Source organism: Lissotriton vulgaris, chromosome 1_1, assembly GCF_964263255.1.
Source record: "Lissotriton vulgaris chromosome 1_1, aLisVul1.2, whole genome shotgun sequence".
NCBI lineage: Eukaryota > Metazoa > Chordata > Amphibia > Caudata > Salamandridae > Lissotriton > Lissotriton vulgaris.
The window spans coordinates 132,680,327-132,752,415 of NC_141685.1; the positions used below are offsets into that span (position 1 = coordinate 132,680,327).

The 72,089-nt window shown below is 45.8% G+C and overlaps 1 protein-coding gene across 1 annotated transcript; it reads right to left on the reverse strand.

Annotated features, from left to right (window-relative positions):
• Window positions 1–22,705: 22,705 nt before the first annotated feature.
• On the reverse strand, window positions 22,706–55,137 carry LOC147737775 (uncharacterized). The gene is made up of 2 exons (XM_086944982.1): window positions 55,072–55,137; window positions 22,706–24,219 (listed from the first exon to the last, which is right to left on the reverse strand). The coding sequence occupies exon 2, from the start codon at window positions 23,980–23,982 to the stop codon at window positions 23,014–23,016; it is 969 nt and encodes a 322-aa protein (XP_086801108.1). The 5' UTR covers window positions 23,983–24,219; window positions 55,072–55,137; the 3' UTR covers window positions 22,706–23,013.
• Window positions 55,138–72,089: the final 16,952 nt, after the last annotated feature.

Sequence of the window (72,089 nt, forward strand, 5' to 3'; positions counted from 1 at the left end):
GAAAACAGTGGACCTTTATCTTAGTATGAAAACCAACTTTGATCTTATATATTTATTATTTATATTGTTTGTAAACCACCATTTGCATAATATTAATGAATGCGTAACAGTAATCACAGTAGTTGGTGAAAAAGTGCATACTGATAGTATGCAGCGTTGTAACACAAAGATCCAAGATCTACATCACCTTATGTAATGAACGATTTACCAGGAGCCTACAGCGACTCATTCAGACCTGTTCTATCAGTTTGGAGTTTGTACACCCATCTTTGTTCTCTTTTGTGTAAGAGGCTTCTTATGTCTGTAATATGTTTAGGGATTGCTGGTTGTTCTAGCACTGTCCAGTGCAGATCGGTGGGAGCATGTTGGGCCTCTAGGAAGTGTTTAGTCATTCGTGTTGTTTGCTTATTACAGCGTATAGAGCTCTTGTGCTCTGAGATCCTGGTCTTTATTTTTCTCGTGGTCATCCCCACGTATTTCTTATCGCAGGGACAACTGATTAAGTATATGAGGTTGGAACTATTACAGTTCGTGAACCTGCGTTGTTCCCACGGGTGATCTGTCCCAATGTTAATCATAGTGGATTTACGGGTCTGGGGGCATGCTGCACACTGTCCACTGTCCCTTCAGGTTGATTGGTAAACAATCATTGACCAACATTGGTTGGCAAAACATGCAACATCACGAGAGATTTTCTTTGCGTTTGAAGCTATCGTTATTAACTTTGTGCATTTTTTTGTGTGTATGTTTGTTCGTCTTTTGGTGACCATTTGGATCATTTCGACTGGCGACCTCAGGTGATATGATTTTGATCACTTAATACACATTTATCAACAGTAGCATATCATTGTTAAGGTCCTGATGAAGCAGACAGGTATCTTGTGAACCTACAAATCTGCAGAAACATGTCGACCTGGATTACACCTAAGTAGTTATTTGTAAACACTACTTTGCACTGTTTTTTAACCTTGGGTGTGGGCAGGATCCTATTAAAATTCTTTTTTCCACTCCCACAACCCAATATTAATTCACTTAATCACATGCTACATATAGCACCTTTTGCACTGCTAATTATTTTTGCCCCCTGATACCAACACTTAGTTTTTATTTATACATCACTGCATCCTTCAAATACGATTAGGACACAATCCACCTAATCCATAGTGGATTTGATTCCACTTCCTTCGGGTGAAGGATCCCAAATGATGTAGGGCGGTACAGGACGGGTATCTGATGGGAACTCATTTTTCACCATGAATACCTTGGATTCAGGGATTCCATCCTATCAACATGGGTCTGAAGGAACCATGCCACCCTTTGCCGCTTTGTGATACAACGGCGGTACCTACTCTTCGCTGAGACACTCCTGCGTTTATTCGAGTCAGGATATAGCGCTTAGAAGATGATGCAGCGGTGCTTGGCTATCAACCCGGCTCACAGCCGTTATTCTACACCACAGATACCATCTACTCAAATGAAGCCCTTTCGTTCCCTTTTTATGTCGGTATCAGAAAGATGAAAAACACACAATAGACATGCACTTAAAGCAGTGTGTGACACAAATGTGAGTCGAGTAAAGGCAGTCTCCTGGGAGTGTCTACTGAGCCTGAAATAATGTTGTCTCCGGCTGACAGCCAATATCGGGCTCAAGGTGAAGTGGCGGAAATGACTCATTAGAAGGCTGCGCCAGCTTTCTTAAGAGACAGCAGCTATTTCAGCATCCCTGGACTGTTGTGCTAACCTAAAGTCTCACTTAGAAAAGAAGTCTCCTGGCGCTTTCAACGCAGAGCCAGGCGGCTATGTCAGAGGGGGGAGGGGGTCCAGTGCAGGTCCAGGAAAGGCATATTTGCACAGTGCACTAAAATGTGTAATTTTGCCACTTTTGAAACGTAATCGCAACCTCGGTTGGCATGTGAAGTCATTGTGGTTGAAAGGTGGAGGAGGCACACATTAATGTTTTAATCGAGAATATGCAAGATGTGCATGAACAGTACTGTGGATGAATGCAATCTCTAATGGTAGGGGGAATGGAATAGGCATGCACACAGAGTCGAGAAATGCCTTTTGCAGCTGGCTTTCGGCTACTGACAAATGGGATCCAACTTCTATAACACCCGTCTCAGCTGGTATTTAAATTGTCTGACATTAGAACGAGAAATGCACAAGTTGAATCTCGCACTTCTTTAAATAGTTCTTTCTAGATCTGTAAAAAAAGTTGTGTGTGGTATATTTGGTATTAGGGTCAATAGCTATACCAGTGCGGGTACAAAGTAACACAAAGAGCACCGGTTACCAAAGATGTTACAACAAATATAAAGAGGAAGTTGACTAACGGTCATGAACCTATAAATCAAAATGCAAAACAAGACACTACATTCAGCACGACTGATGCCCCTGTCACCTCAGCTCCTCTAAGAACGCTTATACCACCATGTTGAACAACGCCTCTTGACCTGTTCTGGGTATACAAAGAAAGTTCAAAAATAGCAGATCACTCACCTATCCAGTGTGAGGTAGCAAGCCTCACCTCACCTGGCACTGACTCAGGTCAAGGGAGGCACCGCCCTGTAAATAGGAATAAAAATATGATGATAGCCCTTGTACAACATGGTGGTATAAGCGTTCTCTGTAGTTGATGCTTGTTTTATCTCTACAGGTATGAATAACCATCCAAAGTTCCAAATGATGACACTGACCACAAAGGGCAGTTGATGGAAATCCATACTATTTCTTTCCCCTCCTCAGGGTTTCCTCTGGCATGGAGTTGTACTTGTGTTAGAAAAATTCTTTACCAACACTAGCTGTCACATAGACTAATGGTTTGTCTTTGTCTTTAGCCTCCACCCTTGTTCTGTGATATTTTTACATATTTCTTCTCTAGACCGCCAGTTTCGATGTGTTTTTTCATTAATTAAATGAATACAATAAAAAAATGAACTTATCAGGCATCTCCATTCTCCTCCGGTCCTGCTTCGCACCAGGTCTCTGCAACGCAGTGGAACTAACTTCTCCCCGCTCTTTTCTTTTGCAATGCTAACTGCCAAATCAGGAGACTGGATGCGCAGGGTGTCGGCTAACCCTTGTTTACTTACTCTATATCCTGCCACTTGATAGGACACAGGGCGACTTTTCAAAAAACGCGTCACCGCCCGAGCAGAATCCTATCTCCAGAGGCCTGCACCACATTAGGCATGCGCAGCATGCCTAATGGTTTGTGAATGTGAGAGAGGGGCGACGCTCCTCACTCACATGCGCAGACGGACCATCTTCTGGACTCCTCGCCTGCGTGCGCTGTGCCTTGACGCATGCGCACTTTCACCCGTGACGCACAGGCCGGCCAGGAATGTAAACAGACGAATTCGTCTGCTTACATTCCTGTTGCCCAAACTGCAGTGACCGTTTCTTTTGTAGGGCGCCGCCCCGTTGCCCCTATGGACCAGCCGCCACTTTTGAGCTTACAGATACGTCAGAAAAACTGACGTATCTGTAACTCCTTGCGACATGATGCGTCATACTGTAAATATGACTCATCAGGTATGTTGCAAGGAGGGTGCACTGAGAAGTGACGCATCGCTGCTTTCACGCAGCGATGCGTCATTTCTCATAAATGAGGCCCAGGCTATGGAGTCTGTGGCCATAGGGTTAGATTCCTGCCATAGATAAGCGGGATATGCGCTCTGGCAGGATTGGAGGCTCGGGTGTGCTTATACACCTCTTTTTAAAAAATACATTTGAAAAAAAGCAATGGATTGATTACAATGATTTCCCTCGGTCACAATAACTAACTGAATAAATATAAAAGCCGTAGTGGTGTCATAGGCTTAAAGTTTTGCTGAACATTCATGCGTCCGCACGTATCCCTAGCTCTTCATGCCTTGGTAGAGCTTGAGCATCAGAAATAACAGCGGTATTACGTCTACTGTTGCTTTTATTGTGAAGTGAGCGTGGGAACGAGCATAGGTAATGAAGTATGCATTCATGTTCGGTGGTCCAGCAAGGGCTGGGCTCAGCTAAGCTACCTGTACCGTCAGTGATAGTCCCGAACCGGTGGTTTATAGTAACCTGCGGGTTGGACTCAGCTAACTGTATCGTGAGTCGTCAGGAATGCCACATATATGCTGTGATTTTATTGGAAAGTTGAGCGTCTGAAATAGCAGGGGTATTAAGTGTATGCATTCATGTTATGCTGTTGATTTATTGAAAAGTTGGTAGCATAATAGCATGTTAGCACAGTCTGAGCCGATGAATTATAGAAACTTGTGGGCTGGGCTCAGCTAACTATCATTAGTCATCAGGAAAGCCACATAATTACTTACTCTGTGCTGTTATCCTGGGCCCGCTGAACCCCTATCTGGCTGACTGGTTATTTACTGTTATAAACGACAAGGGAAAACCCAAAAGGAATTACACTAGGGACCTTGGGCAGTAGTATATTTCACAGAACAGAGGACCCTAGTTATTTAGGATCATGCAAATGATAGACATACACTAAATAGTACGTATGTCCTTTGTCCAGCCAGACAGGGATTTATTAGTTTCAGTGTTTGATACTGGTTCATATAGTAAACATTTATACACAAGTGGGCACAACCTGTGACCCACAAAAAACAAGACAAAACAGGTGGAAACAAGTTATGTAAGGGCGCACAAGGCGGTCTGTACAAGTATTCAGTTTTACAGACTTGGATACGTTTTAACACCATTGTAAGTAACGTTTTGTGACTTTATAGAAAACATATGGTGTCCTTTGGTCGACGACGTTTTGATGCCTTTAAAAAATGCAAGCATCATCATCAGGACAAAAATAACATGTTTGTCTTGAGAACATTTTCTAAAAAACTCAGCCTGCGTGGGAAACGCGCGTATTTCCAGAATGGGCTGAAGTGTAACGGACTTTATTCGTATTACACTGAAGCAGTTTTAGCCGGCCAATTCGGACGATGGGCGGCACGGCGGGTTACTAATGTAGATGGTTCATAATGCGATTTTCAGCGTCGCTAGCACGGCAGCACGTTGCTCCGGCATAAGGGTTTTCAATGTAGTCTTTCTCGATGGCAGGATGGATGGGGTTCTGGTGCTGCCGTGCTAGCGACCCTGAAAATCACAAGGGGTATGGGCGTCGGCAACCCAGGAGTCATTCCTTGCAAGTTAGGATGGTAGTGGCAGACCGGGGACACAATATTTCTTTGCTGATATGTCCCGGCGTCAGCGTCCACAAGTGGTTTGTATTATGTAATAAATCATAATTAAGGGGGGCGGTATTTACCCGCATGCTAACAGGCTCAATTCCTAGCTGGTACGCATAGCCCTTTCCTACCAGAGGGTTATTCAGCTCCAAAATACCCAGGGGGATGAGCTGTTGCAAAGTGGTAGTAATGCTTTACGGCTGCGACTTGGACTCGTTGCCGGCGGGAATAAGGATTAGAATAATGTCAGCTCTGATGCACAACCTTACTATGTTAAAGGTTTGGTGCAAGTCATTTGGTAAAACGATGAAATAAATATATATGATACCGTAGGCTTTCTCTACTTTGAAATGTAATGATACAGGGTTATAGTGCTACCTATTTTGCCCACAATACCAACGCAACTATTTGATGCCGGGACAAGCCTAGTAGAGGCCGCAGAACCAAGAAATGAGGTCCTATTTTGGAAAACAATTGACCACCTGTTTTTTAAAGATAATGCAACAGGGAGAATAGAAATATTGGTCTCTCACAAAGACTGGATTATGCACTTTGAGAGTATTTCTAATCCATAAGCCTTAAAAATTTGCAAAATAAAGAAGAGTAAATTTATTTTAGTTGAACCCGTAAAAACCCTACCAATCACGTCTGATGGAATTAAAACCGCCCTCCATAAAAGTGCTACCGGTAAAGCCACTGGACCAGATGGGGTGCCCATCGATATTTTTAAAGGTAATGTGGATTTTTGGACCCCAATTAAAGGTATTTTTCAGCCGCGTTAAGGGGGTTCTTGCCTGCATCCTGGGCAGAAAGTATGATCATCCCAATTTTTGAAAAAGGAGACAGAGGGAAGGCAAACTGTTATCGACCCATATCTCTTCTGGACTCAACCTCCAAATTAATGGGACCAATTCTGGGGAGGCTGGAAGAACCGGAAAATGAGAATAATATTTTCTCTGAAGCCCAGCATTGGTTCAGAAGGGTAATTGGAACGGTAGAACAGTTCATAAACTTGGAATTACTAATTGGAAAATCTACATTACTAAGGAGGGTTCTCTTCATCTTTGCTTCGTAGATCTAACAAGTGTGTTTGATCTCGTTAATCATGTCAAACTATTGCAAACCTTGAAAGAGCAGGGAACACCCACTGATATTATTGTATAGCTGTCCCAAATTTATACATTTTTAACTTCCAGAGTTCGTTTTGGGAAAAATGGGAACTGTACAGAGGATTTTAGAGTTACCAGGGGAATACGCCAGGGCTGTGTACTGGCGCCACTGCTCTTTTCTTTATATATAAATAATATAGATACCTACTTACAAAATGAAACTGTAGATACCCCAAAAGTTGGAATACGCAAAACTCCAGTCTTACTTCATGCTGATGATGATGTCCTTTTATTGAGGACAGCGAATGGCTTACAACATTTAATTGAGAAATTTGCTGAATTCTAGTCAAAAAAGGATTTAAAGCTAAACCTTACCGAAACATTCGTAATGACATGTGGGAAATCTAAGTTGAAGCAGAAACAGCACCATGTTGGAGGAGTAGTTATAGGGAGAGTCCCAATGTTCTTCTATCTAGGTCTTCTTTTTAATAGTAAGGACTCTTGGAACCACATATCGACTCATGCAGTCTGAAATTTTTATGAAGAATTAAAGGAATTTTCTGGTTTTCGTCAAAAATGGGAAATAAACCTATAAGGGAAATCCTCACCCTATATAGAAGTAAGTGTGTGATGGATGTTTGCCATGAGTCAGCAATATGGGGGAGAGAAAATATTACGCCCTTACAAACACAAGAGAACACATTTTGAAAAAGACTATTGGCAGTTCCAAATCCCACGGCCAATTTTCTAACACATAAAGAACTATTGTTTTCATATATTAGTGATTTTATTAATATCGCAGGACTTATATTCTGGCGAGGGTTATGGGCCAAAGAGGAGAACAAATTTACAACGGATATGAAAAAGGATTGTTTAGCCCTTATCCTAGTAAAATAATCCCTTGGCTAGAGCACATCTCCAAACTACTTAAATATTGTAAGATGGACTTTAATAAAATAGATCCGGGATCTATTCTAGACATAAGTAAGAAAGATCTGAAGTTGAGATATACTATTGCCAGTGAACAAGACAATTATGATGATACAAGAGAGAAGCAAAGTGTTATTATTTACTGTGAAATTCCCTTGGTGTAGGGTATACAAACACATTTAACACTACACAAGTAAGGAATACCCAACACAGATTTTACCTAACAAGGCTTAGACTTGGTACATTACATTACTTAACTGCATTTTCCGATAAGGAAAAGTGGTCCTATAATTTACGAAACTGCCTGTGCAATGGAAATACCCCACAGTCCACGTTGCATTTTTTAATATTTTGTACCTTCTATAGTGATATCAGGAAAACCTTGATTATAAACATGCTTTTAAATTTCTATGTAGCCTGGACAATATGAAAACTGTGTATTCTGTTATTCGCTTTATAGTAAAAGCAATTAGGAAAAGAAGAGAATTAACACATCTAGATGCATTATTGTATGAGAAACCTGACGAGATTAACTAGGTCTGTCCAACGAAGAACTAATTTAAGAAGCCCCAGAGAGGTGTTTGTCGGTGTCAGCCCAGTGTTGTCTGTTGCCTCGAGGAAGATTAGAGCAGACAACGGCAGAAACGGCAGAAACCAGCAGGTGATAAATAAATTACTGGGGAGCCGGCTGGAACCCATCTCCACGAACCTCACTCTGTCAGGACTCCACCGACAGCCCAATTGGAACATCGAAACTGGCTTGGTGCAATCCCACCAGCCTGACAGCAACAGAGAGAGCCAGCCGAGAAGCCCGTCGCCAATGTGGTCTTCTGTCTCCAGCCGCAACATCTAACTACAGCGGGCAGAGCGCCGGCAGCTGAACGGAGTACTTGGGACTGGCACCACAGTGGACTGGCACTGCTGCAGACTGGCACCACTGCGGACTGGCACCGCTATGGACTGGCACAGGCTGCAGGCTGGCACTGTTGCAGACTTGCACTGCTGTGGACTGGCATCACTGTGGACTGGTAGTGCTATGGACTGGCACCGCTACGGACTGACACCGCTGCAGAATGACACCGCTGCAGAATGGCACCGCTGCAGAATGGCACCGCTGCAGAATGGCACCGCTGCAGACTGGCACCACTGCAGACTGGCGCAGCTGTGGACTGGCACCACTATGGACTGACACCACTGCAGACTGGCACCGCTGTGGACTGGCACAGCTGCAGACTGGCGGTAACACTGCTAACATCTAAATCAGGCCGAGTTATGCAGTGCTCCGCAGGGAACGGTCAAGTCAGAATATGAGTCGCTTCCATCTTTGATTATTAGCGTCCTCGCATATATTTTTTAAAAGCTCTTTGAAATGTGCTCTCTCGAAATGTGTGAATCTGGGAAAGTTTAGAAAAACATATGAATTGGAAAGAGTTTGAATTGCAAACTGCGGTGCCGCTGTCAGATACCACATCAGGTGCGCAGGGGACAGACGCATTTTACTGGTCCTAGTAGTCCAAATGTGTCCCCTTCCATCGATGCTGGGAGCCCCATAATGGATAATCCTTGGTGAGTGAAGAATGAGGCTTGTCTGACAGTGGCAATTTCCTTTTTTCCATGGTCACTTTGGGCTTAAAGCCTAGAGACACCAGGGGAATCAGGGGACATATTAGCAAGAACCTCGTTAAAATTATCACCGTTTTAGCGGCAGGAAATTCCAATAGAAGCCCAGGTTAGATGTCCTGCACATCTAACCTGAGCTTCTATTGGAATTCTATAACGCAAACTAGCAAGCCCATTATCGCAGTTTTAGCGGCAGTTTCCTGCCGCTAAAACGGTGATCATTTTAACAAGGTTCTTGCTAATATGCCCCCAAGATCCCTGCACCTGGAGAAAGCATAGGAACTTTGGTGTTTTTAAAACAGTACATGGGAATGGTCCGGCTCACCTCAGAAAAAAACTGAAACCGTATATTCCTTCTCGACAATTGAGGCAGCGCGATCAGCGGCTATTGTACCCTAAGAGGATTAATAAAATCAGAATGGGTGGCCGCTCAATTTCACATCTTGATCCCTCCCATTGGAACAAACTGCCAGACGACATTTGCGCTTGTCCCATCCTCAGTCAGTTTAAAAAACTTCTTAAAACCTGGTTGTTCAGTCACTAATCAGTTGTCTCTTCTCTTCTCTGCCTGATATTGTGGCGCCAAGAGATCCCCTTGGAGATTATTTGTTTTGCGCCTAACAAACACTAATAATAAAGTGCCGAAAGTAGAACAGGGCTGACGCAAACCTAAGGGGCCAAGTTTATCATTCACACAACTGAGGTTCATGATTGCTAATGCGGGGTTCTTGTGACATGTTAATCAGACATGAAGCAGAGAGGTTCATGAAAGGCTCCATGATTTCAGAGCATGTTATCGGTTATGCGTACTTTACGTAGCAGGAGAAGGTGTATTTGAAACAGCGCTATGTACCATACAGTACGTAGTGCTGTTAGCTAGCTTAATCTTCCCAACAGCCCCCAGTGCCGAGATTCGCCTTAGGGGGTGACTCTTGCGCTATACAAGTACTGGATTTACTGTATAATACTACTGCCCCGTCTTCTCATATCTAGAAGTTCACAATGCATTTTCTAAGTTATAGAAAATAAATAATACATATTGAGAAACAATTTGTGTAAAATATGGGTTTTGAAAAAACCTACTACTGATAGACTATTCTAATTAGGATACAGAACCTAAAAGCTTGGACTTTCATTCATGGTTGGATCCGGTACCAAAGCGATTCATCTCTCCTGATCTTCAGACATACCGTGTGTTCACAACACTCCTCCTGTGGTAATCTCTGGCCATGGCTGAGCCCGGCAGGCACTGAGCGGAGGTACTCTGATGGCAGTACACTGTGGCCTTGGCTGTTTCCAAAGGACACTGAGCTTGTAGTATGGACTGTACCATTGCCCGGAGCATGGACTGTACCCTTGCCCGGAGCATGGACTGTACCATTGCCTAGAGCAGGGACTGTACCATTGCCCAGTGTCCATTGCCCCTGCATGCGATAAATACACAGAGGGCATTAGATACAGGGCACAGACAACAGTCTTATACATTAGACCCAACATTATGGAAGATATGTAACTCTTACTTATTAGACATGTCAGAGCTGGATAGATGTTCTTGGTGTCTAAGCAAACACTGTCTCACCACCCTTTGATAATGTTTGTATTCTCCCCCATGCAACTCCTTGGCCCAGCCCGGCTTCTTCATGGCCCTTCCCGATCCAGAATCCTGGAGCTGGGCTTGGCTGACATACCCCTCAGATCTAGATGGATGCAATGGTGGCCTGTCTTGGGTGGGCGTGGACCCCGTACCAGACGCGACTGCGCCAGTCAGGTCACAGTTGCCTGGACCACTACTGGGCTGTTAATGACCGGTTCACAAGGGCGCAGAGAGGCTCTGAAATGATGCTGCCCGTGATCTGCTGAGGTTTTAAATCCGATTCATGAACAAATATCTGTCTCCGGAGGCGGAGCTTGTAGAGCACAGATAATGACCAGATGGGGGAACCCCCACCCACAGTAGAGCAGGCCACTAGCAGGAAATTGAGATTTTAAATATAACGTGACAGAAATATGAAGTTAAAAAAAAACATTAGTAGAAGTATTGGGGCAGAACAGTGCTATGTTCCGCGACTCTTCAATCACAGCACTTCAAGACGGTATTTTCCCTCTATCATACCCCGGCCAGAATAGCACAATGGGGTGGTACGTCAGGTATAACATGCCCCCGCTGCAATTCAAATGAAGCAGATATCATACACATGTTCTCGCAATGCCCACAATTGTTTACTTTGAAAAAAGCCATAGAGGACTTTCTTGATAAATCACTCAGCCTTAAGATTCAACTCACTGATAAATTAGTTATACTAGGGGTGGGTTGCACGGCAGATGATATGCCAGTAGAGTTTATTTTTGTCTCACTCGCAGTCTATCGTTTATGTGTAGCAAGAAACTGGCTGAATAAAGCTCCCCCCTCATTCCAGGAATGGATTGCAAGCCTTTTGTCAATATACAACCTTGAAAAAGCAATTTATGAAAGAAAAGGAAGGAGGGCTAAGGCTTTAGGTAATAGGATATGGCAACCTATTACGGGGTGGAAAAATAGTAGGATGAACCCAGCACAGTGATTCTGTTTATTTCCTCCCTTTATTTCATTTTATAAACAGTTGTCGTTTTGCTATCAATTGATGTATAAATGTGGGCATTATTTATGTATAGGTTTTTTTTCTATATGCTTTCTGTTTTTGGTATTTCACAAAATGTATGACAATGTACTTAAGTATTTATGTAATCAGTTTGTGCTGTAATCAATTGCAGGACAACGCTGAGAAAAATTCTTTGAAAATGTTTAATAAAAATTTATTAAAAAAAAAAAAAAAGAAGTATTGTGGCCCAAGACTTTGAATGTAAACAACAAAAATATTTTGTCAAAAATATCGTTTGTAAGAATCTTAAACAAAAACAAGTAAAAATATAGTTTTTTTTTTAAATAAATATCGATTTGAAATGTGTTTTTTAAAACCGTTTATTCTTTTAATGTAACATGCATATTTATTCATTTCAAGTATATTTTTTTAATTGAGGGGAATGGCTGGCCTTGCTTCAAGATGGCTGCTAGTATGCGAGGGCTGCCGCATCGATCCCCGATCCCCATCCATCCCGACAAATGGGAGGAGCTGGCAACGATGCGCGTGGCAGCCTGTGGCGGAGAAACGTTGGCAGCATTAATGGGCACATTGTAGTGCGGAGCAGGGCCCAGGCAGCAGCGCAGTGGCGACTAGGCAGAGCGGCGCCGGCCCTGAAAAAAGCTGGTGTCGGGAGCAGACGGAGAGCGTTGTCCGGGGAACGGAGCTGCCTTGTGACTGCCCAGAGTTCTGCTGGGCCCCAGGTAGGACTCTCTGCTCCAGAGGGCATTTGATGGACTATACTTACATTGAGGTCAGATGTAAAGACTAGGTGTCCTTGGTAGGGAGATAACGCCTCCATCCCTTGTGGCTCCCTCTGTGGAAGCTGGACATTGCACTGACAACCTAGGAATAACTCCCTCCTTGCTTTGTTCACGTACCTTAACTGACTTCCAGGTCCTAGTCAGGATGATGAGGCCTCGGTCCGTCAGGGACACATCTGGATTGCAGTAGCAGGGCCAGGGGGAGCCACACCGCTGCAGGAGGGCCCGAATTGGCAGAGCAGCAAGATGCACACAAGGCCCCGGCTCAAGATGATAAACTTGATCAGCTAATCTACATGGTTCACACCTCCAGGCTGGTGTTGGAGGGTAAAATAGACAAGGTAGCAATCGACCTGAACATTCTCCAGGAAGACTATCTAAGATGACGGACCTATTCAAACGTCTTAGGGAAAGGTCTATTCGAAGTTAAGGAGCTCTAAGACCAGCTACGCCACCTTTCCAGATGAGAGGCGAGTCTGGAACAAAGAGTGGAGGATGCAGAGAAGTGTAGAAGGCACAAAACATCCGGATCGTGGGCTTCCTTGATGAGACAGAGGAGCAGAGCTGGTTGCACACATGGAAGGTTGGCTGACAACAGTAGTGGTCCAGCATGGTCTCTTGAAGTTCCTTGTGCTGTAACAAGCCCACAGAGTGCCAGCGCACCCTCCACCAACAGGGGCACAGCAGAGATTAGTGGTTGCACATCTCCTGCACTGTAGGGATAGGGTCCTGGTGCAGTAGAGGGCACGCATTCGTGGTCACATTGAAGCAGCTGGGGTCAATATTGCCATATTCCCGATCGATCCCCAGCAGTAAGAAGCAGATGTAATTTATGGCAACCCAAAAGGCCCTCCGGGAGGCAGGAATCTGCTTCGCATTGCTCTTCTTTGCTCGCCTGAAAATCATAGTGGAGGAGAAAACGTGGTTCAGTGTCAATACGGAGAGTGATTGGACCTGCCTAGAAATGCACAAAGCAGGGACAGACACTGTTACATGCTCCAGGTCACTGCAACCAAAGCACAAAGAAACTTTAAAAAGCAAGGCTGGGAAGACCGACTCGTCCCTCTGAATCTCAGACAGCGCTGGCGAGAGCAGCGGCTCAAGTGCCGTCCATCTTTCATGCCCAGTGGCCCAAAATGGACAGCGAGTAGTGCTCAGAGTCATCTCCTGGTTCTAAGAACAGAGAGCACACGCTGGGATCTTTGCAATGTGGGCCAGCGGTTACTCTGCAGGCAGCAAAGGATGTTAGCTTTATGGGGACTCTTACTCATCAGCCCCACAACAACCTGACTTTGGGGAACCACCAGAGACTGGCTGAGAGGAGGTCGTAAATGATCGATACTCGGTACAGTCTAGCCAGCCATATGGCCTGAGGCAATAGCTGGTAGTCACATTTAAGATGGATCCAGGCAACTGCAAATTTGAGGCTGCTGCAGGAGAAGCCACCTCTTTCAAGAAGGCCCAGCAGACAGAGTAGTACTGGGGCGGGAGGTGTCGAATGGTTTTGTGCTACCAGCTTTGCATTGGTTTGGCCAGCTGTCAGGGGAGGGGAAGTTAGGTTTTCTTGTTGTACTTGAGAAGGGTACGGTGATGCCTATCTTCAGGGGGGAGGAGGGAGCAGGAGAGGGAGGGGGGAACATATGAACAACACACGTAATGCAGACACGACCCTCTAGGTACAACTTCCTTACCCTGAATTTCAGGGGGATGGGCTCCATGGCCAGATGGTACAAAGTCTTAACATGGGGCTCAGAGCAGTCAATGGTAAGTCCTCCTCTGGCAGGAAAGTGGCCAAAACATACAATAATATGTCTCATTCTAGTCGCATGGACTGCATGTTTCTAGACTTAAGACTTTGGTCACTCAAGATGGATATGTGTATCCTATAGAGATTGAACCATAATCCCCGCTGTCTCACTATGGAATCTTTTTGAATTAAAAAAGATGCCTAACTCACTTCAAGGATGGATACTGGTCAAACGACACGCGGCGCGTTAAATGGGCCCAAGTTGTTGACTCCCGGACATTTTGCTTACAATTACGGAGGACCTAGCATTCGGTTTAAAGGAGGTGTCCACTAGGCTATCTAGCGTTGGGGACATAGGGACAATTATTGGCTCTAATAATAGCCTTACTTCCTCAATCCTGCATCATTAACTCGCAGGCCCCCTTTCACAACAAAAAGTTGGTAGGTAGTAGCTAATGCTCTACCACACAACCCCTTCTTAATGTTCCCAGCTAGAGAAGTTAATAAATTTGTTTTTTTCTACTAGCCGGGGATTTTTTAAACTTTTTCCATTTTTTTCACTTTTTCCACACTCACTAGTGTTAGGTCCCTACACTCTCACTGATACCCATGCACCTACACATAGCCTCTGTCACATCTTAAGTGCTCCTGCGTATTTCGTCTGGTCGTAGCACGCCCCGTCCCGTTATAGAGGCGGGAAGACCCCTATGATGAAGCATGAAACTAACGGTTTTTTAGTGTGTGAGGGGTATTTTAACAAGCACATTGTGCTCCCATCTTTCCATGCTTAAGAGAGAGCCTAGTACCACTTCCAAAATAGTTTAAAAATTAAAAAACCATCACTTATTCACTTTTTTGATAGAATCTCTTTGGTTATACAAGTCTAGCTTTGGAGGGTGATTCTGTCAGTACCTCTACGCTTCTCTTTTTGGTTTGAGATGGAAAGACCTCCAAGCTGCTTCTTCTGTCAAAACTGTTAGATTTTGGAACCTAGTTAAGTGGGGTAGAGACGGGCAAGCCCACCCACCCCATAATTCTATTGCCCTTGTCCGTTGCTCATTTTTTCCATTTATAGTCTGAGGTCACTTCCTCTAATGCTGCCAGGAGTGAGCTAAATGATCCATTGTCATCTTTCCCTGTAGCCTCAGTCTGAGGTCCATATGATGGTGCAGATGTCGCTAAAGCCATATATGCAGTTGGCAGAGCCAGGCCCAGGCAGCATTCCTGCTGATGTATTTTTGCAAGATTGGGCAAAGTGGTCTAAGTATCTACTCATTCTGGCGAACGCCATCTCGAGTGGTGTCCCCATTCCTGCTTCCTCCAAGGGAGCTGCACTAATTCCTATTTATAAAAAAGACTGGTGCCTGCCTGGGAACTAGTGGCCTAGTTAATTGACTCAGCCCAAAAATCTTTGCCCGACTAGTTTTGTTTAAAATCCAGGATTGCATAATTGATAATTATATCCTTTCACACTTGCAAACAGGTTACCGCAAGATCAGCCCCATCGATCACATTTTCCGTTTCCTACTTCTATACTGGAGGGTGTGTAAATCGGCAGAGGCGGCATGTATGCTACCTTCGTCGACCTCAAACCGGCATTTGATTTGGTTCCCCATAAGTAGTTATGGTCATTCCTCCTTGACTTGGGCAGGACGTTAGATCTGCTTTCTCTGGTAATTTATATGCACCAAGGTAATTTTGCCCAGGTTCGTTGGGGTGGGCGTGTTTGCCAAAGCTGTGTTTTGACCCCTACTCTGTTCTCCTTGTTCCTAATGGCACTGTTCATTTTCTCTCTTGCTTTCCTACCAACGCCCTAACTCTAGCCAATTCGGAAAACCCCATATTGTTGTTTGCAGGGGATACTTTGCTGATCTCGGAAACACCAGGATGTCTGCAACGTGACCTGCACCATTTCAAGGAGTTCTGCAGAGTGCGAGGTCTTGAGAGAAATGCCATCAAGACGAAATATATGTCTATCAAACAACATAGATCTTGAATCTAACCTACTTGTATACTGCGATGCTCCGGCTCTCACATGAGAAAAAAATAGTATGTATGCCGAATGTAACTATGTAAAATACTTTTATGACATGAATTGTCGAAGTAAAACTTATTGAATTGCTACTAGAATATAACACACTACTAATGATAATAATATTAAAGTATACATTACAAATCACATGCAGGCAACGGTATTAAGAAGGTGGACCTGACAGAAGGTGTAAATGGGAATCATGAATCTTCTGGCACCAACCTAAGGTTTGAAGAACAACATATGTCCCTGAATGTCATCACAGGCAATGATAGATCAATAAGTCAGAGTTGTAATCATAATTTTGCTTATGCTAATATGACCGAATGGCCACATTTCTCTTTGGATGTTTTTATGCATTATATGTATTTAATATCATGCGTGTTTTTATTGCTTTCATAATTTTATTATATTTTTAGCGATCAAATAAAGCTATGGTGAATATATTTTCCTAGAACAAATATTCATGACATTTAGAATAGATAAAAGCCATCATAAAATGTTCTTTTTGATTGTCCTGATGCGTTCAATTACTTCATTTTGTGAGTAAGAGGAACGCACGGTTGGAATGGTCTGCAGATTTGTAGAGCGCACTATCACCCAGCAGGGTAGCCCGATGCGGAGTAGTTGTGAGTCTAGGCATCCCTTGGGCCTAGTGGGACTACTCGAAGCGCCGGGTCTTCAGCTTCTTGCAGAACTCAAGAACCGAGGAGGAGGTCTTTCTGGGTAGCAGCAGTTTGTTCCAAGTTTTAGGATCTATGTACGAGACATTTCGACCACCGAATCTGGTTTTCACTAGGCCTGAGATTTGTGCAAGTAGGAGTCTGGATGAGCAGAGGTGTCTGGAAGGTTTGTGAAAGCAGATGTGATTGTTGAGGTATTCTGGGCCAGTCTTATGTATCACCCCCTTTTGTACCGCTTTTGGCAGCCATAAGTGTGGCAGGGTATGCTCAGACATGAGTCCCTTGCTCACTTTGCCACTGGATTCAAGCAAGCCGGGCTGAAGACGGCTGGAATGCCAGAAACCGGTCCTCGGAAGCTTGTTTCCGGTCCAGGGAAGGCATGGCTTGGCAGTTCGGGCTGGACTGTTCCCATGAGGCACAGGGTCAGACTGATTTGCATATAGCCATGTCTGAACTGGGGTGGCAGAGTGGGCTAAAGAACGGTGATGGACTAAACCCAGATCTGTTGACTGGGTGTGAGTGTTTGATTGGTTCAGATGCTCCGTCCATCACTACCCCCTTTTGTACTAGTCTTATGTAGTGCCTTGAAAGTATGGCAAACGTTTAAATTGTGTTTGCCATCAGCGGGGAGTAACAAGTTCGCTTTTTACTTCACTAATTAAAGAGCCACAATAAGATTATTGATGTTCAAACTGTCAGTGAGTTGTTGCATCTGATATTTAATAGATGCAACAGAATCTGCCTTAGCCCACAACTGACAAAGTTTACCAATGGTATGTATAGCGACAGCAACAAGAATAGATGTAGGATTTGGTATGTTAGTTGGGGGATCAGGAAGGATATTATTCACACTCTCACTGTAATTATAAATTGCATGTGAAGCATAAAACAGTGTACATAACAATAGGTGTAGCAGTTGTAACAATACACATTTTGTAATAATCAATGAGTGAGCAGGGTTAATTATCTTCAATTGATCCCTATGACTTTAATTTATTCAATATTTGTTTAATGGCGCAGATATCACCTGGCCTTCATAAGGTGCTGGAGAAATTAGGATGGAAGCTGTGGTACCTGGCCAGTCTCTGGTAGTTCTCGGTCTGGTGGTTGACTTTCGGCTTGTACAAGACAAGCTCTTGCAGATTACAGTGGGGTTCACACAGATAGATGTGAAATGTGGAGCTTTGCAATGATTTGAACTATAGTTAGACGATCTGACAAGTAATATCCACTTACCATCTGACTAATAATCACACTTATCATTTGCAAGTACCCGAGAGGTGGTTTCCGAGAATAGTATTCCTTTTGAGTGGCGTTGTTAGGGCTGTGAGGACGCAACTAGCGACTTGTGGGAAATATTCTGCGTTGTGCGTTCCTGAGGATTCTTGGGTTGCTGGCAGCTCAACGAGAGGAATGTCTCAATAGTATTGATCTGGTGACTATCTAGTGTCAAATCAGAATGAACAGAACTGGCCACATGGTGAGATTTATGACAATAAAAACCTTATGATTCTTCTTTCCTCCGCGAGTGGTGGGTGTTTGTAGTGGGAGGTGTTATCTCCAACACAAACAATACAGTCATGAAATAAAGAGTGTAATATTCCAGGCCAAATTCAAAATTAGCAGGAGAAAACAATTTATGAATAAAAATAACACTTTTGGAGCTCATTTTTGGATTCCAAATGTAAAAAGGTCTATAAAAACAACCCCTGACCCGGGGTTACCCCCTACAGACATCTTATGGGAGTAAAGCGCATTTGCACTTCTGCTGGGGAGTGTTGTTTAGTTCGAACTGTAATTCTGTGGATTGGGGGGAAAAAGATTTGGCCAAACGAGGGGGTATTCAATCTAGGTGTGGGTGGCAGAGAGTAGCCAGGCGGCATATAGGTGCTTGCAGTTTAGCTCAAAGGTGCAAACAACATGTTTAAAAAAGTATCCGCACCTCTGTGAAAGGAGTGGGAGCGGCTATTGGCCCTGTGGACTGAACGCCCCTTTGATTGATGTTCAAGACGTGGGTGGGAACGAGCACCATTCAGTATGGCACTCTGCATCACAGATGGAGTCCATCATTCAAAACTGTTGCTGGTGGCTGGCAGCTAATTGGCAAAGAAGCAAATCTGTTGGCTTGGCTCAAAGCTGGCACAGTAGGAGGTGAATCATGGCTCAACATGCATGTTGTCACTGGTCTAAGCCATTTTAACATAATTCTCCTCTTCAGGAGAGTTCTAGGAGTTGCCAAACCTAGAGCCCTTTCGGGGGTATTCTGTGATCAGCTGTACTCTGGTTAAAAAACCCTTGCAACATTTCATCTCGCAGCTTCTTGAAGCAATTTCATCCAACCGACAGTGTTTGCAACATAATCGGTCAAATAATCCTGTGAATCAGAATCAAGCCCTGAAGGCAAAGATTCAAGTTGAACCACCTTCATCATGTTAGACTGGATAATGTATACTGCTCAGCTTCTGGCATTATGCAGAAAAACCAGGGTAAAGGGTGATGAGTGGGATTTTTTTTAGAGTGGAAACAATCCCCATGTTCAGGGTCTGTGATATACAAAATCAGTAACATTTTTCAGAGTATGTGGGAGGAGTCAGATTTATAGGACGGTCACTCCAAGCCACACCACAGAAGCCAAGATGTTCGGAATACTGTCTGGTTACCAAATGTAGAATTTTACAGCCTTCCGGTGAATGTCTCAGCTCTTGTGTGCTTCCTGAGTTTTTATTTTATTTTTAACTGAACATGAGTGACAAGACTTTGCCTCAGAGATGCATTTTAATTTTATTTCGGCACATTACAGAGTTCTGTAACTGAGGGTGAAGAGACCCTGGTAATTAACCCCTTATACTTAGCAGGCTGCAGCGCTAACACTGCTTTGAGAAGGGACTGGGGGCAGGCAAACGCAGACAACCAATAAGTTGTCCGCCTTGATCCAGTAGATCACTTTGCCTGAACCAATGAAAGCAAACATTTAAGGATGTGTGGACTTAATCACCTGAGGATTCAAGAACAAAATAAATGGATGTATTTCAGGTGTTTTCGGCAGGTTCAGGTGATATAAGAAGCAGCTTAGGACCATATGTACAGATTTTAGGGATAGGGGTTTCCTAATTGCGATTCTCTTTGAATTACAATTAGGAAATCGCTATCCCAAATGTATGAAACTCTTTCAGTTTTATTCAGCGATTCCTAGGTTGTTGCAAATCTACCTACCTCATGAATATTCATGAGGTAAGTCGCAGTTTGAGACCCACTAGGAATAGCAGCCATCATAGATCACCATATCTGTGATTACTTATTAATGAAGCAACTTTTTTTTAATTAAATGCAGCCGATTTTCTTTAACGGAACACAGGATGCATTTTGAAAAAAATGTGAAGTTTAATTTAAAAAAAAAAATTTTTTAGTTTAGGCAGTGGTCTCCATAGGACCACTCCCTGCTGTTAAAATATATTCTTTTTGCTGTTCTCAAACGGGAAGGGGTCCCATTGTGAATGGGTTAACCCCTCCTTCAAGGAGTCAGTAAAACTTGAAAATTATACAACTGTAATTTGGTCGCAAAACATTCATACATCTCATTCAGATTCAGTATTTGGGCGGGACGTCCTAAACACGCCGCTTTCAAATACTGAATCGCAAAGACAAACTGAAATTCACAAGTCTGCTACCGAATCACAACTTGTGTTTTGTACATGTGTAAAAGTATGTTTTGTACATGTGCAAAAGTATGTTTTGTACATATGTAAAAGTATGTTTTGGGGCAAGAAACGGTCAGACTGCAAAAATGGTTTCTACATACGGCCCTTAGCTTCCAGTGAGTTAAGCTTCAACAACTGTCAGGCAGCCTGGCCTCAGTCTCACTCATGGATCAGTTGATGAATGCTGATAATTGATGTTAGTCCGGGATGTTGTTGACTGATGTCAGCTCTGGTTGTTGGAAGATGTTACTTTATTGTGAGTTCTGGATGTTGTTGCCTAATGTCAGTTCTGGGTTTTGGTAACAGATGTCAGTTTGGGTTGTAGGTGCTGGATGACCCCCCACTCCCAGCCCCACCCCCGATGCAAAGTTGCACCTATCGTGAAAAATGACGGACCATTTGTATTCTGCACTATGAAACATTAGGATCAGTTTTACAGTAGCTTTTTCAAACACCTGCACTTCTTAATTTGTGCACAGGGGCAATATTACCATATTTCAGATGTTTGCGTGATTTCATCTTTATAGATAGACTATTTATGTTTTCTTCTGATTCAGGTCTTTGAATAGGCTTTCATTTTACACACAGCAGGAGTCATAACAAAATATCAAGCAAAAGAAGCATCATATTTGAAAAACTGGAGCCGTCGGAACCTCGTTTCTCGCTGTCAGACGACTACATTAGCCACAATGCCAGAAGCTCTGTCACAAAACTATAAAGAATAGAACTTCCATATCTACATCAGGAGGAAGTATTTATCCAGGGGCTTTTCGAAAGCCGTACAGAGCCTTGTAAACAGACACACGCATCGTACCTTGTATCCAGTACCTATAACCTTGCCCATGTGACGACGAGATACACCTAAGTTGCGCTATTTACACTATCAGAGACCTGCAAAAACATGCCCATAATCCTGCTTTTGTGACGGCGAGAAACTCAAGTCGCTCCATCTACACTATCAAGACTTACAAATATACGCACGTACCGTACCTCCTACACAGTGCCTATAATCCTGTTCCGGTGACGGCGAGAAACAACTTAGGTCGCTTTATTTACACTATCAGATTTGTTTCTCGCTCTTTTGGTTTCCATAGACCTGGCTCCAAAAGAATAACACAATCCTTATATATCATAGCAAGCTTGTGTTCCTCTTGTCTATTTCATCCAGACATCCCAACCAGACATCAATTCTGGTGCTTAACTAAGTTGCCCATCACTTTTACTACCCTGGAATTCTTTGAAAGAAATTTTCTGAAGAAAGAACATCACCTTTGTCAGCTTGACTTTTTCCATATGTATATCATAGCGACATAACATATTTGGCTTCTCCAGAAGAAGGCGCTGGACGCCGAAACGCGCGTCGAGGATTATTAAGCCATTTTTACTATTATGTATTGTGAATCATGTATGACATTTGCTAATTTTTTTATGTATTATGTTTGATTATTTTGTTATCTACTTTGTGTATATATAATTTTATGCTAATTTTTGACTATATGTATAAATAAATACCAGAACTTGCATTTATTAGTAGCTTCTTTTTTCCTACAATTCCTCTTTTTCTAAATCATATGTTTTTGCAAACTTTTATTATGATTGCCTAGGTTGTTGATTATTGAGTAGTCATAACAAAAGATTCCATGAGGAAGGATACGTTAGTGAAATGTTCTACATTACTAATCTTTACACTATTGACAAATACTATCAATATCATCCGTGCAAAAATAGATACATTCGTAGAATTGATTGCGTTTTCACTCTCACAGTCAATATCTTTGAAGTGGTTTTAATAGGCCATACAGGGCAACAATTGGTTGCAATTTGTTTTTCTAGTATGACAACGTGCCAAGGCTAGAGTCTCTTTGGCTTTTTGAATAGCAGCACATTTAAATTACCCTGTTGGCTTTCATTCATTAGCTTGTTGTAGGAATTTAGAGAAGAGCATTTCAGTTAACTGCTTCCACTTTTTTGCTCATCACAATTTTCTTTTTTATATATGTAATCGCCTTGATCTTTTCCATGAGCAAAGTCACAGGAGGGAGCAGCTCTCTTACTACTGCAACTTATTTTATGTCAATCTGCTGAACGTTTGGCATGAGAATGTTTATAAAACAGTGTGAGTGTGTTGTGGGTGGGATGTGTGTGGGTGGGGGGGTGTGATTAGGGGTGAATGGGGTGTGTGGTGAGAGTGCATTGGGACTGGAGTGCGTTGGGGGAGGCGGGGACGTTGGGGGGAGGTGGGGGCGTTGGGGGGAATGCAGGGTCGTTGGGGGATTTTGTCATTTAAAAAAAAGCCCTTTACAAGTTCCACCTTAAACAGGTTTGCAACTAAGCTAGATTTGCGCTCACCCATTAAGTCAGATTACCATTCTCACTTTAGCTTTTCAAAGATATTATTTCTCACGCAAACCGGATATTTTCTCCCTCATACGCCTAGGCAGACTGAGTTATTCATACCTTCAAACACTAGCCGCTTGGTTTTGCAGCGCACTGCTAACTGTTTTGGGGCAATTCCATGCTATCTCATCAGTAAGACTGATTTCACTGCACTTGTAGGGGTTCAGTTCAGGTTAATGTCCATATGTTGTACTTTCTTTTAGTTTACATGGAATTATGTGAATGAACATCATTCCTGAGCGGAGGCGTGCCTAGCGTGCGTTCTCTCATGGTGAGTCAGGCTAATTTTGTGGTTGAATCCTTTCTGACATTCACTGCACCAGTAGGGTTTTTCCCCTGTGTGAGTTCTCTCATGCTGGGTCAGATGAATTTTCTGACTGAAGCTTTTTTGACATTCTTCACACTGATAGGGCTTTTCTCCTGTGTGGGTTCTCTCATGATGTACGAGATGGATTTTCTGACTGAAGCTTTTTTCACGATCGGTGCACTTATAGGGTTTTTCTCCGGTGTGTGTCTTTTCATGCTGAATTAGACTACATCTCTTAGTAAAACATTTTTCACATTCATTGCACTGATATGGCTTTTCTCCAGTGTGAATTTTTTCATGCTTAGCAAGAGTACTTTTATCGTGGAAGCTTTTCTGGCATTCAGTGCACTGATATGGTTTATGTCCCAAGTGTGATCTTTCATGTAATGTGAGACTGATTTTATGACGGTAGGTTTTACCACATTCAGAACACAAATACCGTTTTTCTCCTGCATGTGCACCTTCATGCTGAATTAAACTCGCTTTTTTGCTGAAACTTTTTGGACATTCAGTGCACTGATATATTTTTTGTCCCAAATGTGTTCTTTCATGTCGTGTCAGATAGTGTTTTTGACTAAATCTTTTCTCACAATCAGAGCACTGATAAGGCTTTTGTTCAGAGTGCGATTTCATATGCCGAGTCAAGTAGGATTGTTGAGTAAAGGTTTTCTCACATTCGGAACATTGATAAGGTATCTCTCCTGTGCACCTCTTTTTCTGTACTGTCCTGTTCAAATTACACGCTAGGTGCGTCTCTTGTGAAGTGCATGGGTACACTACTTCTGCAATCTGCACAGTCTTATAAATAATGTACACTGTTTTTTTATTCAAATTGTGCTGTTGTTCTGGCTCTTGCTTTACAGTCACAAAACCCTCCATCTCCTCGATCATGTGTGTCCTTACGGCCCCCAATTTAAGGGTTCATTGACATAAGAAATTAGAGAGAATCCAGAAACTGCATTTACAATCAGTCAGCGACTCGGCTCTGTATTGTCGTTACTTACAGACCAAAACCAGCTTTTAGAAATTGGTTTCTTCTAAAATCTCTGGAACATCTCTCTCTTTGTAGTCTATTTGCTGCAAATGACAGAATCCGTAAGTTTTGTTCCTGTCCACACTTGAAGCCACCTGCAGTATAAAAAAAAAAGAATTAAAGTGAAATATCTTTCAAGGTGTAAACTAATTTTAACGAAATTATTTAACAGTGAATGTCAGCATTCTGGAAGTAATGCATGTACTTTTCCGATGGGATAGAGTTGGTAGGGTTTTGAGGAAATGATAAATGAGACCAACATAAAATAAAGCAGATTGATATGTTAACAATAAGTGTGCACTCACTCATATCAGTAACATAAAATGATAAATCTATTTACATTTTGTATAGAGCGTAAAAGAATTAAAAACAAATTGTTTTGCCTTGTCGAATGATATCAAAATGAATAAACTAAATTTGAAAATTGCATAATCTTGTAAAAGGCAGACACAGAAAGATGGCTGAATGAAAGCCTTGAACGATTGCGCTGCCGAGCACCCAGCCTAATCCTACAGAATCCAGTACTCTCCCAAGGAGTTAGAGGTCAGACCCCTAGAGGAGGTCCCACACAGAGCCCTTCAGGTGGTAGAGGGGGCTCGGACTGACTTCTTACCATGATCGAGCGCACAGATGCCAAGGTGACTGCCATACAATGGCAGCCCAACAATTGCAAATTGAGTTCGGCGGACCAAGGGGGAGGCAGACTCCACTTCCCGAGCCCCACGAAACCATGATGGGAAGCGCATAGACGCCTGCAGAAGCTTGGCTGAAATGTACTGGCACAGCCGGGCACACTGGGGCTGAATGGCTTCCTAGAAATAAACTGATCGCTGGGGCACGCAATGCTAGTTGGAGCCTAGAAGCCTGGAAGATGGTTGCCACAATGACAGCGGCTAGATAATGGAGATGAGGTCAGCACAGTCCCCAGGCGTTAACTGCCCCTACCCTTCCTGCATTGCGGACTGCTGATGCAGAGAGCGTATACAGTTGCAGGAGGCCTGCCTTAGAAGGCATAGAGGGCCGGGCCTGTGAAGTGCAAACAAGTTGACATACAGGTGCCACCTGTGCAACCCCTTCTCCCTCCCCATTGACGTGATCATATAGTTGGGACTGCGACCCGGTAACCCTGAGCTTCCAACTGATAAGAGGTTGCTGAGAAGGGATCTTCCAGCTACTAACCTTTGAGACGTGGGCGGTAGTGGATGAGAGGGAGGCTGGAGGGCTAGGTCCTTGCTCATGCCTTGGGGGACATTGCCTGGTTGTCCTTCATGTTCTTGTTCTGGAGGTAATACGTGGCAGACAGACCTGAAGAAGACAGTCTGATCTGCAGTGGGCTGGGCCGCTGTTTTGAGAGGGTACCCAGGGGATAGCAGAGCACCTGCTGAGACATAGAATTTGAGGAGCGGGATAGGCCCCTGTGGCAATAACTATTCTGTGTAGTTATGGGCCGAGATAGATCTTCTAGAACAGGCCAATAACAAAAAATGTACAGATATACAGAGGTGGGAGGAGGCCCTGCATGGAACTCGCAGAGCAGACAGGATGAAATGTCCACTCCCCAGATACTGATGGCTATTACCCAACTGAAAGAGATGCTAGAAGAATAAATGGATTCCATATTCATTGATAGTAATATTTGGATCGCCATAAGGTGAGGGAGCGACTGCTGCAGACAGAACTAAATGTGGTTGAGCTCACTGCAAAACTGTCTTCTAATCCTCACCCAGGTTAAACTTCCATCATTAGCAATTTAGGGGTCCTGAGTTCCAATTGTTACCCTTCTTCCTCCCCATCCTCGCCCAAGGTGGAACCCAACCCATCCACCAGACCCCTAAGCATTGGGACTTTACTGCCCCTCAACACAAGAAGCCCATCGAGGACCACCCTTTCACCTATGGAGGGAATTGGCCTTCTCCTGCTACTCACATATCACCCAATGTTCACTCCCATAACAATAAATAGCTATGCCTACTAAACTTCCCATCTCTCATCACTCCTACCTCAAGGAGCACCCCACTGACCCACTGTGCTTCCCAACACCTGGCACTCAACTCCCCTATAGCACAAAAGACACATGGAGGAAAACTGTAGAACACCACTTCCCTCTACTCTTCATACCCCCTCCATGCCACCAACCACCAGCCCCCAACCTCCAATAAACCTCCACTTATACTTTCATCCGGGACTATGTGGAACCTACATTACCTACCACTGTTCCTTTTACGAGGAGACTTCACTCACTTCCTATCACCAGACCAACTAACCACTCCTTATACCCCCGCACCCCCCCTTGAGGTTAAACTGAAAGACATCAAGCAGGGTCTTCTGAACCTACTGCACTTTTCTTCAATGATGGAGGAGCGCTGGAATCTCTACATGCCCTTCAAGAATAATCAATCATGCCTCCCCAGTACGGCTAAACTCTGCCAAAGTCAAGACTCATCTTGGAAAACGAGACACATTTTACCTGGAAATCTAGGCCTCATTGACCATCACGCCAGGCCACATAGAATCACTGACCCTTAGTCTGATGCTGACATTCACTCCTTTCTACTTCATTACAATACCGCCCATAATAAACCTTCTCTCCCACCATCCAAGATCCAGACTATTTCCTCCAACTCATTTAGAGAATCCAGTGTCAATCTCAGAACATTGTCGTTGGAGTCTCCTAAATATCTGATAGGGAGACTCAAGAGAATACAGTTGATGGCGGCCAAGTTTGCACTAATGAGACCATGCCAGTCTTCAGCGTCTCAGGCCTTGGCCGAGCTCCACTGGCTCTCAGTTATGCAGAGGGTACAGTTCAAGTCAATGTGCATAGTCTCTAAGGCTCTGTATGGCATTGGGCCCAAGCCATTACAGAGCAGGTTTAAATGGTATGTCCCCCCCACGTAACCTTCGCTCCTCCTCAGCTAAACTGGTGAGAGTATCCAGGTTTAGAAGAGTTAGATATGGAGGAAGAGCTTTTAGTATTGTAGCAGCTTCGGCTTGGAACAAACTCCCAGCCGAACTTAGACAGATAGATATCTGCTGCCGTTCAGAAAGAAGTTAAAGACCTGGCTCTTTCCTAGGACGTAAGTATGTGGCCGTGACTTTCTTATCCTTTTTGACCCTGTACTCCTTATTACACTCAAGGTTAATTGATCTCACGTGTTCAAGCGCCAGGATACCGTAGGGTTACAGTGAGCTCTATAAATGCGGAATACATTACATTCAATACTTTAAGCCTTGATAATTTACCACCAGTCTCCATATCTCTCCAAGAAACTGATGTTACCAAATCCCACCTCAAGTCAATGCTTTTGAATTGCAGGTCAGAGGTTAGGCATGCTGCGAATACAGCCGACCTCTTATTCTTGCAAGATCTGGAAGGCTACAAGATCATCCGTAAGGACCGCACCGACCAAACAGGAGGAGGCATCGCTATCGTCCATAAGAAATCCATCCGCATCTCAACCAGCTCTGACGTCAATCTCGCTAACACAGAACACCTTCACTTCCAGATCCACATCGACCCCAAGACCACACTCAGAGGCACCCTCCTCTACAGGCCACCAGGACCCCGTGCACAATTCAGTGAAGACATCATGGACTTTATCACCCCACACGCCCTCCCCTCCGAGGATTACATTCTTTTGGGAGACCTCAACTTTCACCTGGAAAAGAACAACGACCGCAACGCCACCACCCTTCTGGACAATCTCGCCAACCTCAGACTCAAACAACTTGTCACTACCCCCACCCACACTGCAGGTCACACACTCGACCCTATCTTCACCTCCAGCAAACATGTCTCCTTCAGCCACACCACAGCTCTCCCTTGGACGGACCACAGCTGCGTTCACTTTACCTACAATAAGACCACAACCCACAACCATCCTCAACCCACTCTGCGAAGAAACTGGAACAAAATCACCATCGACCAGATCGCCTCATCGCTTCTTCAAAACCCCCCTGCCCACTGCTCAAACCCCGACCAAGCAGCCATTGACCTCACCCAATGGCTATCCAACAGCGCCGACATCCTAGCAACGTTGAAAAAACGTCAAATCAAACTAGGCAGCAAAAAGGCCTCCTGGTTCAACGATGATCTTAAGAAATCTAAGAAACTCTGTCGCTCCCTTGAGAAGGCCTGGAAAAAAGACCCAAACACCAGCACCAAGGACGCCTTCAAAAACCCCACCCGTATACACCACCAACTGATTCGGACTGCCAAGAAAGCCGCTCTCAAGGACCGACTAGATAACAACGCCCACAACAGCAAGGAATTATTCAACATCGTCAAGGAATTTACCAACCCCTCAGCCAACTCCAACGACATCACCCCCTCTCAAGCCCTCTGCAACTCCCTAGCTTCATTCTTCCACAACAAGATCGCAGACAACCACAACAGCTTCGACAACCGACCCGAAGACCAACCCACCCAACCCTCCGCAGGACCTCCACCTCCCTTGAACATCCTCAATGACTGGAACCCAATCCCCACTGAGGACACCATCCGCCTGATGAACTCTATCCACTCAGGATCCCCCACAGACCCATGCCCTCACCACATCTTCAACAAAGCAGACTCCATCATAGCACCGCACCTCAGAGACGTCATCAACTGCTCCCTCAACTCCGCCACCTTCCCGGAAAGCTGGAAACGCGCCGAACTCAGCGACCTTCTGAAAAAACCCACAGCTGACCCCACCGAACTCAAAAACTACCGCCCCATCTCGCTCCTTCAATTCCTGGCCAAAGTCATCGAGAAACCTGTCAACAACCAGCTCGCCGGCTTCCTCGAAACCAACAAATCCCTAGACCCCTCACAGTCCGGATTCCGAGCCAAACACAGCACTGAGACCGCACTCATCGCAGCAACAGACAACATTCGAACTCTACTGGACAATGGAGACACAGTCGCCCTCATCCTCCTCGACCTCTCCGCAGCCTTTGACACAGTTTGTCATAGCACCTTAATACAACGCCTCAGAAACATCGGAATCCAAGGAAAAGCACTGGAATGGATCACCTCGTTCCTTGCCGGAAGAACTCAGAGAGTCCGCCTTCCACCATACAATTCAGAAGCCACCGAAGTCATCCGCGGCGTGCCACAAGGATCTTCACTCAGCCCCACCCTTTTCAACGTATACATGAGCCCCCTCGCGGCCATCGCACGCCAACACAACCTCAACATCATCTCCTACGCTGATGACACTCAACTGATACTATCACTCACCAAAGACCCTAACACCGCCAAAACCAACCTACATGAAGGAATGAAAGAAGTAGCCGAGTGGATGAAGCACAGCCGTCTAAAACTGAACTCAGACAAAACAGAAGTCCTCATCCTAGGTTCCTCCCCCTCCGCCTGGGATGACTCTTGGTGGCCTGAGGCCGTTGGAAAAGCACCCATCCCGACGAACCACGCACGGAACTTAGGTGTCATCCTGGACTCCTCACTCTCTATGAACAGACAAGTCAACGCCGTCTCATCATCTTGCTTCAATATTCTTTGCATGCTCAAAAAAACATTTCGCTGGATCCCCACCGAAACTAGAAAAACGGTCACCCACGCACTGGTCACGAGCCCCCTGGACTACGGAAACACCCTATACGCCGGTACCACCGCAAAACTCCAGAAAAAACTCCAACGCATCCAGAACGCTTCAGCCAGACTCATACTAGACATCCCGCGTAAAGACCACATTTCTGGCCACTTGAAAAACCTCCACTGGCTCCCTGTTAACAAGAGGATTACTTTCCGCCTCCTAACCCACGCACACAAAGCACTTTACGAACTTGGACCCGAATGCCTCAACTCAAGACTTTCCTTCTACACCCCCTCCCGCCAGCTACGATCCTCCAACCAAGCCCTTGCAACTGTACCTCGCATCAACAAAACCACCATGGGAGGCAGATCCTTCTCCTACCTGGCAGCTAAAACCTGGAACTCACTTCCCACTCACCTTCGCCTCACTCAGAACCACCTAACATTCAGAAAGCAACTTAAAACCTGGATATTTGACAAGTAATTCCCCACCCTTCTTCAAGCGCCTTGAGACCCTATGGGTATGTAGCGCGCTATATAAATCACTTGACATCCTACCACAAACTTGGCTTAATGTATCCTCCTCACCAATTTTGGACATTCTAGTTCCCCCTGAATATAACCTAATCACATTGTACAGCCCTCACAAAGTTGGGGGAGGCGTAGCTTGCATCTCTCGCTCAACTCTCACCGGTTGCTTGTCTCTATTTGCGTTTTCTCTCCCTTCTTCTTTTGCCTTCCTCTCTCTATCACGAGTCCGAAGCTGCTGGGTTCTGCTCTCCCTCTTGGCGCGCATGGATGCATGATAATGCAGAGATGACTGCAACTGCTGACAAGACACGCACGGTAAAAGCTGTAACCTGGAATGTGAAGGGCCTGAACTGCGGTAGAAAGATGCAGTTAGTGGCAGCATTTCTTAATTGATATGGAGCAGACTCTGCTTTTTACAACAGCTGAATCTGATAGGAGCCTCGTGTTCACGCCTACGAGCGGGAAGGATGGGTGAAAAGTTCATAGCGGGATACTTCAACTACGCCAGGGGCACAGCCATAGTTCTCAGAAAGGGCTTCTCTTGGCATACGCGCACTGCAATATGCGATCTCCAGGGTCGGTATGTGATAGTGGAGGGGGGTTCTTGTAGGTCGCCCAGTGAGACTCATATCAATATACGGCCCCAACACCGAGGAGCCCCAGTTTTTTAGCGAGATGCGGCGGTTGGCAGACTCCCTAGGCCCCGGGGCAGTGCTATGGGGAGGTGATTTTAACATGGTTCTCAACTCCAATTAGGACAGGTCAAATGGTTCTCGACGGCGTCACGCCTGAGCTGCGGCGCAACTGCAGGCCCTTATGGAAGACCAGGATCTGATAGATGTCTGGCACTGCCAACACCAATCCAGCCGAGAGGAGAGTTGCATTTCCTCTGCGGGTCCCTCGTGTTCTAAAATGGACTACCAACTCATATCCTGTGACGTGGACACTTGGGTTAGACACTGTGCCCATCTTGCCTGAACCCTATCGGATAACGCTCCAGTACTATTAGAATTTATTTTAACAGACGCGCCGAATAGAGCCTTCAGCTGGAGACTTCCAGCTGGTGCCCTCTGGGACCAGGTGTTGCGAGAGGACATTGGATCAGCCATACTTTGACGCCAAACTCAGCTCTGCAGACACCCCGTCCACTCTACGGGAAGCGTTTACAGCAGTCATTAGGGGCAAGTGTATTGCTAAACAAATTGGTGTTCTACGTTCACTGAGGAATGATCTGCAGTGGCTAGAGAAAGATTCACTCGCTTGTATTAGAATTCTTCAAGTCCAATCAGCTCACGACCCTTGGGCAGATCAAGGCTAAGATAGCGGAATTTGAGGATGCTAAACACAGAGAAACGCATTTCCTAGATCGGGAGGAGCGCGCTCGCCAATACGGGGAGGGTGACGAGGTCGTCAAAACCCTTGCGCGTCTTCTTAAAAAGCCTTGGGCAAATGCCCGCCAAGCTCTTCAAAAATCTTATACCTTCCATAATCCCACTATGGCCCAAGATTGTCCATGAATCTCTCCTTCAAAGCAGGATTCCAGATTGCCTCAAGCCTGGCCAAGTGACCTCATACCTAAAAAGCCAAATGCAGACTTAAATGATCCTAACAACTTTAGGCCCATTTCCAATATCATGACCCTAGCCAAACTACTTGAGAAATACGTTCACACACAACTGTGTAATCACATTGATCAGTTTCAACTCCTTGATTAATTCCAATCAGGTTTCCAAGCGGGTCACAGTACCGAATCTGTCCTGACACATATTACTGATGACACTCAGATTTCTTGACCGAAATGAAAGCTGCCTACATTTTTCTCATGCATCTCTCCTCATTGTTTGACACCGTCAAACATGATAACTTGATTGATCTTCTCGAAAAAAGGAAGGGCTTATCAGGCACAGTTTTAAATTGGTTTGCCTCATTCCATACACAATAGCTCACATCGAACCAAAGTCAACCATTCCTTTTCTAACAACACCCCGATCTCAACTGGGGTCCCTCAAGGATCTGCATTATCACCCACGCTCTTCAACTTGTACATGGAACCACTTACAGAAATTCTGAACTGCTCGAACATATCTTATCACATGTACGCAGATGACACTCAAATATACCTAAAAGTCTCTTCACCTGACAATATCATGACATATGGGCTTTGGTGCGCGTAACAGACACCAATAGGCCATAGGCGGAGCTACGCGACCGCCTATGGCCTATTGGGTGTTCTGTTAAAAAAACAACATACACGCAAAGCCCAATCAAAATGGACCTTGGAAATGCACGAGCTGTGTGGAATTTCAAGGTCCATTTTGAAAACCCCTACAAAACGGCTCGCCTACGCGAGCAGCATCACGAGGGCTCACCCTAAAAAGGTACACCCTATATACAGGTATCACATGAAGCCAGAAGTTAACATACACAATGTTAGAATTTCTTAGGCTTGTTGGTCAGACAACCAAATCTTCCCCAGTGGATACCTTCAACCCCGGATGAAGACAGCTCTACCAAATTCAAATTTATTTATTATGTTTTGGCTCTCAAAGAGGGCCACATAAACATATACAATACACAACAGCAAATACACAGAAGATCCAAAAGTTTGAAGAACAAAATTCAATCCACAATAGATATACATCTGCAAATCAATCTAGCAAGGCCGGACAGACAAGATATCTCCAGTTGCATTTTAATAAATAGCTAAAAATCCTTTAAAAAAGTTAAAAATATAGGAACAGAACATTTCGTTCGGAGGGCAATAAAGTGCATGAAGAAAATCCTTTAAAGTGACAATGCTAAGGCGGAGACAAATTACTTTTAGCCATCGATTGCGCAAATTACGTAACATAGGACAAATCAATAATACATGCATACAGTCCTGGGTGTTCAGTTTACATAAATTGCACAAAGCAGAAGTGCCATGCCATTTGGATAACAGTAGATTTAGTGGAATTAAATCATAGCGAAGCAAAAACCAAAATCTACGTATCCCATGCGGTAGATTCCATAGGGCATAGGGTTGTGGCTGCTTCAACCTATAGGAAGAGATGAGAGGTTCCACGTTCCTTTTGTCACCAACTGACTTTTTATCAGAAAGGAAACAAAACTCCCACGAAGCCTCCTTAAGGACATGTTTTAACTGCGTGGGGGAGTAGGAGAATAGAACACTTTCATCAAGTTTAAGTATTGTTACAGCCCTTCTAAAGTTGCTTACGAGTTTAGAGAACTCTTTAAAATTGCCCAATAGTTCATTTTTGAGGAGAACTCGCAGGGTGCCATCTCCCGCTCTAGCCAAACTGGCCACCCATCTTATTAGGGCGCATAGACCCTGAACCCAGGTACTCCTGAGTCCAAAGTCAAGCCTACAAGCGGCTAGTGGGCAAGCATTGTTTAAAGTAGAGAGGGATCTTAAGAGTTTCCCCTCAATCTTATGGCAAAAGTCCCAGTTTTTCACCTCTATTAATTCAATACCATACAAGATAGTTGCGGGGATTTTTGCTCTAAAAACTTCTAGAAGACTGGAAAAATGCCTTTTCCCCGTTGCCTGGTATAGGGACTTTAACCCATTGCCATGGGCAAGAGCTTTGCGAGAGCAGTGCTCTATATGGAGTTTCTCACTCATATTGGCCGAAAATATTTTTCCCAAGAAAATATAGGAAGTTACGACCTCCAATCTATGCCCCCCAATAGCCCAACCGAAATTTGTAGAGCGGCACTTCTTCTTACCAGCTATACACATCACTTTACTTTTGGTAATATTAATCTTCATGTGATGATCACCAGCAAAGGCCTGGAGAGCCTGTAGCCGATTTGCAAGACCGATTGGAGTCAAGTCAAGAATAAGAACATCATCGGCATACATCAGGCAGGATATTGGAGTCCCTCCTATCATCGGGGCAATCCCCTCACTGGCAGACACGGCAGCAGGGAGGTCAGCCGTATATAAGGAGAACAAAAGGGGAGCCAATAAGCAGCCTTGTTTAAGGCCATTCCGAGATGGTATTTTGGCCGAAAGCCCCCTTTCGCCCCCCATTAAGACCCTGCACCAGGTCTCAGTATGCAGAGCCAGAACCAGTTCCAACAGGGGGGTAGGGACACCAAACGTCGCCAGTTTTCTCCACAGCGTTCCACGATCTACTTTATCGAACGCTGTGGAGAAATCGATAAAGGCGGCATACACCACTCCTCCTCTCACCTGGACGTATTTATCTGTAATCACCTGAAGGGCAGTGAGATTATCTAGCGTACCATGATCCCTACGGAAACCGGTCTGTTCAAACGGCAGAATATTGCAGTCCTCGACCCAATCGGAAAGAGAACTAAGGAGGCATTTCGCAAAGACCTTTCCGATGGAGTCGAGGAGTGCAATCAGGCGGTAATTACTAGGGCTATCCCTTGTACCCTTCTTAAAGATGGGGACCAAAATACTTCCTCTCCAGGAAGCAGGAACCATTTTGGAGAGATGGCACGCCTTAAACAAGGGGTACAAAATTTTACTCCAACTTAAGGGATCTTGTTTGAGGACCGTCATAGGAAGCTCGTCCGGTCCCATGGCCCCAGAGGGCCGCATATTTTTTATAGCCGTCTCGATTTCTTTCTCTGAGGGATGGAATACAAGGTCTTCAGGGGCAGCATAAATGGAGTTATCAATACCCGTAGTCCCGTTCCCTGCATAGAGCTCTCGGATATGAGAGGACCATACCTCTTCTGGTATAGGAATGGGGATGGGGCTATGGCGCGTACCACATCCCTTCCCAATTATTGCCCAAAAGTCTTTAATATTACTATGTACAGCAGATTCCCTCAGTTTAATCCAAACTTCATCCTCCCTTTCCTTTTTGATTTTTTGCTTGAGTCTGCTTCTCTTTCTTTTTAACCTAGCAATTTCTTTCCCACGTTCCAGGACTCTTTCTAAATACTGTTCGCAAACTAGTTTATTTAATTCCCTATTCAGAGTACGCAATATATTAGGGACTACTTCTCCTTTCCTAGGGGGAACAGTTTTTTTTGCGTACAATAAAATCTTTCGCATGAATTCTTCAAAATAAACTAATTCGCTGCCATTCCACTCGTTTATTACCATTAGGGTATCGTCCAAAAGGTCCTGCACCCCATTAATGGCGGCAGAGTTCCAGAAGCACCTTCCAGAAGAGGCATGGAAGGTAGCCTCGTTGCCATTAAGCGACCAAGACACAGTATTCAAAGAATTTAAAGACATTGTTAAAAACAATATACTATGATCGCTGAGTGACGTAGGTATAATCTTAAGGTCCTGAATATGGGGAAACAGGCCATAGTCTGCAATAGCATAGTCCAAGATAGATGACCCAAAGGGGGATTTATGGGTATAATTAGCGGGGACGTCAGATGGAAATCTTCCGTTTAGAATAATACCATCCCCAGTCGCTAGTTCTTTTAACAAAATCTTCCCTCTTTTATTTGTCACCAGGTTCTCAGGAAAAAGCGTCTGGGGAATAAAATGAACCTCTTCCTTAACTTTGTTCCCGAAGAGTTTCAGACTAGCATTAGAAATTTTGCAATTCAGATCACCTACAAGCAAAATTACAGGGGAAGATGGTGAATTTTTTATCTGTTCAATATATCGGAGAACCTGCTGCAGACTAGCATTAAAACACTCCTCAGGGGGTATATACACATTAAAAATTACCATAGGATATTTTTTACCATTATGGAACACATTTTCTAGGGTTATTGTGTGGAAAAGTCTACTAGGATCAATATAATGGGAGAATCTCCATTGCAGTTTATTTGACAATAAGCAGGCAATCCCCCCCCTGGCATGCCCTTTCTTAGAGGGCGCAGCTGGTACTTCCAGGACATAAAAATCTTTTGATGGTGTTAGCATATCAATGCACCATGTTTCCTGAATGCACAATATATCCGCACCCAGAGAAGATAAAAAGGCAAATTTCTCTGGGCTGCTGTGGAATCCAGCCGCATTCCAGGAAATTATTTTTAATGCGGTGTTAAAGATGGTGAAACAATTTGGGGTTGTCCTTTGTTTTTGTTGATAATGCACTATGGAGCCAGTTCCACCGGTTATTATCATCTATAAGTGAAGAGTTCTCAGTTAGTGGAAGTGGCTTCACGTGCGAAACTGAGCGTTTTCCCCTAGAGACCCAGATTTTTAGGTCTCTAAGGGGGGAGGTTACCCCGTTTTGCTCACCACCCCCAAACACCTGGTTACATAAAAGATTTGGCTTGCCTGGGTTGGAGATAGGGAGAATGTCAATACCTAAGCGCTGAAAGTTTTCGGCTTGTTCTAGTATCAAGTTTACTATAATAGGCGAATAAAATTTCACCCGTATACTCAATACCCTACTTCCACCCAACAGAGACACCAATTCTATGTCTCTTGATTGAATATGGTAGAGACTTTCAACCTCACTAAAACGTTTGAGAAGCCAAGCTCTATTTAACAAAAGGTCAGTATCGAATAAAGGTACAAAATCTAACACACGCACATCCACCGGGGCCTTAGTAATATTTACAGATCGGGCAGGAGGGCAGTAATTTTCAGACTCTAATGCTACAGCAAAGGGGGGGGCCAAAGGGTTAAGAGCCCCAGATGGATATGAAATTGGCCCTCCTAATGCGCTCCGTGGAGGAGAGCATAGGAGAGAGCCCCCTGCTTGCGGTGTAGCTTCCTGAGTAAACAGACTACGTTGTTCATTTTCCCCCTTTACAGAGGTTAAAGTAGTTAAGTTCAAATCAATGTCCACCTTTAAGGAAGTAGGAGAGGGCTCCACATCGATTTCATCATTCTCCCTTGACGCTGTAATATTTTGGAAAATAATCCTCCGCTGCTTTTTCTTTCTGTATTTTCGAATTGGTTTCCTCTTGTTACCTTTATTAATTTTTTGTTTACCATTTTTTCCCCTTTCTTCTTTTACCTCCGGTTTATCGTCCAAGGGATCTTTTCCGCTCTCAGGCACGAAAATAGGAAATAACTCCTGGACTGTTTTAGGGCCAGGCAAAGGTTTATCATCCTCCTCTATCTCCAGAACTGAGTTTTTGATGCAGTTGGGAGCTGCAGTAAAAGGCATGTCCTTGTGAGATTCCAGAGTAGGAGATTCAGACTTCCTATCAAGATTCCCTCTGGTGTCTCTGGTTTTCCCCTCAGACAAGTAATGCTCAGACTTGGGGGGAGAGGCATTCCTCATATCAGGCGATTTCTGCAGCAATGTCTTTAAAATTTGAGTGACTGATTCCAGAATACAGTCCGAGCTGCCTACAAATTTCCCCCAAAAACAGTAAGATTGAGGCTAGGAGTTGTTCCAGAGCGATCATGGACTCTGAGATCGGCTTTTCTCGTGCTTCCACAGAGCAACTATTATCCAAGAGATTAAGATCGGGGCTCCTAGAAACATTTAACAAGTCGGATATTTCATGGCCATTTAACGAGGGGGTGCTACTATACAGCAATAACCCAGAAGGGGTGGCACCCCCTGACGCTTTAAACTGCTCCAAAGTCTCCACTTTAGCTGGGCTTACGTAGCGTCCCCAAAGTTCCAGGTCAATAGATAATGCAGACAAGTCGCCCCCCGGCCTATCATTCAAAGGGGACTGAGGGATCGGTGGTATATGCACTAGATCACCTACGGCCATCACCTTCCCCTCTGTAGAGTCCCGTAAGGAAGACCCCCTACCATTGATTGTAGGGCCCCTTGCTGTACCAGAGGCAGTTGGGGGTCTATGGGGGCTGGTGTATGAAACTCCAGGGCTTTAGTATCCGATCTTTCTGGAGTAGCAAGTTTGGATTTTTTTACACCAGATAGATCCCAAAGTTCAGATAGTTGGCATTGACCTTTCAACGGTGGGTTATTCACTGATTTGTTTCTTGTGCGGGTGGTAGTTAATTTTCGGCCAGGTTTTTCTCCTACTACCCTTCCTGAACGTAGCGTTTTAGACATTTTCCGCACTATTTTCCACAGCGATAAACTTAATCAAAATGTAAAAAAGTAAAACTTATAAGAACCTGGAGTGGCGTCAGTCCCTGGCCGGCCAAGTTAGTTTGAGGAACGGTGTAATAATATCAGTACACGGGTCGTTCACAAACCTACAATTGTAAACACATGTTCATCGAGGCAAAAACAAAATGTAAATGACCGGGCCCAGCCCAGCCTACCTCGGTCACTGAGGGCCACAGAGGGCCCGCCCTTTGCCCGGGCTTCGCTCCGGGCGTCCCGCTCGCGTCCCGCGAGACGGGGGTGTCGCCGTATTTCAGCGCCTCCTGGCGCGAAACTGACGCGGCAAATGCTGCTAGGGCCGCTGGGATTTGTAGTTCTTTAACCCTGCTCCGCTCTCAGCGCTCCGCTCGATGTTACTCACAGGACGTGTCAGGAGAGCGGGAGGCGGGCGGGCAGGCAAACACGCTGTTTAAAGAGCCCCTGCAGCAGCGTTCAGTAGCAAAAGCGGTTCTGCCAAAAGCTTCCTCAAGTGACAGCTCTACCATAGACCACTGTGTTTCAGACCACTTACTCTCACTGCCTCATCCAGCTCCATCCCTGATCCAAAGTCCAGCACTGAATTTCACCGGCTTTACCTCCTTGCTTTGCATCATACCATAATTTATATGGAGTTTACTCCTCTTCTGGTGACTATTCCACCTGTCTAACCTATGGCCTCCACCCACGGTTGTCCGTGATAACTGGCAGCCACCCTTTCATCAAGACAAAAGGACTGTAGCCCATGACCTCACATGGTGTGATGTGGTATGCACAAGCCACAAACATCACAACTTCCAGTTCAGGCCATTTTCAGAAATGACCATAGGTACCCAATATGCATTTACTTTACCGGCCATTCTCCCATATGGGTCCCATCACCTCAACACTAACTCTTTACCAAGACATACGGGGATTGTTTACTGGGAATAAAGTTGGACTGAATGTGAGCTGTGATTTATCAGAATGTATGCTTCCATGGAATCCTTCACCTTCCTTGTCTATCCTAGGCCCCCAATACAATATTCTTTAGTTAGCTAAATGCCCCCTGTTGTGTCAAGAGTTCTCTTTCTCAAACTTTCCAGAGAAATCACAAGTCTGCCCGCAACAATAATCCATCCTCTTCAGCCAATTCTTCCTTACTTCCTATTCAGTCCATTATTCATAAGTTAATAGCATCTAATATACTCATTCATGCCTATCAATTTTTTGTCTTCCATACGTTTTTGCTCCAATTTCTCATGGCTGAGGCCATGGATCTTTTTCCTTTTACAATCATGTAATAAAAAAAAATTCCATTCATTCTTTGGTACTTTTTTGATGGGTAATGGCATCAGACTTAAGTCAGAATATTTTTTTCCACACTTGGCACATATTGTACAGTGTCATTTAGACAAACAACTTAATGGCCATGTGAGCCAATGCAGCCACCGCCACCCACCACAACCTCATCAGATACTCTAGAACAGAGCTCTTCAAACTTTTTTACTCTGAGCCCCCCCTAAGCAAAATGTTTGGAGGTCGGGCCCCCCTCCAAAACTTTATGGCTAGGATTGGGGGAGCGGGAGGGACATGGCTGCATTCAGGGAGCGGAGCTTAAGAGATGATTTCAGGAATACTTTTCTATAGCTTATGAACTGCAAACTGCACCACTTACGAAACTTATAAAACAGCAAATGCATCAAACAAAAACCGATATCCCAAACAAACTGCTCCCCATAATTGGGGTGTTGTGATCCCCTCACACTCTTTGACCCCAATGCAACTATTCTTGCTGCACTAATGATAACCGCAGTCCTGAGTAGCAGGCTGTCTCCTCTGCCTCTTTTACCTCTTCCCCACCATGATCGATCATCACCTCTGTCCTAATGCTTGAAAGGACAATACGCTCGGATGCCACTTTTTTTTAAAGGTAGACAGTCATAATTGTGATGCAGTGGGCCCCCCAAATTCCTGAGCCCAAGTCCTTCTGCATCTGCATCTACTCCTTTATGATAACCAGCAGTGGCCACTTACACACTTGGCAGCAGTACCAGCTTCAATAATGTCCCTTTAAAAAAACACTTATATCATCCCCTTTGGGGTAGCTCTCTAAAAAAGCGGTCTCTGGCCATTTGTAAACCTAAAAATTAGTTTGCGCAGAGTGCTCACTATTCTGGGCCTTCTCTTTGACAATATCTATGAATCTCGCTCTTTTCCTCGGTCTCCCAGACCATTTCTATGAGGCCCCAAGGATTGAGAGGATTAGGGCTCTGTATTTGAAAGAAACTCTGCTGGCCTTCTACCAGCCCCCCCCATGGACTCAGCTTTCACACAAAAAACTTTTCCTGAATCGTTAATACTGACTTTGACATGCCTGTGCCTGAAGTCGAAGTGGGTGGTGGTAGTGCAGAAAGTTAAAAAGAAACCGACCTTCTTACCAGCCATTAATTGATTGAGTCACTTAAAGCCAGGGCCACTGGAATTATGAGTTTCTGCAGCAGCAGCGCTTTCCACATAATTATCAGTTTACTGCATTTGCTACATAATCTCCAGATTTCAATGACAAAAACTTGATTCTAGCTCAAACGGAACAAAAGTTACTTAAAGCGTGACAAAGTGTTCCGGAGCAGTGGAAGGCCCTGCAAAGACTAGTAATCTTTTAGTTGCTTACTGCTGTATTTGTTTGTTAAACTGGTACTAATGAGGTGAAATATTTCCCCTGACAGCGTTACTGCGACTTAAAATGACAAAATAGTGAAGTAATGATAACTACAAAATGTGGCACATTGTGCCGCATAACTTACCTTTTCTTGCTGGATAATTTAGTCAAACCTGCCGCATAATTTTGTTCTTTTCTACTGAATAATTCCAGTGGATCTGTTTAAAGTTTTATGGTGGCAAAGATCTATTCTTTTTAAGATGTAATGTAACAGAGTTATCAGCTGGGATCTGGAATAGTGGAGACACTTACAAAAATGTCTGCATTAGATACAGTTTGATTACTTATTACTAAAAAGTATATTTTGTAAGAACTTGTTTTATCTCAATCACTGCATCATTTTGCAGCAGTCTAGCTTAGAGTATGTAAATACTGTTTTAAAATAATGACTTACATATTCACAGTGCTTTCTGCCACAGGCTGAGACTTCATAGCACTATAAACAGGGCCATTGGAATTATGCGGCAGGAGAAGGCCAAATTAAGTAGCATGGTTGGCTAAATTCTGCAGCAAGCAAAGGCGAATTATGCTGCATATTTTGTGATAGCATTACTGCACTATTTTGCTATTTTTACACTTCTTAACATTGTCCTGGCCTTTATAGCCCCTCATAAGTACCACATTAACACCCACATATAGCAATAAGCAACAGAAAGGTGACCAGTCAACCTTTAGAAAGGCCCTTCCACTGTGAGGTAACATGTGTTGCTGCATTTTTAATCTGCAAATTATGCAGCAGACGATTGATTATGTGGCAAATGCGGGAAAACCATAACTATGCGCTGTGAGTGCTAGGTGAGCGTGAAAGTGAAGGGTGAGAATGAGCAGTGAGTTGTCTGAATGCAGGGCGGATTCCCAGACACTTGAAGTTAATCAGCATGTTATTGGCGGGATGCTGGGTTTCAGATATAAGTTAAACTATTGCTATTATGGAATTAATCAGGGAATCAAGGGTGAAAGAAATAAATAATGTGCTGATCCTGCAACAAACTTCCAGTCTTATGATTAGGGTTGCCAGCTCATTATTTTGATGTTGCAGACGCCACAAAAATAAACAGTCACCTAAAGCCCTATTTTCAGCACTTATGTGTGCGTACTTCGAAAAGCAAATGTAAAGTACTTTTACATGTGTTCTAGGGCTGCCTGAATGATTCATGACTGAAAATAAAAGGAACAGACAGAAAGTCACATTACAAATGAATACATACTTTTTTATTTAAGACCCTATTTAGTGTCAAAGCAAGGTCTTTGCAGGCTCTTTAAACATACATGGCTGCCATTTTTTCTATTGGCAACCCTTTTTTGTATTTCTTTTCATGAAATGCATTTTCACACTACAGCAGTAAGTTTAAAATGCAAATGTAAGGAATAGGCAGAGTCGGGGCACAGGGGGTACTGGAAAAAGAAAAAAAACTAAGCTTACTTAGGCAACCAGTTTCCAAAAGTATGCAAATGGTCTTTAAAGACCTGTGAAAAACTCGGCTGTGCTGGAGTCTTAATAAGACTCCAGACACTGCCCAGCCGAGCCCCCAGCAGCACACCCACTGACCTCTGGCCCCACGGCACTCTGAGGCCTTCAGAGTAAATGAAGACAGCCTGGAAATGCAGCAAATAAACATTGCTGCACTTCCAGGCGTCTTCATTTACATGTGCTGGCAGAGGCCTTTGCGCCCCCCTGAGAACCCATCCACGCCTCCTCAGGGGGCGCGCCCCACAGTTTGAAGAACTGTGCTCTAGAAGAAAGCACTCCAGGGCAGAATCTCCACCCACGCACACAACAGCAAGGAACTCTTCGGCATCATTAAAGAGTTCGCCCACCCAACAGTGAGACAACCTACTTCCCCCCTCACCTCCCCAACAGCTCTGCGACAGACTCAGCACCTTCTTCCACCACAAAATCAAGACCATCTACGACAACAACAACCTACATCCACCACCCCCATACACCACGCAGCTTACGCTAGACAGCTGGACTGCTGTCACCATTGAAGACACCCTGAAGACTATGAAGTCAACCCACTCCGGGGCTCCCACGGACCCCTGCCCCACCAGATCTACCACAGACCAGCTGACATCATCGTCCGAGCTTCATGAAATCATCAACAGCTCCTTTGAGACTGCCACCTTCCCCAACGACTAGAAACATGCAGAGATCAACCCTCTCCTGAAAAAACCCACGGCTGACCCAACCAACCTCAAAAACTACAGACGGATCTCCTTACTCCCGTACCCAGCTGTAATGACTGGATTTTCTGAGTAGATGGGATCAGCCCCTAGGGGCCCCTCCAACCCAGCCAGAACGTAATCACATCCCTCCTCAGGACCAACTATCCAGGCACCTGAGTACCTACCTGAGGATGGGGAACTCGCAATATACAAGCTCATATTATTAAAAACACCACTAAATCTATAGGGATACTAAGAATACTCACTAATTACTAGGGATATCCATACCCTACACCACACTTATATTCACATCAGTTGGTCTCGCGGCCACTCAGACCCAGACCGGTCTACCCTAGGGCAGATATTGCGCACAATCCGGTGCGACTACACATGGGCCTGCAGAACCCAATGCTCCCTTTTCCAAACGATCAACAATCCTGTCGATCTCCACGCTAGTTCAACCTCCTAGCGCTCTCACTTATTCAAGCCACAATCTTGTGGGTATCCACACTGGTCTCCCACCCAGTGTTCTCACTAACGCCGCATATCAACGACGACCACATTCCTATGAACACCTTTATATATATATATATATATTGGGAAGTCTCTTCACTAAGGGTCTGCTACTACAATATTAGGAGTTAGCCAATTAATATCATGCATCTCCTATTCTTGTCATCATAGGTCCACTCACTCCCTATTTATGTGGTCACCACTTACCTGATTGGGATTACTCATCCATTCATGCAAACACTAAACCCCTAGGAGATACATTTACCTATATTGACCAAAAATATGAAGCGCATGGCAGTTCATTAATAAACTGGGGGTCTCTTTAATCACAACAATATAGATACATACACAGATCTGTATTATGATTAACACATGTAACTGACAAAGACTATAGGTAGAACACACCGCTGAAAGAGAAAAGATTAGCAATGCAAAAGCCTAGGGAATAAAGATAAGATTAAGATGCAAGTGTAAAGTAAATTAATATAACAGGAACGCCTTTACCTTATTAGTGTGTAGTCTTGTTCTAGCTGTCATCTGGGTTCCTCTCTCGTCTGTGCCTTGGCTCATCTCAGACTCCCTCTCTCTCTCCTGCACTCTTGGGTACACCTCTGCGCTGATCACTCTGTCTCTGGACTCCTCTCCCCCACGCGAACTGTCTCCACCTTCCAGATTCAGTCTTAATGGTTCCTGCCGCTCTGATCACCGTTCATTCCACTAGCTTATTCACTCTGTCTCTGCGCCAATGTCCAATTAACTCCATCTGCTCCCATAGGTTAGTCCACGATCTCTCCTCCGTCTCTTCTAAAAAGCATTACTTCAGACTCCAGCTATTCACACCTCCTCCTGATAAGCAACTGCTTCTGACTGCTTCCTTCAGTTCCAGCTCACTATTCAACTCAGCTCTTCTCCAGCTTGAACCCTCTCTCTCTGCCAACTCCACTCCACTGCTTTCCACTCCTCCACCTTAACACGACCCTCTGGCTTCACCACCTTCACTCGACTGCAACTCTACTCGACTCGACTCTCTGCTTGACTCACTGACTCCGCCTCTGCACTTCACTGATATAGAATGCTGTTTCCTCATGGAAAGTTCCAGCCAGCAGCTTCCTCCCACCAATCCCATGCACCAGGCTCCTTGCGCTAGACGCTCCCACAGTGACCAGTCTGCTTGTTTCGTCTAGAGACCTGAGCCCGGGAACAATTCCTGATTAGATTCAGCTCTGGCCGGTTCTCTCCGGTCCGCTTAGGGCGAACAACAGTTATAACTATAAACTTTGCCTTTGCCCTGAAAAGCCTCTCAGCTTCATCAAGATGGAGTCCCTCTAGCTCTAGGCCTGTAGGCCTGAAAGGGGTGAAATGCTCCTTAGCTCTGTCAGAATACCTACATAAACCATACCAATGTGTCTAATATGTCAAAGCCAATAGGCAATAGACAGGTTAAAGTCAAGAATAAAGGCATATTAAGCAGCTATCCTCTTCTAGGTCTGGAAAAAGGGCTTAAAAGGGCCAACACAGGCTAAGAATACCTATACTAGATGCGAGCAAGATTAATGATCTATATCACTGCTAAATAAAGCCAAAAACGCTGTCATTACACCAGCAAAGGTCATCGAAAAAGGCATCAACAGCCAGCTTGCATCCTTCACAGAAGAAAACATCAATGACCCCTCTCAAACTGGCTTCAGGAAAAACCACAAAAACAACAAGTGATGGACCGAATGTGGATCAATGTCACACATTCCCCCAGTCAAAAGATCTGGGCCCAAATCCATCGTTTTTTTGCACTCCACACCACCCTGGGTTAGACAATGGCGATATGCATATCAGCTCTGACCCTGTTGCCCCATGGGAACAGTCCAGTCCGAACTACAAAAGCCATGTCCTTCCCAGAACGGAATCAAGCATCCGAGGACCGGACCGGTTTCGAGGTAACACCTCTCATCAGCCCGGCTAGCTTGACTCCAAGTGGTGTGGAGTGCCTGGGACCCACGTCTGGGCATCCCCAGCGCACTTAGGGCGGCAATTGCAAAAACAACAAGTGATGGACCGAATGTGGATCAATGTCACACATTCCCCCGTCAAAAGATCTGGGCCCAAATCCATCGTTTTTTTGCCAGATCTTTTGACTGGGGGAGTGTGTGACATTGATCCACATTCAGTCCATCACTTATTGTTTTTGTTTTTTCAGGAAAAACCACAGCACCAAAACTGCCCTTCTCGCCGCAACAGACATCCGCTCCCTCCCTGACAGAAGAGAGACTGTGGCCCTCATCCTCCTGGACCTAGCCACAGCCTTCAACAGTTTCTCAAAGCACCATACCCCACAGACTACATGACGCAGGAATCTGGGGCATGGCCCTCAGCTGGATCCGCTCATTCCTCTCCGGCAAGACACAGCAGGTCAGGCTCTTGCCCTTCCTCTCAGATCCGAAACTGACCACCTGCGGAGTTCCCCAAGGATCCTCCATCAGCCCCAAACTGCGACTATATGGCTCTGCTCGCACCCATCGTCAGATCCCATGGTCTCAACATTGTATCCTACACAGACGACACCCAACTCATCCTCTCCCTATCCAACAAACCAAACATCTTCATACAAAACTTTCAAGAAGGGATGGAAACTGTCGCTAGGTGGATGAAGAACAGCTGGCTACAACTCCACATGGACAAAACCGAAATACTCATGAAGGGGCCACACCCGATGCCTGGAACGACACCTGAAGGCCCCCCACCCTTGAGAACCCACCCTCCCACACCGCCCACGCACGCAACCTTGGAATCATCCTGGACTCCGAACTCAAAATGGACTGTCAAATCAATGCTGACTCCTCCCGTTTCCATACCTTCTGCCTCCTACGAAAGACCTTCAACTGGATTCCTCTCGAGCACAGAAAGACCGTCACCCACACCCAGGTAAGCAGCAGACTGGACTATAGTCATGCACCCAACGTCGGGATCAACAAGAACCTTACCAGCAAACTCCATAACGCCTCCACCAGACAAGTCCTCAAACTACCATGTCATTGCCACATCACCCAACACCTGCAGACACTACATTGGCTCCCTGTCGAGAAGAGAATCGCCTTCAAGTTCTCACTCACGCCCACAAAGCCCTCCACAACACCGAACCCGCCTACCTGAACCACCGCCTCTCGTTCTACGCACCCCAAAGATCCTTCCTCTCAGCCCAGCTCTGCCTTGCAACGGTGCAGCGCATTAAGAAGACCAGAACAGCAGGTTGCTCCTTCCCCTTCCTCGCAGCCAAGGAATGGAACACCCTCCCTCTCCACATCTGGCACACAAACCCTCTCCAAGTTCATGAAGGACCGCAAGACCTGTCTCTTTGACGAATCACTGTGAACTTCCAGGAGCCTCCCCAGCGCCTTGAGACCCTCTCAGTTGAGTAATTACGCTTCACCAACCCATTGATTGATTGAAACTGGTGAAAGGGTTTAAAGCCCAAGGAATATTCTGTTTCTGCAGGTCAAACACAAAGGTTATAACTAATTCACATCCTTTCTTACCACTTGGGTCAGTACTGTTCCTAACCAGAGGCGCAACTAGAGCCATATTTCGGGGGGGGGGGGGGGGGGGGGCTTAGAAAAAATTTAGGGGGGGGTGAAACTTTAAGCAGTAGGTAGAGTGGCGCTGCAGGGGCTCATAGAAAGGGGGAAATATCAACAAAGCCTCTTTAACATGCACATGGTCTTTTAAAGACCTGTGAAGGGCTCGGGTGCAGCTGTGTGTGTGCCAGGGAGCTGTCTGAGTCCGGGCTGCCACACAAGACGGGGGGGGGGCTGAAGCCCTTTGATTCCAATGGGTGTTGCTCGCCTGTTCCTAACCCATTACCAATTGCAGCAATAGTTACTACACCTTTCAAGATTGAAACCACATTCAGGCGGTGCACTACAAATGTCTTTATTTCGTTCACTAAACCCTTCCCAACACTACTGGCAATTCAAATGTATACGTATTATTTAGCAGTTGCCTGACAGTGTAAGCATTTTCTAGAAAGATATTCACAAACGTTGTGTAAAATTCCACGAGGTATAAAAGCGCCCCTGTATCTTCTTTACTTTTGGGCGGAGGGGCAGTGTTAATTGACTCCATCAACTTCTCCTTTGGTTTAATACCTTCCCGGCCAACTTCTTGCCTCAGACATGCCACATCACCCTTAAGTGGTCAAAGCTTTTTGTTTGAAAACTCCCAACCAACTCCTTCGAATTTTTATCGTGCCCATTTTCATGGTAGTGATTTTGGGTGTATTGGCGAAAAAAGTGCAATTAAAAATACCTCCTTTCCTGTGTACCGTATTTTATTAGCCATGAAGGGGTAAGGTTAAAAACTGGTGAGGTGCTTGGGTGGATGTATTAATGGCCAACTGTACCTAAATGATTATTGTGTTGGTGAAAAGTACAGACTGTCAAGGCCAGCCTGCTCCGCTCTCCAAAACCGACGTCAGGTAATTTTAAGTAGACGCATGCCCAAGAGCCTGTTGGCAGCATTGATGGAACTGAAAGTTAAGCAGTATGGGCTGAGCAGCTGGCAGCCCGATTCTGAAATAATTGGGGTCCTCTGACAGGGATGTGGAATTCCGATAGCGCGGAGGGATAGATTATATGAAGTGAATTTTGTTACATGACAAGTGGATTTATAAGGCATTCTATTACTTTCTATAGCCCTGCTCTGGGCCAGCCCACAAATTACAATTAAAAGAGTCACATTCCAATGCAGCTCTGGGTGTATACAGCATCAACCCTGTACTCCCGAAGCCGCTTGTCAGCACTGGGTGTATACAGCATCAACCCTGTACTCACGAAGCCGCTTGTCAGCACTGAGTGTATACAGCATCAACCCTGTACTCCCGAAGCCGCTCGTCAGCACTGGGTGTATACAGCATCAACCCTGTACTCCCGAAGCCGCTTGTCAGCACTGGGTGTATACAGCATCAACCCTGTACTCCCGAAGCAGCTTGTCAGCACTGGGTGTATACAGCATCAACCCTGTACTCCCGAAGCCGCTTGTCAGCACTGGGTGTATACAGCATCAAACCTGTACTCTTGAAGCCGCTTGTCAGCTCTGGGTGTCTACAGCATCAACCCTGTACTCCCGAAGCCGCTCGTCAGCACTGGGTGTATACAGCATCAACCCTGTACTCCCGAAGCCGCTTGTCAGCACTGGGTGTATACAGCATCAACCCTGTACTCACGAAGCCGCTTGTCAGCACTGAGTGTATACAGCATCAACCCTGTACTCCCGAAGCCGCTTGTCAGCACTGGGTGTATACAGCATCAACCCTGTACTCCCGAAGCCGCTTGTCAGCACTGGGTGTATACAGCATCAACCCTGTACTCACGAAGCCGCTTGTCAGCACTGAGTGTATACAGCATCAACCCTGTACTCCCGAAGCCGCTTGTCAGCACTGGGTGTATACAGCATCAACCCTGTACTCCCGAAGCAGCTTGTCAGCACTGGGTGTATACAGCATCAACCCTGTACTCCCGAAGCAGCTTGTCAGCACTGGGTGTATACAGCATCAACCCTGTACTCCCGAAGCCGCTTGTCTAATATCAGCTACCTTTTTACGACTCCTCCCTTTCCAAGTCTTCACACTCTGCCGACTTGGAAAGGGAGGGGATGCCGCATTTGCAAGATGGTCTTGTGCTCTAAACAGAATACACCGCACATGCTTCTGAGCCTCATGTATTCTATTTACAGCATTAATGCAGATAAAGAGCTACAGCTGGGCCTCTTAGAAAGGCAGCGTCGTGGACTGTCGGTGTGCAGAGCCTCCGGCCCCTCTAAACATACCCTCATAAACATCAGCTTCATTTATAGTACAATACATTCACTGGTTTTATGCCTCACCACTAACCACTTTCAAATTCCACCAGCCGCCACTGCACTGCTGTGTCCCCAATTGACATCGGTCACAAAATGGTTGAATTGTGGAAACATGTGGAAGATTTTGGGAGAATTCATCATCTGACATTTGAACCCCAGATCTCAATGTAGCTAATCTGCACTGCACTGGCAGCATGCGGCCTGAAATTAGCATCTGGATGGTAAAGATCACTGAAGTGCATTACTACTGGGCAGTTATTCCCCTAATCTAATATCTGTCAATAACTCATGAGACTCATGGGGAATAATTGCTTCCTTGCAAATTTAGAAAAGTACGAGGAGCATTGTTGACAGGATAATAGATCTATAATAACGTTAAAGGAGCTACGATAAATTGATATCTTTAATTTCAATATCGAAGTAACACTTGTCAAATTATTTCCCACCCCCAGATATGAACCACTTAAAACTCTGTACTGGCATTTGACATGCCGAAACAATGCCAAAATAAAGGTTATATAGGACTAGAGTGCAAAAAGCAGTGTCTCTATCTCTCTCAGAAAATAGGAAATAATTTAGTTTGGTAAATGAACGTGTAAAACAAATACTAACAGTTTTCTAAAGTGTCCTAATGGAGATTCCTTCTTGCACATGCTCTCTCCTCAAATGAACTCTCACTTCTGGGCACCCGCTGAGAATCAGAGAGTGGATTTTGTCTAGAATCACACAACTGAATCAAATGGAGAATCCAGGTTTCAAAGGATGTCTCCCTCTACTATCATCAGCAACCTGTCCACTTGCCCATATCTTGGCCGATGTTCTTCCTGTACAGCATTATTTTGGCAAAAACAATAGAATAAGAACTTTATGATCGTGACGGAGATGTACTGAAAGTAAATAAATATTAATGTTCCAGGATAAAAAGTGTAATTGATACTGCTCTACCTGTCACAATAGTTGTCATTGTTAAACAAATTGTATAGGTTTTGTCAGAAACTTGACAGTTCACACAAATAAGTTATAGTCGTGTTGAACATGCAAACACCACTTGACCCACACACAAATTAAGGATTAAGCAGAGGTTTGGACTCACAAGTATCTGCTATACATAGTCAAGTCAAGTCAAGTCAAGTCAAGAAATTTGTATAGCGCACTACATACCCAGAGGGTTTCAAGGCGCTTAGGAGGGGAGGAGGATTACTTGTCAAATATCCACGTTTTAAGTTGCTTCCTGAATGCTAGGTGGTTCTGGGTGAGGCGAAGGTAAGCGGGGAGTGAGTTCCATGTTTTGGCAGCCAGGTACGAAAAGGATCTGCCTCCCATGGTGGTCTTGTTGATGCGAGGTACAGTGGCGAGCGCTTGGCTGGAAGAACGTAGTTGGCGGGAGGGGGTGTAGAAGGACAGTCGTGAGTTGAGGCAATCTGGTCCGATGTCGTAGAGTGATTTGTGTGCGTGGGTAAGCAGTCGGAAAGTGATCCTCTTATTGACGGGTAGCCAGTGGAGGTCTTTGAGGTGCCCAGAGATGTGTTTGTTGCGTGGGATGTCTAATATGAGCCTGGCTGAGGCGTTTTGGATTCGTTGGAGTTTCTTCTGGAGTTTTGCGGTAGTACCTGCGTAGAGGGTGTTTCCGTAGTCCAGTCGGCTCGTGACCAGAGCGTGGGTGACTGTTTTCCTTGTTTCGGAGGGGATCCAGCGAAATGTTTTTCTGAGCATGCGAAGAATGTTGAAGCATGAAGAGGATACGGCGCTGACTTGTCTGTTCATTGAGAGTGAAGAATCCAGGATGACGCCTAGGTTCCGTGCGTGGTCTGTCGGGATGGGTGCTTTTCCGAGGGCTTCCGGCCACCAGGAGTCGTCCCATGCAGAGGGGGATGTACCTAAGATGAGGACTTCAGTTTTGTCTGAGTTCAGTTTCAGACGGCTTTGTTTCATCCATTCGGCAACTTCTTTCATTCCTTCGTGTAGGTTAGTTTTGGCGGTGCTGGGGTCGTTGGTGAGAGAAAGGATCAGTTGAGTGTCGTCCGCGTAAGAGATGATGTTGAGGTTGTGTTGGCGTGCGATGGCCGCGAGGGGGCTCACGTATACGTTGAAGAGGGTGGGACTGAGTGAGGATCCTTGTGGAACGCCGCAGATGACTTCAGAGGCCTCGGACTTGAATGGTGGTAGGCGGACTCTTTGGGTTCTTCCGGTGAGGAACGAGGTGATCCATTCAAGAGCTTTTCCTTGGATTCCGATGTTATTGAGGCGTTGTAAAAGGGTGCTGTGGCAGACTGTGTCGAAAGCTGCAGAGAGGTCGAGGAGGATGAGGGCGACTGTGTCTCCATTGTCCAGTAGAGTTCGAATGTCGTCTGTTGCTGCGATGAGGGCGGTCTCAGTGCTGTGTTTTGCTCGGAAGCCAGATTGTGAGGGGTCGAGGGATTTGTTGGCTTCGAGGAAGGCGGCGAGCTGGTTGTTGACAGCTTTCTTGATGACTTTGGCCGGGAATGGAAGAAGCGAGATGGGGCGGTAATTTTTGAGTTCGGTGGGGTCCGCTGTTGGTTTTTTCAGAAGGGCGGTGAGTTCAGCGTGTTTCCATCTTTCCGGGAAGGTGGCGGAGTTGAAGGAGCAGTTGATGACGTCTCGGAGGTGCGGTGCTATGACGGAGTCTGCTTTGTTGAAGATGTGGTGAGGGCATGGGTCTGTGGGGGATCCTGAGTGGATGGAATTCATCAGGCGGATGGTGTCCTCAGTGGAGATTGGGTTCCAGTCGTTAAGGGTGTTCACGGGGGGGAGATGATCAGCAGATGGTAGGGTGGGTTGGTTTCCGGGTTGGTTGTCAAAGCTGTTGTGGATGTCTGCAATCTTGTTGTGGAAAAATGAGGCTAGGGAGTCGCAGAGGGTTTGAGAGGGGGTGATGTCGTTGGAGTTGGTCGAGGGATTGGAAAATTCCTTGACGATGTTGAAAAGTTCCTTGCTGTTGTGTGCGTTGTTGTCAAGTCGATCCTTGAATGCTGTTTTCTTGGCTTTTCGGATCAGTTGGTGGTGAGTGCGGGTGGCGCTTTTGAAGGCGTCCTTGGTGCTAGTGGTTGGGTCTTTTTTCCAGGCCTTTTCAAGGGAGCGGCAGAGTTTCTTGGACTTCTTGAGATCATCGTTGAACCATGAGGTCTTCTTGCTGCCAGGTTTGCTTTGACGTTTTTTCAGAGGTGCTAAGGTGTCGGCGGTGTTGGATAACCATAGGGTGAGGTTGGCGCGGCTTCGTTGGCGTTAGAAGAGAGGGCTGGGGAGTATCGAAGGAGTGATGCGGAGATTTGGTCCGCTGTGATTTTGTTCCAGTTTCTTTGCAGAGTTGGTTGGAGGTGGATGGTGGGTTTTGGCTTGTTGTAGGTGAAGTGGACGCAGCTGTGGTCAGTCCAGAGGAGGTCCGTGGTGTGGCTGAAGGAGACATGATTGCTGGAGGTGAAGATGGGGTCGAGTGTGTGACCTGCGATGTGGGTGGGGGAAGTGACCAGTTGTTTAAGTCCGAGGTTGGCGAGGTTGTCCACGAGGGTGGCGGTGTTGCGGTCGTTGATCTTTTCAAGGTGAAAGTTGAGGTCTCCCAGAAGGATGTATTCTTTGGAGGGGAGTGCGTGTGGAGTGATGAAGTCCGTGATGTCTTCACTGAATTTTGCGCGGGGGCCTGGTGGTCTGTAGAGGAGGGTGCCTCTGAGTGTGGTTTTGGGGTCGATGTGGATCTGGAAGTGAAGGTGTTCGGAGTTGGCGAGGTTGGCGTCAGAGCTGGTTGAGATGCGGATTGATTTCTTATGGACGATAGCGATTCCTCCTCCTGTGTGGCCGGTACGGTCTTTGCGAGTGATCTTGTAGTCTTCAGGGATGGCAATGGTGATGTCTGGTGCGGAGGAAGCATTCATCCATGTTTCCGTAAGGAAGGCGTTGTCAGGGGAAATGGTGTCTAGTAGATTCCATAGGTCAATGGCGTGCCTGTGGACTGAGCGGGTGTTGAGAAGGATGCATTGTAGGTGATTGGGGTCGGGAATCTGTGGAGTGGTCGTAGCGGAGATGTTGACGGTGCCGATGAATTTGCAGGAGTAGCAGGAGAAAGGTCCATGGGTGTGTCCAGGAGCAGCTTGGACGCAGTTGGGGGCGCGACCGGGGTTAAGGGCTAGGAGGGAAGCGGCATCGTAGGTAATGCGGGAGGGCTGGGCAGCGCGAGGGGCAGGGGGTCTGGCGCTGGGCGCGGTCCGGGCGCGGACGGGCGTAGACGGGCTTACCTTTGGCGCACCTTCGGCGCGGGTTGGGCGCGGGTTGGGCGCGGACGCTGCGCGTAAACGCTGCACGCAGGAACTCCTGTCATATATGGAGAGTGGAGGGGGAGGGGCGAGGGCGTCTCAGCTGGGAGGCGGGGCGGGCACACGAGGACAACAACAAACAAAATGGAGGCGGAGGGGGGAGCAGAGCGGAGCGCTGGAGTCAAACGCGCTAACAGGGCTAGAACAGCAGAGGGAAATTATTCAATCAAGCGCTAGCGAAGCAGAGCGGGAATAAGCTACACAGCTGGCGAAATGTAGTAAAATCAGAATCAAATTGCACAGTTAGAGCAGTCCAAGCGGAGCGGCGCTACGATATAAACCACACAAGAAAATGGTATGAAATTGCACAGTAAGCAGTTAAGCAAAGCAGCGCTACGATAAAATTAACACAGCAGGCAATGAGAAGGCGCTTTTTAAAAGCAAGTTAAGCAGTGCAGCGCAACAATACCAGATGCCTGCAAGAGACACTGGGAGCGACCTCTCTGCCTGAAGCGAGGAGCTTTCAAGTTAAACACGGAGGTGGGCGTCCACTGTGAGCACGAGCCCGGCTCTGGCTCGGGTCGGCTCGAGGTTCTGTTGGAACCTCAGGGCCACAGGGAGCCGGTTTCTGCTGCCATTCTTGCTCTACTCTGAACGTGACTTTGAAACTTGGGAACCAGGTGCGACTCTTGGCATCAGCTCGACATCCCGTGACTCCGGGCAAATACTTTAATCTGAAATAAATGAATGTGACCTTGTGTAAAAAGTAACTAGTGGAGGGTAAAGTACTCGAATAACTTCGGGTAAGTGCAGAAAAAGGTAAAAAACAACTCCTTAACATTAAAAAGGAAATACGAATAAATACTCACTTAGTGGCCGATTTTTACACGTTGAAACCAGAAATACTGGACAAATCGCAGCTTCCCAGCAAAAATTGTGTGATCTTAGGCACATATTTAATTTCACCCAAACTCCCTTTACTCCATAATTATGGATTAAAGTGTCTTCAAAGACGTGAGTTCAGGATGCCCCTGTATAACAACCTGTCTTTGATTTCATGGACCTGAATGTTGCCCGATATCGACCTGGTCCACATACAGGGCTGACGTGGCACGGGTCTTCCCTCTTAGTTCACTGATGACTCCATGGCAACATTTTAAAAGAGGGAGATCTATAAATAATATTAAGGAGAATGTATTTTCCCCTCATTACCTTTTATTGAACAGAGGCAATTTAAGGGGGGAGAGAGATGAAGAGAGGTTCATTTTCGCTCGAGGAGCCGAGCCAGGCACCGGGCTCGGGCCAGAGACTGGGCTCGGTTTTCCCTGTTGCCCTGCTGCCTCTCCCGCTTCTCGCGGCCGCCCCCTCCAGGGCCCCCGCACCCTCCCCAGCTCTATGGCGTCGAGGCCCCTCATCACCTGCGGCGCTTCTCTCTCGGGGCTCAGCAGTTCACACCGGACACAGGGAAGAGGCATGGAGGTCAGAGACGGGCGCAGTACGCATGCGCGGAGCGCAGACACGGACCACCAGGAAGAGCCCGGCCATTGGAGCATTCCCGGAAGAAGAACCCGCGGGCAAAGGTCGCGGTGCCGTTTGAGGCGCGTAACTTCCGCTCTGCCTCGACTCTCAGCTCTCTTGCTGCCGCGAACATGAGGCATGTCCTCGTTATAGTGAAGGAAACTTGTACTTCTGTTATGAACGCGGAGGCGAGGATTGTGCGCAAAGTTATTCACTTTTTATTCACGGCAGTTTGAAAGTTAAAAGGAAGTTTAAATGACACTGCCACACTACAACTCCCATGAGTCCGTGGGACGTGTCCATGACAACCATCAACCAATAGCAGCGCAGTCCGTCAATGCCGCCATCTCTCCTGCTGCCTGCAGGCCTTGACTCTCTGCATCCCACTATCCTGGAACCAGAGCCAAGGAATAAACAAACCCTTTATTCATCCAGTGGAACAATTTATCAAAACCACATACTTCCTGTTACTCAGAGTTGGGAATATCCCGACAATATTAAAACATATACCTCCTGTAATCCAGCGCAGTAAGAAGGGTAACATGAAATGAAATGAAAAGGTTCTTTTATATAGCGCATGGCGACCCAGGAGCATCCCAGCGCTGTCGTGGTTACCAGAGTTGAACTGGACCTCTATGAAAAGGGGCCATATCTAGGAAGCCAAATTGCAATCGTAAGCACTGAAATTCACAGAATTTCAGCATTTGCGATCGCAATTTAGGCAGTGTGTAATGTAGCACACAAAAACCCACTCGCAAAATTAGGAATCGCAAAATTTGATTTTCATTATTTTGCGAATGCATTTAAGGAATCCCAATATGCAATTCCTTAAATGCAATGTTGGAAGCACCTAAGTTGTGCAATTTTGGCTTAAGGAATCCCAAATACCCACCAACTTCAGGTTGGTCGTAATTTGTGATTTCTTTGAAAAAAGCACTTTTTTGCATTTTTCAAAGTGCCATTTGGCGCACACGCATGCACTTAGGGAATGTTGTGCACCACATGTGCACACATGCTTATTTCAGGGGTGCGATAGAACAACGAGGACAAGACCTCAGGCAGGTACTGGTCAGGGTAAATGCCCTATGGGATAAACAACACGTTCTTGATGTTTAGCAACCCCTCACCCACCCACCTAGTAGGTGGCATGCTTCATCATCGGGGCCCAGCTGGATCACCGAGTGTGAACCAGCTGTGCTGCAACGCCTGTCTACAGCGGAGCGGGATTTGTTGTGTACAAGTGAACAGTGCTATGTGAAGTGAGTTATATGTTAAAAATGTCTATAGGAAATACCCTTTTAAAAGTTTTAATTGAAGGGACCTATGGCATAGGTAAAAACTGTAATCGGATATGTTTGAGGAGGTGATGCCCCTCAATATCCTAGAAAAGGTGTAGGTCAACTAGTTTCAGCCTTCATCGATAGTCGTGAGTCTTTCATCAGGACCAATAGTGAGCCTGGCCAAAAAAGTAGAGTAGCCACGGCGGTGTGTCTTATATATCAACGCGAACCCTGAAGCGCATTGTGTATGTAGTGGGTCGGTATACTTACTGATCCCATTTGTAAAGTACCTGAAAAGGAAGCAATGCGAAGCATATCTTACCAACATTGATAATGTAAACAGTATTGTGCTTATGGTGAGTTAAAAATGACCAAGTGAAGGTACCTGCTATATACAAACTCAAACGAGTGCTGTATGCACGGGCACACTAGAAAAGAATGACCTTGCGTGGCTACGATGTGCCAACGTGGGCTTCTATCTGTTACTGACGTGAAGTTTTACGGTGCTTAGAGATAATACTATGGCACATCCTGTGGCGACGTATCTCTAAATGGTTAAAATGTTAAAATAACATAACGCGTGATATCAGAAGTTTGGGAATCAGTGGCACATGTGCAAAGACACTACAAGACAGACCAACAGATTACAAAAAATAGAATGCTCACGTTGTCTTTACGTGTAAATAGCTACATGGATCCTGACTCACGTGTGGAGTATTGGGGGACCCTGTGAATGGAATTGCAAAGCCTTAAGGAAAAAGGCGCCCACATATATTGAGCAACGATGGCCAATCGTCAGGGGTGCCTTGCCTAATGCGATCAATAGTGGAAGCGGTCATTACTCACGTTTGTCTCCTCAAATGAAACCATCAAACCTAGTACGGAGCACAGGACCCGGCAGCTCAGCGGTTCCGGGAGCTCGTACTAACAGGAAATGTGTGAAGTCACGTGATCGTAGTGGCGGGTCACGTGGTCTAGAAAGGCTAGAGTGCTAACCCTGAGCAGCGTGATGGCTGCAGGGGGATGTATTTACGCAACTAAAGAAGCGTTGCCAGTTAATGCGAGTAACGGAACTTCTAATGTAACTCCTAGGTGGGAAGGACAGCGCCTCGATGTATCGACGCAGGCGCCCTGCATAGAGTTGTAAACTTACTGTAAAGCGTTTTACATGTGGCACATTATTAAAATATCATCAGCACAGGGAAAGACAATAGTGCGTGATAAGGCGCTCGTGGGTAGGCGCTCTAAAGAGGTGCTATCGGTTAAAATAACAGGCTGCTCGATATGGGAGACATGGTAAACCCAGTATGATTAGGTGGCAGTCTGCATGGTATGAGAGGCATGGCAAGTATTGTAAACACTGTAAGTATAATACCGGTGTCCTACAGAATATAAAGGTCGATGTGATTAAAAACTGGAGTGGTGCATTAGGGACCCTGTTATGTGTCTAAGGGAACCCATAAGAATTAACAATAGAGAATTCACATTTAAGAATTAGGTGGAGGGCTAGACTATGGAGGCAAAGAGATTGATAGACCTGGTAACAGATCAGTTGTCTGAATTAAGAGGGCGCAGAGACCGCCTTGATATTAGTTTAATGTCTTTGTATTGAGTTCCACGGTACGTCATCATTGAGCCCTGAAACGTGGGTCCAGAGTCTATAAACCCAACTTTGTTCTTTCTCAAATAGGGCATTTTGTAGGTTGTGTCTATTACTCTCTAGTTGTTCTATGACAACCCACGTCATGTCATTAGTGGTATGTCCTGTGGTTAGAAAATGATCCGTTAGTTTAGTAGTGTTACGCTTGCAACGAATGTTGCTTCTGTGTTTGCAAATTCTTGTTTTAACCTTTCTGGAGGTCATGCCAATATATCTGAGGCCGCACAGGCATGTGATCATGTAAATTACATTTGCTGAATTGCAGTTCGTATGTTTCCGGATGTGCCAAATCTTTCCTTGTTCGAGATTCAGATTTTTGGTAGTCTTGGTCAGGTGGCATACGCTGCAATTACCGCATGCGTAATGTCCCGTGATATTTGGCATACCCCATGAATTGAGCACTGTGGCTTCTCGGGTCGGGTTCTGTCTTGGACGTGTGGATACCAGGCTGTCTTGAAGATTTTGCGATCTTTTGTAGGAGAATAGTGTTTTTTCCCACTGCAATTTCCCTGAGGTCAGTATCCTCCAATTGGCCTGGATGATCTTAGCCACTTTGATAGAGATGGAGTTATATGTAGTAACACAAGTCAATGGGATGGTAGTTTCTTGTTTGACTGTGGGTTCCAAAAGGGCTTCCCTATTTTGATTTCTGGCCCGTTTTTGTGCCTTATGGACTGTCTTCATAGGGTACCCTCTCGTGGTGAGTTTCTGTTTTAGGGCATTCGCTTGAGTTTTATAGTCTCTGATTTCACTACAATTACGTCTGAGTCTGAGGTATTGTCCATATGGGAGGTTTTCGCGTAGGGCTCTGGGATGGAAGCTCTCATACCTCAGAAGGGAGGCGGCATTGTCCTACAGAACAAAGCTGCCTACCACCAGGAGTGCCTGCGACTATTGGAGGATGACAAAAATTACAAACAACTTGACCAAGACCCGACTGACAGGCTAAAACACAAAATCGATACTTTGGTCTGGGAAGAGGAAGCAAACGGCGACATCAGTAGAGAAGAAGCTCAGTGCCTGACTTCTGGAGAAAAACGCATTCCCTATTTCTACACAATAATACCGAAGATTCATAAGAAAAAAATCCCTCCACAAGGTCGCCCCATTGTTTCTGGTATCGGATCTTTACTGGAACCATTATCAAGTTTTTGTGATTTTTTCTTGCAACTGCTGGTGCAGGCAACACCTGCATATCTTAAAGATACAAAAGACCTACTGGCACAAATAAAAGACATCCAATTGGATCCTACCACATCCATCATGGCTAGTATGGATATTGAAAGCTTATATACCAGCCTGCCCCAAGATGACACTTTGGAGGTCATGCAGATCGCTCTGGAACAAGCGGATTGGCCGTACAGAACACCGAGGAGCTTCATTCTACAATGTGCAGAACTAGTCCTTAAAGATAACTTTTTTGAATATGAAGGCACGCTATACCTACAACAGTATGGTACATCAATGGGCAGCACCCTCGTGCCGAATGTGGCAGGGCTTTATGTCTCCAATTCTGAATCCAAACATGTGCTTAACACAGCATCCCCCTACCATGATGAACTAGTATTCTATAAAAGATATATTGACGATGTCTTGGAGCCATGTTCCAGTCTCCTGGATGTGCTTTGTAATCATTCATGAGTTAAATTAAAATGTGATTATTATAATCAAGGGAACACATGTGTAATTAAATATGAATACACTGGTCTTTTCTCGGTATATACTTACTTACTGGAGCTGAAAAGAGCTCATTGATATTAACGAGGTGGCTTTGTGTGTTCCATGTAGCGGTAACACACAGTCCCTATATCATTCCATCCCCCAGGCACCATCCCATTCTCTCGTCCCCTCCATGTGATCAGTTGAACGTTCCGGACCTGTCCATCCTCTTCTTGGGTGGAGCAGTTGACTGGGAGAACCTTGTGAGTGTTTGATGGTTCATTGACCGGCTAATGCTATAATGTGCATGAACATGTGACAGCCGTGCTCTTGCACCATGACGCTGATCCCATAATGACCAGTGTAGTGTCAATTCTCTTTCCCTAATAGGCTCTGCGCATTGGAATAATATACACTATAGTTTTGGCATAGGACTGAGGTCAGTATGCCTCTATCGAGTACATTAAACTCAATTACTTTGTGTGCCAGCTAACTCAGAGGCCACTAGAAACTCCTTGAAAAACTAGAAGGGAGTAGTTTCTGGCAACCGCATAAACATGACAACTTTGTTTTTCCCTTTGGAATCGGAATATGTCTGAGAATCGTGGAAAAAATAGATAACAGTTTCACTCAGTCAATCGTGCATGCTTAGTTTCTTTAGAATTACACAGAAAGAATAGACGGGCTTTCCAATAAAATTGATTTATTGAACAGTCTTGTTTCTCGTGTAAGAGATATGAGCTGTTACAATCGCAAGACAGTATGCAAGATATATTGCGTACAGCGTAAGCAGTAAGAAGAAATAATACTGCAATAGCATTGACTTTTAGCTATGACACATATTCATATACATATACATAAATAAGACAGGCTAAAAAGTGGATACTCATCTGATGCATCTCACTAGTTCTACCCCAGTGTACCTAACCTAAGTGTAGTACAAGGTAAGACGTAGGTGCTGTATTCTATAGTATGGTAAGCTATAGTTTTGTATGCCAAGAGTCCCTCTAGGTTCTAGTCTGCTCCATACCTTAGAATGAGAGAGGTGGGAATCTCTTTCCAGGTCTCAAACTCTAACACCCCGCGAAAGGAGTCAGAACACTGGAAGCTGGATTCTCTGCGAGCAGGGATGACAGCATCTAGTCAGTGCGTCAGGCTGGGACATAAATTCTCCTGGAGTCGTGGTTTCTTCCGAACTTGCCGAGGCGAGCCAAGCCGTATCAAGCCGTGCAGCCGTCATTTTGCTTGGTATGGGAAGGTATATTTATACCTGGTAGGTGCCTTGGAATGTTAGCATTGACGTAAAGTCGGGCAGAGGAAGACATCGTGAATGAACCATTAAGGCATAGCTGTTCATGCATAATAAATGAGTTATTGGAGAAATCAATAATCCTAGACTAGGGAAAGTCCCAATGGCTTACGGGTCTGGTTTCTAAAAACTCGTGACGTTGGGGTGGACGGATGTAGGTGACCATGCCATATTTGGAGAGCATGGCTAATGCCTAAATAAGGGCTGCGATCTTGTGCCTACATAAGGGTAATGCAAAGTGTGCCTATATAAGGGCATGTTTTAGGAAAACCTATATACAGACATCTAAATCGAAACAACATCAGTGCTGTGCGGACACCGTTTCAGACATTCCATAACTTCAATCGACGATACTGTAGGGTTTGAACATTCTATGATGCGGAATATTGCACTGCTTGGCATTTACCTCCCAGCAAAGGTGAATTATAGCTGATGTCCACCTTTCTGCCCTGATTTTGTCAAGACTTTTCGGAAGTACAGAGCTGTTTTCCATGGACAAGTTCCACAAGGTTTTACCTGACCAAATCTGTCCATGAGTAACCCAGTGAGTGCAGTAGTGTTACTTTTTTTTTGCAACATCCCTTAGATTGGAAACTCCAGTTTCAGCGCAAAAATCGAACGTACAAAAATGTAATGAAGGTGTTTGTGGTGTCACAATGAAGGCATGATGTAATGTTCAGGCCTTGCTCAAATGAAATTTGAGTTCTAAGATTGACAGTTCTATTTTGTAAACGACGTTCTAAGTTTGGAATGAGAGTTCTAATTTGGAACGGAAAGAATTCCTTTAGAATGTAGATTGGAATAACGCTTCTAATTTGGAACGCAGGAGCTATGTATGGAATGCAAATTCTACATTTGGAACGCCTCTTGCACAAAACATAAATTTTTTTAAGGTTGAAGCCGCAGCTGAGTGTGATCTCTTGATTTTTTTAGTAGAAAACAGGAGATTCCAAGACTACAGATTCATTGGGCACCTTGACCCCCAGGGTATACAGAACTACCTTCTATTTCATGAACTTGTGCAATGCTCTTGAAGCTGTGCGTAGTCACACAAGAAGGAGTCCATGGCAGTCTTCACACAGACGAAGACTCAGAGCCCAGGCATACGACCGCTGCCAGGCTCTGCTAGTCAGTGCAGAAGAAAGATGTAGGGTGTCTTCTGGTGTCTTCAAATCCTTAGGTCCCACCCTGACATTTGAATACCTGAACACACCTGTGAAGTGGGCAGAGCAGATAGGAAGAAACAGAATGAAAAGCTGTGCATTCCTGTGCAGTGCACTAGGCCCATCTCTCCAGCGCCTTTACAGATTCTGTTAACATGGGTATGAAGGACATTCTTTTTGGCAGGAAAATTGATAGATGACTTGTTAATTATTGACCATCGAGGCCACATCTGTAGAATAATCAATCAAGAGAGTGAGCAATTCTGAAACAAATCCTCTGACCCATTCTGTCTTTCTAGGCAGCTTAAAAATAGCAGTCGGTATGCAATAAAGAGAACACAGGAAACTGACTTCCTTCCCTCAATCTTCTGGTTCTGTGATGTTATGTGGCAGATGGGCCCACACCTACCAACATAATGTATCACTGGTCCCCCCCAGACAGCCATGAGTGCTATCAGTATTTCCCATCAATGGCTTGTGATGTCATCAACTACATCACACCCTTGACCCTGGCAGGTTTGTGACATCATCTACTACATCACACCCCTGGCCCTGCAGACTTGAGTCATCATGTACTACATCACACCCTGGCCCTGCAGGCTTTATGACATCATTCACCTCTTAGCTATATATAGAGGTGTAGTCGGGGATGCCTGCAGTGTGAGTGCAGTCTGTGGACTGGGCTATGAATGGTGTGAAAGAGGTGTGAATGGGGGATTTGGGGGCACCGAGCTAACATCAGACTCACAGGATGGCCGCAGCAGTTCTGCTTCTCGAGGCCTCTGCCATGTGTTGTTTGGCTGTGGTTCCAGCGTAGAGGGTGTTCCCGTAGTCCAGTCGGCTGGTGACGAGGGCCTGGGTGATCCATTCCGCAACGTCTTTCATTCCTTCCTGGAGGCTGGCTCTAGCGGTGGTGGGGTCGTTGGAGAGGGAGAGGATCAGCTGGGTGTCGTCGGCGTAGGAGATGATGTTTAGGTTGTGTTGGCGTGCGATGGCTGCGAGGGGACTCATGTAGACATTGAAGAGGGTGGGGCTGAGCGAGGATCCTTGCGGAACACCGCAGATGACTTCGGTGGTCGCGGATCGGAACGGGGGGAGGCGGACTCTCTGGGTTCTTCCGGCGAGGAACGAGATGATCCATTCCAAGGCCGTTCCTTGGATTCCGGTGTTGCTGAGGTGTTGTATCAGGGTGCGGTGACATACAGTGTTGAAGGCTGCTGAGAGGTCCAGGAGGATGAGTGCCGCTGTTTCCCCGATGTCGAGCAAGGACCTGATGTCGTAGGTAGCTGCGATGAGGGTGGTCTCAGTGCTGTGGTTTGCTCGGAAACCGGACTGCGAGGGGTCGAAGGATCAATATGTCTCGAGGAAGGCGGGGAGTTGTTTGTTGACGATCTTCTCGATGACTTTGGCAAGAAAGGGGAGGAGCGAGATGGGGCGGAAGTTCTTGAGGTCCGTGGGGTCTGCGGTAGGTTTCTTCAGGAGGGCGCTGAGCTCGGCATGTTTCCAGCTCTCCGGGAAGGTGGCAGATGCGAAGGAGTTGTTAATGATGTCCCGGAGTTGGGGTGCGATGATGGAGTCTGCTTTGTTGAAGATGTGGTGAGGACAGGGGTCAGTTGGGGAGCCGGAGAGGATGGTGTTCATCGTGCAGGTGGTGTCTTCGGTGGTGACCGGGGTCCAGTTGCACAGGGTGGTGGTGGGGGGTGCTGGTTCGGTGGTTGCGTGCGTGGTCTGTGCGCCGAAGCTGTTGTGTATTTCAGCAATCTTGCGGTGAAAGAACGAGGCGATTGAGTCGCAGAGGTCTTGCGAGGGTGTGATCTCGTTGTTGCAGGCGCTGGGGTTGGAGAGCTCTTTAACGATGCTGAAGAGTTCCTTGCTGTTGTGGGTGTTGTTGTCCAGCCGTTCTTTGAATGTTGTCCTTTGGGTGGTGTGGATCAGCTAGTGGTGTTTGTGGGTGGCATTCTTGAGGGCTGTCATGTTCTCTGTTGTCTGGTCGTGGCGCCTGGCTTTCTCGAGGGTGCGGCCGGTTTTCTAGGAGTTTTTGAGGTCGTTGGTGATCCACGAAGCTTTCTTGCTGCCGTGTCTGCTGGGAGGGTTCTTCAGTGGCGCGAGGTCATCGGCACAGTTGGTGAGCCACTGTGTGAGGTTGCGGACTGCTTCGTTGTGGTCCCTCGTGTTGGTGGGAGGGTTCTGGCTGAGGGAGGTGGTGAGATGGTCGACAGTGATCTTGCTCCAGATTCTGCGGGGAACCTGTTGCGGGTGGTGGTGGGTCGTGGTTCTCCTGAAGTTGAAGTGGACGCAGCTGTGATCTGTCCAGTGTAGTCCGGTGGAGTGGCTGAAGGAGATGTGCTTGCTGGAGGAGAAGATGGAGTCAAGCGTGTGACCCGCGTAGTGGGTGGGGGTGTTCACCAGTTGCTTGAGTCCGAGGTTGGTGAGGTTGTCCACGAGGGTGGTGGTGTTGCTGTCATTGTTGTTCTCCAGGTGGAAGTTGTGGTCCCCTCTAGGAGGATGTAGTCTGAGGAGGTAAGGGCGTGCTGGCTGATAAGTCTGCGATGGTTTCGCTGAATTGTATGCGTGGTCCCGGGGATCTGTAGATGAGAGTGCCTCTGAGGGTGGACTTGGGGTCGGTGTGTATCTGAAAGTGGAGGTGCTCGGCGGCGGTGATGGTGTCGTCGGAGTTGGTCGTTATTCGGATGGGGTTTCTGTGGACGATGGCGATGCCTCCTCCCCTTTGGTTCAAGCGGTCCTTTCGGGTGATCTTGTAGCCGTCCGGGATGGCTATGGCGATGTCGGGGGCTGAGGAGGCGTTCATCCAGGTTTCTGTGAGGAAGGCGACGTCTGGTGATGTTGTGTCGAGGAGGTTCCAGAGTTCGACGGAGTGTCCGTGGACGGAGCGGGTGTTGAGCAGGATGCACTTGAGGTGACTGTTGCTGGTGTCTGGCTTGGCGGGGATTGGTGCAGGTTCGGAGGCAGGTGAATTTGCAGGATTGGCAGGTGAAGGGTCCGTGGGTGCGTTTCGGGTGGCTCGGTAGCAGGCGGGGTTCCTGGGAGAAAAGAGGCAGCACCTCGCAGACCGCCAGTGAGATGCATTTTGAGGTGGGGGCGGAGCCTTCCATAAGTTGTGGTAAGGCCTTATGAGGCTCCTTGTCGTTTCAGTAAACCGCTTTTAATAGCAATTCCTGAGGTTCTCTTAGCAGGCATATTGAATTTTGCCTTGAGCTCCAGGAACTCTGGCACCGCCCCTATCTGGAGCTGGGTGCGTAATGTCTGTGGGTCTGATGGAAAGCAAGGAAGTATGAATGAAGGTGTGAATGGTGTGAATGCCCAGTAGCAAAGGTCAAAACCTTGGCGTGGTGCTACTGCTCACAAGTTTACCCATTAACTTGTGCTAATTTGACCTGTTTTGGATGAAAGGGGTGTGCACTGTTTTCTTCCTGTTCTGTGCCTTGTTCCTGGATGCTTTCTTCCTGTCTTTTCTCTACTGCTTCCTGGAGTGTTATCAGCATTTCCCAACAATCCCTTGTGATGTCATCTACTACATCACGCCCTTGGCTTTATGACATCATTCACCTCTCAGCTGTGTATAGAGGCGTGGTCAGGGATGGCTGCAGGGTAAGCGCAGTCTGTGGACGGGGCTATGATGGTGGGAAAGAGGTGTGAATGAGGGACTTGGGGGCACCGAGCTAACATCAGACTCAGGATGGCCGCAGCAGCTCTGCTTCTCGAGGCCTCTGCCATTTGCTTGTTTGATCGTTCAGTGGGAGAAACCAGGCAGCACCTCGCAGACCGCCAGTGAGATGCACTTTGAGGTGGGGGTGGAGCCTTCCATAAGGTGTGGTAAGGCCTTATGAGGTTCCTTGTTATTGTACCAAACAGCTTTAATAGCAATTTCTGGGGTTCTCCTTCAGGCGAATTGAATTTTGCCTTGAGCTCCAGGAACTCTGGCACCGCCCCTATCTGGAGCGGGGTGCGGAATGTCTGTGGGTCTGATGGGAAGCAAGGTAGTATGAATGAAGGTGTGAATGGTGTGAATGTTCAGTAGCAAAGGTCAACACCTTGGCGTGGTGCTACTGCTCACAAGTTTACCCATGAACTTGTGCTAATTTGACCTGTCTTGGATGAAAGGGGCGTGCACTGTCTTTATCCTGTTCTGTGTCTTGTTCCTAGCTGCTTTCTTCCTGCTTTTTTCTTTTCTCAGTTTTAAAATCTACATCTCACTTAATTCTCCTTACACTTTCTTTCATTCCTTCCATGTTTAATTCTTCTGTGGGCTTTGTGTTTCTTATTTTATTAGTCTTAATTTTGTTCTTTTATCTCATTGCCTTCCCAGGCTCCTCATTGCTTTTCTTCTTTGTAAAGTTGATTTCTCTTGTCCAGAATATCTTTTCTCATTCCTTCGTCCATACTTTATCTTTCTCTTTTGTTTCTTCGCCATTCTTTACAATGTCTTTATTACATTTTTTAATTTCTTTATCATGCATTTTTACTTTCATCATGTTATTTTCGCTGCTCCTTATGTCATTTCTTTCCGACATCGATTTTTCATGTCTTTTCTTTTCCTCACTTTATTCGCTGCTGTTTTGTTTCTCATCTTACTCTGCCATTCTTTTATTTCTTACTTGATTTTGTTTGTTGGTGCAATTCCCAAGTTGTTTTATTTGCTCTCGATTTTAGTTTTTACAAAATGCACAAAGATGATGTGATAGGGCATCGGGCCATCCATAGTGACGCTGCGGCACCAGGAGGATGGGGGGAAGGGGTGGGCCAGACCGGCATGCGCAGGTAGCCTTTCTCCAACCCTTAGCTGTGCTGTACAGCCAGATGGAGAACCAACACAGACTCCCAGTTCCTGTCTGGGGTCGAACCAGGAAACAGTATTCCCAGCATGAGAAAAGCCCTGGGATTGGCATCTGGGATCCTGCCCAGTGGGCAGCAGTTTCTGACGTCAGGAAGAAGAGGATCGGAGCATGTGGACAGCCATCGGAGCAGGTAAGTGCAATGTTACATATTTTTAATTCTGCCTTCCGTGATGTTTTTAGTTTGTATTCGCCCTCTCCCGCTTCACCACTTTGCAATGGGAGCAGCCGCTACTTCGATATTCGAGTGCCTAGAATTCCTTCAGCGTGTCTCATCAGTTCAATAGTTGTACTATATAAACATTTATTTGAAAGAAACACACATTTCAGACAACCCTCACATCTCCCAGACCTACCACAAACCCAGAACTCATGGTGGTTGCATGAGGGAGTGGGTAGTACACAATACCTGTCCACAATAAGGTTTACAGCGTATTTCTAAAGACTCCCAAATGGTTAACACTTTTAACAGAAGTGGGCGATACATTGATATCGCTGCTGGTGAGGCTGATGTAAAGGCAAGTGAGGAAGCGACCCAATGTTTGATGAGAAACCGTCTGTTGCAGGCGCTTTAACATAAGCTAGGCACTATATTTAGTTGATACCGGAATCAAGCATATCTATAGGGTTATGCCTGAAATACTTCAAACATTGGTCTTTACTAAAACTTTGCTGCTGAGACGTTTTTTGCATTTTTCTACAACTGGAGGGGTTTCCCTCTACACGTCATTCACCACAGAAGCACACCTTAAGCTAGACGCATAAAATACCTTGCAGGCGTAACACAAACTGCTACCAAGCAACAACAGATATACATGGACGTCAATTCACCAAAATGCCAGGGGTAGCGGAAGTGACATTACACGCCCTATGACACCCACTTTCATTCACACACACATACTTACACATTAGTGTGATAAAGAATTGACAGAAAATAAAGAGTTGAGCCCAAGCTGACCCTGTGTTCCTGGCACTGAATTTGCCACCTCCGAGGCCAGGGGTCGCAAAGGCAGTGCCAGGGGTAGCAAAGGGCGAGCCAGGGGTCGCAGCTTCGACCCTTAAATGACGTCCATGATGATATACAGTTTAATGATGCATTGTGGGTGATTTTGGTGGGAGAAACGTTCCCTCTTTCCTGGTACTTTCAGTGACTGTTGCCCCTGGGGTGAACGCCTGGAGGCCTGCAGGATACACGTGGGTGCTGGTGGGGCATGTGTAGTGCCTGCTCCAGCTGTTAAGGTGCATTACACTGGCAACCCATTTCATGTGTCTCTAAGTTCAGGAAATAGGAAAAACAAACTGGGCAAAAGTAGCTAGGAAAGATCCTGCGCTCAATAGGAGAGAAGCAGAGAGACACGGAAAGAAAGGCTCCGCTTTCATAAGATCAAAAAAATGTTGAAATCCCCGCACCTGTCCATAGAGGTGACAATCTCTGGGTGGAGCTTCTCGGCACTACAAGTACCTTAAACATAAAAAGAGGACTGGGCAGTAAACCGTGGAGCTACACCCCCACCCACAACCCCAATGCCTCCCCCACGGATCAAATTATCCACATGGTCAATTAAGGTGATGAATGGGAGAAAAAATGTCCCTGGAATTATAGATATCCATTTGCAGTAAAGTGCCTGGTAATTTCGTGTCTACGTCATCTTTCTCCATTCTGGAAACACAAGCTCGTCATTGCATGTTTCAGGGGTGCCATACCCAGCTGGAATCAGTAATTTTACCAAGCAACTGGTACCCAGGCACATGGTCTACTGTGACGCTCATCTTGAGATCCACTGATGCCTATTCTAGCTTGGGGTCCATTAATGCCTGTTAGAGCCTGTGGACCATTGATGCATATTATAGAATGAAGGCAATTGTTACCTGTTACACCTTGAGACCCATTGATGCTGATTACAGCTGGAATCACATTAATGTCTGCTACTACTTGGGGCTGATTGATGCCCAGAGCTGCTTGGGGCCAATGAGGCCTTTGAGCGTGTCACAGGCTTGGGGCCTAATAACGGCAATTACAGCTTGGGACCTACGGCAACCTGTTACAGATCGCTGCCCATTTGATTCAAATTAAAGCTTCTGACCCACTGAGGCCTGCCACAACTCACTGCCCATCGATAGATACATGCTACATCTTGGGACGCACTTCGGCCTGCTGCAGCTCGCGGCCCACTGATAGATGTTACAGCTTGGGACCCCCTGTGACCTGTTACAGCCTGCTTCTCATTGATTCATGTTACCAGAAAGCTGGGTCTGGGGCTCAGTGGACTAATGCATCCACTTCAGGGTCCTGTGTTCGACCTCATGGTCACAGGTTCAAATCTTGGTGGGTCCACTCAGCCTTTCATCCATCTGAGGTCGATAAAATGAGTACCGTTGAGATGGGTAACAATAAACATCTGTTATTCAGTGCCAAGATACCTCTGGGTGAACATGCGCTTTACAAATACTCTTCTAATGTTATGTTACCTCTTGGAACCCAGTGAGACCTGTTACAGCTCGCTGCCCATTTATACATACGACAACTTGGGCCCACTGCAGCCTGTTACGACACGCTGCCCATCGATACATAATAAAGTTGGGAAACACTGAGAACAGTTTCAGATCGCTGCCTATTGTGTTACAGCTTCGGACCCACAGTGAATCGCAGAAGCCAAAAGGGTTAAGAACCATTGCTCTAAAATATCTGGTCAAAAATCTTGAATGTGTTCCTTCTACATATTAGAACAACTTAGAAGCTACATTTTCTATGAACTCAGAGTACTTTCACCGACACCTCCCGTTCTTGATGGCTAATCCTCACTTTTTCTTTCCATTCATTCAAGTACTTGTTTTCCATCACTTTCATATTTCAAATGTCGCTTTTGGTCCTAAATCTCCCCATGCCAATCTTTCAGGGGGGCTCATTACCCTTTTTCTACCTTAGTTTTCTTGTATTACCGTCAAATGTGTCCACAGTCATCCCCCTGAGCATATGGTCTCTCCTAGTACCCTCCTTACTCTTCTGTTGCAAACGTTCTCCTAGATGATGCAAATGAATATTATATTTCCTATGAGTCGTATTCATAGCCTCTTTGTAGCAAAAGCGATTCATGACTTAAATTAAAATGTGATTATTATAATCAAGGGAACACATGTGTAATTAAATATGAACCAACTGGTCTTTTCTGGGTGTATACTTACATACTGGAGCTGAAAAGAGCTCATTGATATTAACGAGGTGGCTTTGTGTGTTCCGTGTAGCGGTAACACACAGTCTCTATATCATTCCATCCCCCAGGCAGCATCCCATTCTCTCTTCCCCTCCATGTGATCAGTTGAACGGTCCGGACCTGTCCATCCTCTTCTTGCATGGAGCAGTTGACTAGGAGAACCTTGTGTGTGTGTGATGGTTCATTGACTGGCTAATGCTATAATGTGCATGAACATGTGACAGCCGTGCTCTTGCACCATGACGCTGATCCCATGATGATCTGTGCTGGCACCGCATCAGAAATTCCATAACTTCAATCGACGATACTGTAGGCTTTGAACATTCTATGATGCGGAATATTGCACTGTGAGGCATTTTCCTCTAAACACTGGAGAATTATAGCTGATGTTCTCCTTTCTGCCCTGATTTTGTCAGGCTTTTCCCAAGTACAGAGCTGTTTTCCATGGACAAGTTCCACAAGGTTTTACCTGACCAAAGGTGTCCATGAGAAACCCAGTGAGGGAAGTACTGTTACTTTTTTTGCAACATCCCTTAGATCAGAAACTCCAGTTTCCGTACAAAATCGAATGTACAAACTTGTAACGAAGGTGTTTGTGGTGTCACAATGAAGGCATGATGTAATTGTTGTAATCTCTCTCCTTTTTCCCCTGGCTCCTTCCTCGCTGTTGTTTCTTTCCTCCCTGCCCCTTTTGGTATCTTCCCCTTCTCCCCAACTCCTCCTACCTTTTGGAACGTTACCCTAGAGTTCTCTTTGGAATGTTGGACATGTGGCCAGTTACGGCGAGTGGATGACAGAATAAAGGTGCTTGAACTTACCTTGCTTCAGTCTCATCTTTAATTTCAACACTGGCGACGAATTGGCAAAGGGGGCCATTCCTGTCATCTCCCCTTTCTTTACTCTCTCCTTCCTGCTGAATCAACTTGATCAGTTCTGATGTATTGATTACAGAGAAGTGTTCTCTTTAGCTATGAAGAATTTTCTCCCTTTCTGATGGAGCGGAGGTCTCACTGAAGGTATACCAGAGACTTGCTGATTCCTCAGTTGTATTCGTTTGAATTCAGAGAAGGTTTTCTCAATGTCTTCCTTTGAGATATTTTCTCATCCCGGTGGATTCTCTGATTTTCTCCTATCTGTGACACCTTACTGGGCATCCGGATTGCCTGCGCCTGCTGTTTCCTCAAGGTCGTGGGTTGCCTGAAGGAAGCTGCTCTGCTGATCGCTCCTAGCCCTGCTGTGTTGGCGTTAGCGGGTACCTCACGCGTGTCTGTTTTCTCTGAGGCGCTGTCACCATTCCACGCGGATAGCCTTTGTTGAGGACCCTGTTTTCGCTGTTCCTCCTATCCCGATGTCCGATGTGGTTGGTCGACCGGAGAGTGTTTCCTCATGAGTGTACTACTTCTGCTGTTTTCCAGGACATCCTAGCGTGCGAATCATCATCCGTCGAAGTGTCTGTTAGGAGGAGTCCTCACCTCACTACTGTCCGGCGCACCAGCCCCTCAGAACCGTACTACTGTGAAGAGCCCTGTGGGGTTCTCCATTCCAGTGACGCACCAGCTTTTCCAGCTCAGCTGCGTCACAGCAGGACGGCTGCCGGCGCACCACCCTTTTCAGCACCTTTCCTTTCTCTAGGGCTGTGGTGGTCGCCTGCATGTTCGCTTTGCCTCAGTCTGTCATCTCCAGAAGGCACCTCTTGAAAGCTGTGGTGAGTTGAACAAGCGTTGGTACCAGCAACCTTTGTTGTAACAAGTAAGCTTTCCTCGCTTGGTGTTTCAAGGGTTT

Coding starts and splice junctions, on each gene's coding strand:
- LOC147737775 (XM_086944982.1), bottom strand. CDS start 23,982: ATGATCGAGGAGATGGAGGGTTTTGTGACTGTAAAGCAAGAGCCAGAA.